The 56,372-nt window shown below is 32.4% G+C and overlaps 1 protein-coding gene across 2 annotated transcripts; it reads left to right on the forward strand.

Annotated features, from left to right (window-relative positions):
• The first annotated feature begins 3,642 nt into the window (after positions 1–3,642).
• LOC132728074 (deoxynucleoside triphosphate triphosphohydrolase SAMHD1-like) lies at positions 3,643–31,123 on the forward strand. Of its 2 annotated transcripts, XM_060713684.1 has the most exons (18): positions 3,643–3,762; positions 16,352–16,988; positions 17,188–17,268; positions 18,325–18,711; positions 18,997–19,064; positions 20,458–20,618; positions 21,951–22,066; positions 22,535–22,608; positions 22,957–23,112; positions 24,389–24,436; positions 24,738–24,902; positions 25,648–25,739; positions 25,974–26,030; positions 26,472–26,658; positions 27,430–27,534; positions 28,166–28,270; positions 28,488–28,625; positions 28,939–31,123. In XM_060713684.1, exons 2-18 carry the CDS (start codon positions 16,397–16,399, stop codon positions 28,978–28,980), a joined length of 2,574 nt encoding a protein of 857 aa, XP_060569667.1. In that variant the 5' UTR covers positions 3,643–3,762; positions 16,352–16,396; the 3' UTR covers positions 28,981–31,123. The 2 variants fall into 2 exon arrangements, with proteins under 2 accessions (XP_060569667.1, XP_060569668.1); XM_060713685.1 differs by lacking the exon at positions 27,430–27,534.
• Positions 31,124–56,372: the final 25,249 nt, after the last annotated feature.

Consider the following 56,372-nt stretch of genomic DNA (forward strand, 5'->3'; position numbering starts at 1 on the left):
CAGGCATCTTACATCCACTAAAACCATTAATTTCAGCTATTAAAACTCAAGAAAGAATGTGCCTTTATTGTGTAACGAAATGTGAAGCCTCAGTAATTACTTCCTCACTCACTCACTCACTCACTCACTCACTCACTCACTCACTCACTCACTCACTCACTCACTCACTCACTCACTCACTCACTCACTCACTCACTCACTCACTTACTCACCAACTCACTCACTCACTCACTCACTCACTCACCAACTCACTCACTCACTCACTCACTCACTCACTCACTCACTCACTCACTCACTCACTCACTCACTCACTTACTTACTTACTTCATTGAGCCATTAATATGTATAGTATTTCCTTTTGGAAGTGCATGTGGAAAGGATTCTATACACTTGACTTATTTTTCAATCTACAATCTACGATTTTATTTCACTGTGCTCGATCAATATATGTTTGTTGCATATTTCAAGTCGAACAATTTGGATATAAATTATCTATACAAAGCCTTAATAAGTATTGCATCGGATTCATTTATATTCGGCAGTAAACCAAAATAGTTCAAATGTATATAGACATTGATTGCACTGATAACAATGACAACATGTAAAATTTGAAGGTCATTGTTTACTAGTTGTGCAGGCATTTATTGCGCATTTTCCTCCCGTGATAAGAAAAATAAAAAAAAGTTACCAAGGCTAGCTCGATAGTGTAATCTATACATACTTATACTCTGTCACATATCGTATTTTAAGTAACGCTAAGGTGGTAGACTCAACTTAATAGGACAAAACATAGTACAGACTGAAATCAAAGCAAGGTTTAATTATCACGGTAAGATTATTTCTTTTTTTCTAAAATGTCATAATAAACAAATTTTCTTACAATGTTTGATTGTATTAGAAATTCGAATTAATATTATTTGTTCTTGAAGGAATACATCGCGACTCGGATAATCTTCATGGAGTTATAATCTTCATATTTACGTTGATAATAGTTCTAGATCAGACAGTATATAAATAGACTTCAAAGTTATATGTTAAGTTAATAAAGCTATATATTGGTAAGACTTATTAAAAACTCCCCAAAAGCTTGAATAAATTGAATACGGTACTAAACAGCGAAAGGTGCATGCACACAATTATTGTTTAACAGATAAAACCCTACTACAAATAACAAAATCATATTTTGTTCCGGAACATTTTATTCTGTAAACGAACAATATTTATGAGTGTTAAAGAACAGAGACATTCAATGTTAGAACTCTTTTGAGAATTGACCATAATATTGAATAACCAATATAATTTTACTGCTGATCTTAAAAAATCATAAGATACATTGGAACAGAATTTGAGAAGGCTACAGCAACATCAACTGTAAAGAACATAAATGAAGATAACACATATAAATATTTTTTATCTCAAGAACAAGGTTAGAAATGAGTGTGGTATGTGGCGCTTTCTAGTAAGTAAAATAACTGAAGCATGCCAATGTGGTGTTATTGACAACGAGCCGATGCAACGTTTGACGAGCTGGAGAGACTTATACTCAAAATCCTTTTACCCGACACTAAATACGTAGAGGAAAGAGAACTTATATATTATGTAGCAGTAAAAAGAATGTTTTGTTATACTAATCGTCTGTCTGTGGCTGAGGGGTTGCATAAGAACGGCAGCCACCGTTAATCCCTGTGTGATCGCAATAGGCAACTTAATGAGTTCAAATAAATGGAGTATATGCATCTGTATGCTTCAGCAGGTGAAGTAGTTTTCCCCCCTGGTGGTGTTGCTCTGAAGTTTGTTACACCTAGATTATCCAAACTCAACTGTTCTGTTTCTCTGTTAGATGAACTTTTCTTAGTTGGTGCGCGGGAAAAACTAAACAAATATATATCTTTCGACATCCTTGGAAAGTCTTGGAAGATATGGTTTTACCTACTTGTTCTATTTACTAAAAATCTATTAATTTATTTACAAAATTTAGACATGACACTTAATATTTTTGTCGCTAAAGGGCAAACAAATCTTGACAAAATGCACTCTTTTACACTGTAATGTATTAATGTTTTTTTATTATAATTAATCAACGTTACCAGTTATATGGATCCGAATTGTCTATTATCGTTGTCATGGAAATATATGTTCTATTCTTAGCAGTAATCAAGATTTCATATCAATAGTTTTTTTAAGTGTTTTTTTTGAGTGTTTACCACTCATTTAATATTATCAGTTATAAGTATTTTGAAATATTAATTTGCCAGGTATTAACGATGTTACTTTTACAAATAACATGTTATTTTCATAAAAATACATTTTTAAAATTTTGAATCCATTTGAACCAATAATTTTTAAAATAGCAAACCATGTCGATAATGTCACGGAGTCTTCCAATGTTTACATTACGCTTATGCCTTTAATGGATAAAGCATGAGAACGGCAGCCACCGTTAATCCCTGCGTGATCGTAAGAGGCAACTAAATTGGTTCAAATGAAGTATATGCATCTGTTGGCTTCAGCAGGTGAGATGGTTTTCACACCTGGTGGTGTTGCTTTAAGGTTTATTACACCCTAGATTAGTCAAACTTATTTGTCCTATTTACTCAAAAATCTATTAATCTACATGAAAAACTTAGACATGACATGATTACAATAATTTTGTCCCTACAGGGCAAACACATCTTTACAAAATACACTCTTTAACACTGTGATGTATACAAATCTTTCTTGCTTTCATTAATGAACGTTACCAGTTATATGGATCCCAATTGTATTATTATCGTTGGCATGGAAATTTATATTCTATTCTTAGCAATAATCAAGATTTCATATCAATAGTCATTTGAGGAAAGTCAAGTGATTATTAGTTATAAGTATTTTGAAATATTAATTTGCCAGGTATTAACAATATTACTTTTACAAATAACAAGAAATTTACATAAAATTCTGGAAACAAAGTGATCCCTCGGAAGCATTAATCACAACAAAATAACATAAGAATTGCAGACTCGGTTTGATTGAGTCTGTACATGAGGGATAATGAATAAGTGCAACATCCCTCACGCCCCCTAGCACCGGCTTGAGCGGTACTCAATTCTCAACACTTTATAGTGTTGGCATCAATGATCTCGAAGGACCAGAAAATATAACAACACTGAAGTGAAGTACGGGGCAACTTTTTACAGCTGCCACACAGCACTTGACACCTGCTGTTGTGAAGTACAAAATTCTGGAAACAAAGTGATCCCTCGGAAGCATTAATCACAACAAAATGACATAAGAATTGCAGACTCGGTTTGATTGAGTCTGTACATGAGGGATAATGAATAAGTGCAACATCCCTCAAGCCCCCTAGCACCGGCTTGAGCGGTACTCAATTCTCAACACTTTATAGTGTTGGCATCAAAGATCTCGAAGGACCAGAAAATATAACAACAAAATACAATTTTAAAGTTTTGAATATATTAAAACCGATTACTTTTGTAGATAGCAAACTATGTCGATAATGTTGAGAAGATTATCATTGTCTACATTACGCTCAATATAGCTCTTAAGCCTTTAAACAATCTTCGACATACGCTCCTTATTGACCCATTAAACATTATAGATAGCCTTTATCATTTTAGATAAAAAAGATCATTCATGTTGAAACGAATTAGACATAACAAAACATCAAAGGCGTGCAAGGTGTAAGAGTAATAATATAGGACTTCGGGTTATAAATTAACTTGAATGGGTTATAAATAAACTCGAATGGTAACATCTTTACTGGTACTTGTTTGCTACTTTCTTTTATTTAATTCCATTAGGAAGAGTTATAATATAATTTTTTATTTCATATTTGTTTCAAAGTAATTTCATAGCTTAACTATTATACTTTACTAAATTACTTACCTTTTGTCATACTTAATTGGTGTTATATGGAATAAATTATTGCGTCTTTCTCTAATTTTCTGTTTATGCAGGCATTATTTTAATTTTAAATAGTTTTAAATGCAAATATGCTTAACATAGAATATTTTCTTCCGCATATCGTTATTTTACTCAAGGTAAAAAGCAAAATAAAAGAAAAATCAAACCAAGGTTTAAATATCCTTTTAGATATTTTGTATTACTGTAACGAGCGATTGCTTGTCATATTGCTTTGAAACAAAAAATATTGTGAATAAACCACTGCTCAGACAAACATGTATTTATACCGTCAATTTTCATCAAGATTATCTTATCCCTAAACCTACTGACTTGTCAAGTTGTTGTTTTTTCTGTCTTTATCAACTTTGGGAGTAAAAGATTTAAAGTTACGGTCACTAAATCAACATTAGTTATTATCAAACTTCAAGACATCGATGAAACGCAGGATTCCCCTGCTTCTGATTGACAATAATCAATCAAATAATTATGATATATATGATGCAGATCCATTTGTTAACAAAGATCAATTCGTTTAATTACCCTTATGACAAAAATCAGTTACATTTAGTAAATATTTATCGCTGATACATCAAAATATTTATTGTTTTAGTTTCGAAACGAAGATTATGAAGTAAAAACGTTGTTAACAAATGGATCTGACCTCCTGCCGCGTGATATGTTACGTAATTTATGACCTGCGATGGTTAGGTTTTGCACATGTTCAAGTGCTGTCAGCAAACATTTAGGGGGCATTCAGAGCTGCAAGTAATTTATGTTCAATCCAATCAAGTTAATATCTGGATGATAACTCCTTTTTTCATTGGAAATTAGAAAATAATATAACTGCACTGACCACATCCCGCCCAATTTTATTGCATAACGACTGTCATGCGGTCAGTGCAATTTAAGGTTATCATCCAATCAAAATCGTAATTCTTCAGATATATTCTAATGATTATTCATTAATGCTACCAATGTCCAGTTAGTCTGATACAATTTCAAGCCTAAAATGATGAAAACCGGGAGTACGAGAACTTACATACATGTACTTAATTATGTATAAAAAGAGAAAATTGACATTTCTAGTTGGATAAATCAAAGTTATTGTTTTAAGATATATATTCATGTCGGGGTGGAGTGAATTTTTATGTTGGCTATAAACATGTAAGTAGTGTTTATTTTTCGTTAAATTAACTAACTTAATAAGTTGAACACTATACAAGGGCTAGGATCGTCGAGATCATCTTCGTTTTTGGAGGTAAAAAGGCATTTTGTCGATGGCTGATGTTCAAACATATATTGGTGAACTACAAATGGATCGCCATCAACGATTTTTTTAAGTTCATACACACTTATATGTACGTAAATTGAAATAATATTACGATAATCACAGCTAAATATCGTTATCATGAACTAACAATAATTAACTAAGGGATATAGGTACGTCACTTCCGGTTTGAAATCGCACATGCTTAACGGTTTGCAACTATTACATCTTTGTGATACCGGACATTGTAAGGGTAATACTAAGGCAAATACCGATAATTTAATTTATGCTTAAATTAGGAAAAATAAACTAACTGAATATTGTTCTACACGATCAAATATAAAAATTAGTACGAAAATATGATGATCACCTTTAAGTAAAATGATGAAATTATTATCTATTTTCATTATACATTTGCGTTTTTAATTTATTTTAACCTTTCTCATTTCGTCGATTGATATGAAACACTTTATGTTAAACTTTGTATGTATGAACAGTTTAAGTAAATAGAATCACTTCCTTCCTTTTAATCAATATCTAAATATCTCATTTCTTTAATATCTATCTTATATTTGATTGATTTTCAAACTCAATTCGTCGCATTCTATAAGACCCATTTTCTGTGTATAACATAGGCAACTTACTTCTCGGTTTAAAGGGATCCCAAATTCAATATTTATAGACATCTCGCCATATTTTACGGGAAATTCTGGGTTTTTTTTGTTTTCACTATAATCTGGATCTGGATGGAAAAGGTACATGGTAAATTCTTTGGCAACATCTCCTCGACCTAAACCGGCATTGATTTAGTTGGACTTGTCATGAAAACCGTCAAAGATTTGTAAGATTTGCACTCCTCCGTTTTCCATACTGTAATCAACTTGAACTGTATATTAAGGCCACCTTACTCCGTTTACGCATAGAAACTGCTGTTTCACATCAAATGAATTTTCCCAATAGCTACCTGCTTCAGCTTCTGATTGACTAAAGCAATTGCAACTTTTTCAGTAAGGAAATTAATAAAATTACCTTAAGTGAAAAGAGTTTGATTTGGGGGCTCGGTGCGTGACTTTACATGTCTCTTTATGTGTGGATACATAGCATATGATTATGATTAGTATGTCTAGCATACCAGGGTTTATTTTATGCTTGTTCAATAACAATTTTATAGTCTAACGTTAGTTGCATATCTTTATCACTAGGTTAGCCAAACTCTTATTTTATGTTTCGGTGCCATATGACCTTCATTGTGTTGGTTTACCGTAAAACCAAACAAACAAATATATTTTTATCGTACATCCTTGGAAAGTCTTGGAAGAAATGTTTTTACCTACTTGTTCCATTTACTCAAAATTGTTTAACTTTTGAACAAAAGACATAACACCATTAGAATAATTTTGTCACTACAGGTCAAACAAATCTTTACCAAATACACTCTCTAACCAGTGATGTCTTAGATTTTTTAGTTTCAAGCAACCGACGTAGAAACAAAAAACGACAGGTGACGACTTATGTGGATCCCAATTATCTAATTAACGTTACTTTGGAAATTTATATAAAATTCGTAGAAGTTATAATAGTTATTTGTGTTAAGTATTTATAGTAAAAAGTATTTGGAAAGTATAAACGATATAGCTTTAACACATAACTTAATAGGCATTTTGTTATGTTAATTAACGGAAAATGTAAATATGCTTAATATCATAAAACTGTTGCAATTGATTAATAAGGGATTGATAATAAAAACAAACGGCTTACCGTCAACGTCTGAACCGTAGCCAAACTAGGAATTGTCTAAAACTTCATAGTTATTTTCTACAATAATATGGCGCCCAACTGTCAAACTTTCTACCCTAGTCCCGGTTGACTCGTAACATTCCGTTAATGTCCGTAACATATGCATTTCGGTACTACACACCAGCCCGTCCTATTATCTAAAAGGGGCTTGTGGCCCCAGGAAGTTTACAAATCACATATGCCCCTCTAAACCAATTGCAACCCAGAGCTTTCTCTCTCCCAAATAACTATAGACCTATATCACTTTTGAACACGACAGAAAACGTTTTTGAACGTCTTGTATTTAAACACATCTTTAACTTTCTCAAAGTAAATAATTTTCTGTCTACTGCTCAGTCTGGTTTTATCCCGGGTGATTCTACAGTTAATCAGCTTGCTTTCATTTATGATACCCTTTGTAGATCACTTGACAATGGCCTCGAAGTTCGTGTGGTTTCCTTTGATATCAGTAAAGCGTTTGACAAGGTTTGGCATAAAGGCCTACTTTCGAAACTAAAGCACGCAGGTATATGTGGATCTTTGTTATCTTGGTTCAATAGTTACCTTACTGATAGAAAACAAAGGGTCATACTACCTGGCGCCTACTCATCATGGGCTTTTGTCAAAGCAGGAGTCCCTCAAGGCTCTATACTTGGTCCCCTATTATTTTTGATCTTTATAAATGATATTGTTAATGAAATTGAATCTTTCATAAACCTTTTTGCTGATGATACCAGTCTTTATGTTATAGTTGAACATCCTAACACAGCAGCCACTCTTCTTCAGTCTGACATCCAAAAAATCTCTTTATGGGCAGAAAGGTGGCTAGTCACCTTCAATCCTTCAAAATCGGAATCCCTACTTGTAACCAGAAAGCGAAATCGTCAGCATCACCCTGCATTGCATATGTTTAACCAACAAATTCCAGAAGTTTCTGAACACAAACATTTAGGCATCTTTCTTTCTTCTGACTGCACATGGCACAAACATATTGAATACATAACTGATAAAGCTTGGAAAAGGGTTAATATAATGCGTAAACTGAAATTCTCTCTGGATCGTAAATCTTTGGAAATTATCTATATAGCATTCATTAGACCTATTTTGGAATACGGTGATGTAATTTGGTGTAATTGTACCCAATATGAACTCGAACAGCTTGATAAGATTCAAAATGAATGTGCACGCATTGCAGCTGGTGCAACCAAGCTTATCTCACTAGAAACTTTGCAGAAAGAAATTAATTGGGAATCGTTATCCGAAAGAAGATATAAACATAAACTAATTATGTTTCACAATATGCAGTCGAACAAAACTCCAGATTATCTCTCATCATTAATACCAAATCCAGATCAATCCCGATACAGCTTACGAAACTCTGAAGATATCAGAGGAATTACATCAAGGACTACTCTGTACCACAATTCTTTCTTGCCATCAGTTATTCGTGATTGGAACAACTTGCCTGTTATAATACGAAACAGCCCTACAATATCTTCATTTAAAACTTTCTTAAACAAGGACAGAAAATATACACCAACATACTTTTATACAGGTAGTCGTAAACTGCAGGTCCTTCACACTCGGCTTCGAACGAACTGCAGCGCATTAAATCACCACCTGTTTTTGAAAAACATTTCTCTTACCCCTTTGTGTAATTGTGGGCAAATTGAAACTACCCAACATTTCTTTTTCGACTGCTGTGCATACGATGCCGTCCGCAGAACACTCCTTCTTAACTTGCAAGACTTCAGCATAAACCTTCATAAACTTCTCTATGGTGACCCATCTCTTACATACCAGGACAACGTTATTATATTTACAAATGTACAAAATTATATAGAAAAAACGAAAAGATTTACTTAGATCCATTCTAATTGAGACTAAATCCTCTCTCACCCTTTTTCTTCTCTTTTCTACTATTTTGTTTTCTTCTTTTATATATATTCTTACATTTTAGACATCTACTTGTAGTTAATCTATTCTATAAAAGTTTATATATAAATATATATTTTGATGTGTGTATAATTAATACTTATTCCCTTGTCTAGTATATACTAATTATAAACTTATTTAAGACAAACCATATAGTTCGCCAAAGGAGAAGAATTCTATAAGACTTGTCTTTCATTCTCATCCTTTTCCATTGTGTTTTGTTTGTTATATATTTGTATGTACATTATATATACATTCGGGAATAAATATGTTTAAACTAACCCAGAGCTTGCCGGCTCATAGCGGTACTGGTACTAGACCATGATGCCAGAGAACTGAATAGCATTACCTTCTTGCCTGAATTGTACCCTTCCAAGCCAAGACTAAAACCCAGATACTCAATGGCTGTCAAACACTTAAAGACAGCTTAGGAGTTGTCATCCTGGTGTGTTTCCAGCATAGAAAACAATTGCATTAGACAGCACCAACGCAACAAAACTGTCAAAGCATTTTCCCTTTGGAGTGAGATATTTGAGTAATGGCACCCTAAGAGCCTCAAAAAACTTAATGCTGCCCTACTGAGATTACTGGTGCTGGTTTCCAAAACATCAAAATTCTGCAGGTAGGATACGGTGTTAACAAAGTGCTATAACTTAACTGAACATCTCCATGACCAGGAATGACCTTTATATCAGATATTTGGTCTCTTACGCAACCTTTTCCACCATTCTATTCCCCTCTACTGAAGTTTGACCCTTGGAGAGACTGATGACCATGCTCAACGACCTCATTGACAAAGACCGGCTGGTCATCCGCATCCGATTTGTTCTCATAAAATCAATCCCATAGACAACAGAAACCCTGGTACCTTCTTGGTCACCTAAACCTAAAGTGATTAGCAGTAGGATCAACTGACTGGTTTGATTACCTATGTCGCCATCTCATCTACATTTATGAAGAACTTGTCCCGATTATCACGTGCCTTCTTTCAATCTTTAATTCCACCACAAGGTAACTGATCCCGCTGCATCCAGCAATCCAGCCTAGACATATCCCGCTTTGCAGTTGTACTTTTGATATGACGTCAGCATTAGAATGCTCACGTCCCGAACGATGTCTCAACACTATGTTAAACTGATACAGCTCAGCTCTTCCAGTCATCTATACAGTTGTCCTTTTTACTCCCTGAAATTTATCAACCATCTCTGCTTCAATCAAATCATTAGAAACGACCGTATCCAAGATTAATTCGTCATGTTGTATTGAACAATACTAGCACTGGAGGTGGCGTCAACAAGCACTTGTGAATGTTTCTGCTTGTTCTTCGCCGCAGAAAAATTACTTTGCCGTTTACGGCATACAATGGGACAACTATCCTTAAGAAGTCCTTTACAGACCATTTATGATAGTTACCCGACCCCATAAATCTGTTTTGCCTCTTGGCACTATTGGGAACAGCCAAAACCTTCATCCCTGCTATGTCATGTTCTGTCATGTCAAAAGAGCCTTCCGCAAGTTTGATAGATGGTCCTCAAAATTGCATCCAAGCACGATGATATCATCAAGAATTGCTAGGACGTCAAGCCTCTGAGGAACTTAATCTATAGGTATGGCAAATGTGTCAGGGGCATCACACAAACCATACCCTTTTCCGATTTTCAACTGGAAGTATGCGTAATTGGCATCTAATTTTGAAAACCAAACACTGCCAGCAACTGTGACAATGCAATTATCGATTAAACGCAAAGGATACACATCCTTGACTGTAACCTCATTCAATTTCCAATAGACTATGCAATGACGCAAAGAGACGCCACGTTTACCAATAAAAACTGGGACAGACAGCCAATCGGATATAGAGTCTTGTTTAAATGAAGCCATCTAGATATCCTGAAGTAGGACCTCTTCACCCACTGCGAAATATACTGTCATATGCTGCCTTACAGGCTTTGCATCCCTGTATCTGTGTCACGTTCGCTATCAGTAAAGTCACCAAAGTCAAAGTCAAGACCTCAATCTCGGAACTCAATAATTTATTGTGCCAACAGAATTGTTTGATCTTCATTAAGGTCACCACAAGAGGTTTGATATACCTCTTGTAAGTGTGGTGGCATTTCAACAGTCACACTTGTTGATGTCTCTTCAAACACTTCAATATGTTTTAACATAACACCCATTTTCGCTAACTTCACTGATGGCATATGTCCTCCCTATCTCAGTTCCCTCCTTACAAGGCAAAAGCTACCTGATTGATTGTTCAGACACAAAACAAAAATGTTTGTGCCTCCATGTAACAGAAATTTCTTCTGGTTCACTGGTTCCACGATGGAGCTGGATAGCGAGAGTGTTACATAGATTGACTGAAATTGGGGTGGTTCGGCGCAATATAAATATATCTATCCGAGCCCCGTCAGGGTCAAGTAAGTTCGGGATTAAATCATTTCAACAACAGCTGTAAAGTTCTTTCCTGTTTATATACTGATCTAATCTTAAATTAAGGTTGTTACAACAAGTAGATTTGATAGGTACAAATAACACTCTGAAATAAGTATATAACAATATGTAAATATAAAGTAAAATAAAGAAGAAACAATGCATTACATGAATAAATATTATATTTTATGTTCTAACCTAGAACATAATCAAATTCATGTCTAGTGGCCAATTAAGCTCTTTAAACTCAGCAACAGTCCTTTAATATATTATCATAGGTCATGGAATTATACACACAATTAAAATATTTTACCTTTTAAACAATACACAATACATCACACATGTAACTTACCATCTGATGGATGAGTGTAGTACATCAATCTATAACCTAATACTTTCTCTGACTATCACACCATTGACTGTTAACTGCAAGGTTGAATATTATTAGTGAATAAAAGATGAAAGGTGATTTGATAGATACATGTCATTCTGAAACTCATACTTATTTACAAATTTCACAATCAATGGACTGAACCAAAATAGAACAGAATCACAATAATGCAATTCTACATATTTACAATAAAGCATTTAGCAGCAGTCAGGGTAAATACATTCCAACTTATATAATAAAGAACTGGACCACAAACACTAATTTTTCTACCAACTCTTCTTTACAACAACAAAGACACAATGACTTTTCCCGCCAAGAAATCACATGACATAAAAATAGCTTAAAACCAACGATCCGTGAACCAATCATTGGAAATCTTAGAATACTGACCAATGTAAACATAAGATAAAATCAGTTAAAACCAATAGAGTAATCTCCCTTGCAAAGTATCAGACAAGACCGGCGGATTTTTCTCCCTTTGCAAAATTATAAAATCCAACAGTAAAGCAAGAGAATTGTCTCTTAGACCTGATCCTAAAAATAAGACCCTGTTACATGAACTCATGCTACAGAATATGGGGAATAACCTGTCTTTTAGACACCGTAATTTAGATACTAAGGGACTATCTGATAAATGGACATCTAGTGAGATGCGCATACCATAAAAGTAGAGCTGTGCCTTGCTCATGTTTTGCACAGATTCGCAAGGGTCACGAAGCAAATCAAAACGTAAATGCATTTGATGCTTAATGGGGGCAACATACATGTTAACCTGGTACCATTCATGACCAACCTCAAATTAACTGGACTGGCTACAAAAACTTTATCATTTATACAAAACTGATTTAACTAAGTGATCCCCGAGATGATATATCAATTATTGTTTGCATTGTGCAATAAAGAGAAAAATCAAACGTATTTTTAGTGATCAAATACATATTTATGACGATGAACTGTTATTTTCAATTTATAGAAGAGTAATTTTGTTCCGGCATCTAATGCAGCAGAAATAATAACAATAGATAACAAATTAGTTCAATGACTGTGATATTTAATAAGTTTTGTTGCACCAGTGAATAATAAAGAACTATTTGCCGAGCATAAGTTTTTGTCCTTCCTCTTTTTCAATATATATCAATATCATTATCTTAGTCAATTACAATGCAAGAATAAAATGAATTTAAAAAAAAAACAACAAAAAACATTAATTTTAATTTGATCAAGGTCTTTTGACTTTATACCGTATTTGATCAAGGTCTTTAGACTTTATACTGTAGACAGTTTGCATCTAAATACTAATAGTCGGCTCTGTGATTGGGTCATAATGTAGAATTTAACTACATTGATTTGGTATTATAGTTTAATTTCCAAAACTAATTCACAATTGCACCTTTTGACTTTTTTATGTAAACAATGTGCGTAGGTAGCATAAATCAGGATTTAAACCTTACAATACAGAAAAATTGAAATACTTCATTTCCTTGTGTTCCCCTAGTTTATCAGATTGAAAGCATAAAATCAAATTTACCTTGTGGGTAAATCCTGAGAGATATGCGTAAATCAAACCCTGATCATAGGGAGCATTAAAACATACCCGATATATTTTCTTCTCTATTGTATGGGATAGTCTTCTTTGTCTTTATGCAGACTGCGTTCAGAGTTACCGTAGTTAGACTTTCATTTTTTGGATCTTAATTTTGTCTATTATATCGCCACATCAGCGTTGTTTGTGCCATATGAGGGGTGTAAAAGTTCGTCCCGTACATTCAATCAGAGATGTTATATTTCCTATCCTAAAAGATCGTTCAGCACGACATTATTGTTGCGTTTTATTGTGTTTTTTTTTTAGTTTTAACTATTTGGCATTTTCCAGTTGGGTGGTTCCAATTTTCCTACTTGAATAATGTTGAATCAACCTTAGGATATATTGCCTGCTTTTTAATTTTGTCTTTTGACGTCTTGTCTGTGATATGCAGGCTTAACACCTCTGAACCCCTTTCAATATTCCTTTTTGTTCAGTTCCGCCCATTGTTTTCTCGTTTAGGACACACGCTTTCTTTTCATTTGAGAACCAACGCCGCTTTTCATGGAATGACACTAGTGTGACATTGAAGGTTCCATGATGACCGCCATATGAACACATCTGCGAATGTTTATAAATTTAAATTTCGCAATTTCATGTTTAAATGTTAAATTCTGCTGGTGCAAGGGGGCGTGGATGGTAGTTTCACTTGACATTATCGTCCATGAACAGGCTCAATGAAACCGAGCGTGCAATATTTTCAATTTTGATGTCTTGGGTTTTCTATGGGGATTCTCATTTTCTCTATTATGAAGTTCTTCATAGATGTCTTCTTCGGAAGAAAATAAAAACATGTTCAGAACTTGAATCAAAGCTATAACAATCAAACGTTTTTTTTTTACAATCTTTTAAGAATATATTCATGCACATATCGCATAAAAACCTTTCTCTAATTTGAGGAAATATTGCAAATGAGTCAAAGAGAATCAGTATTGTACTCGGCAGTGCATTATAAACTCTTTACATCAAACACCCAATTTTTTTAAGTACGAGAATAATAGGAAACACAGACACGAAATTACCAAGAGCATCGAAACTCAAAGCGGCACAAAGAGTGCAGGGCGGACAAACAGAGCGAATTTTAGGGCAAGTATGAACTAAACAGTCCTAAAATGGTCGGAATTGTAGCCAAAACACTGATAAATAAAAATGATGTACCACATGGGGGAAATCATTTAAAAGTGGTCTCTTTCTGAATATACTACATAGAACAAAGTAAGAACAGATATGTTTTTTGGAATAGGAAAATGAAAACAAAAACAGATGGAGTACACATTGCATATGATATGGAACTTTTGGACACGGAAATTAGGCGAGGGTAAATTAATAAGATTAGATCCAATAATGAGCCCTCCTTATGTCAATAGCTTTAAACAGAATCTGTTTTCATTTAATCTAATACAATTGAGATAGATGTTTTTTGTAAATGCTTATTTTTATGATTCATATAATTATAAATGACAAGTCGACATATAGATATACTTTAAGGTTTTAATCTAATTTCGCAATTCATAAATATAAAGGTATACAAAATTCATATGTCAGAATAATTGATAATATGTTTTCGAGTATACGTATTTTGTAAGATCTTCGTTGTCCAGTTCGTCAGTTAGGGAGTTCAGATTTGAGCAGAGTCAGAGCGTTGTACTGTTATGTAGAATAAAAATGTTAAAGTTAGTTCTGCGCTTTTCTTTCCGTACTACACCACACAATTCTGTGACACAACTCAACAAGTACACTTACCTGACCTTATAACATAATGACACCCCACGCAAAACACGAAAACATTCAAATAACACATGATTTGTGCACTTATAAATTACAACAGCGTAGCGGTTGGTATCTTTGAATGGCTTAAACATGATAAAGTAAATAAATATTAAGTTTCTTGTGAGTAATATAAATAAATCTGATCTTTGGATATAAAAACAAAAGAGCATGTAGATAATAAAGTTATTCATAGTATTTAAAAGAACTGGGTAGTCTTTTGAAAACCTCGATCACTACGCTTTCTCGGTCATCAAATCTCCACCCGGTAGACCTTTTCCTCGCGCAGTAACTATTACGTACAGTGTCTGCTTATTTGTTTTACCATTATATTTAAAATGTTAAATAATGCGTATCCTGTGTAGAACGTCACTTGCTAATAATACTAGGCAATATCTTGGTGGGCACTATAACTTATATTTAAAATTTTTACATTTTTGCTCTTACAGCCAGTATTGACTAAAGTGGACAAATGTGCATGTTCGAAGAGCATCGCTCGCCTTCAGCGATATTCTTGGTTTGCCATTATTTACTATGTGTAAAAATTACATAAATATAACAATAAACAATCTTATTGAGTTATTTTAGCTACACATGAAGCTGACTTTTTGCATACTTCAGATGATTTATATATTTTTCATGAATGATTTTAATGAAGGATGAGCATTCCATGTACTTAAGAATAAAATGTCGGAAATTTCTCGGAAAGATGTAGCTTTTAGATATTTCATTAATCGTGTCTTAAGTGTCGAAATTGACACTTCCCAGATGTCAGTTATTATACACATTCTAATAAGCGTTCTGCTGTTTTAAAGTACTTTTTAGTGTGTCAAAAGGCCAAAATAACTTTTCTGGATCATTTTCTAGCCAAACTTTTAATCATCCAAAACGTATGTTATGGGAAATATAAAATAACTTTCATTGCAAAACAATTAAGATATTTGTTTAAACATAAAAGATTGAATGATGACTTGTTTTTGTTTGGATGTTTTTGTTGTTGTTGTGGAGTTATGTATCTTTTATGACTTATGAATCGTGATTAAACAATTCATATCGCATCGTTGAAAATGTCATCTGTCATCCACACACTTTAATGTTGCATGACATAGTCTCAAACATACCCTTACTCCAGAAATGTGTTAAATACCAATAAATACCATGTAAAACTATTCTATTTACATTACATAAAGTAAATATTAGAAAACAAAATAAGGTAGCAGTATTTTTACTTGTAACAATATATTGAACTCATTATAGTCACTTTTCAATGTTTATGAATTAAAAAATTTGTTTTAAGGCATTTACCCGATAATATCTGGTTCAACTACATATATGCTGAAAGATGACATCGGTGAGATACGGTCACATGGTTATAGTTATTCGTCACTGTGGAGTTATGTTGACCAAAGAATTGTTCCTGAAAAGGATTAGTGATATAACACCGGGAAAACTTGATAAACCGTGGACTGTAGATGATTTCTTAAAAGAATATAAAAAAGAATTACTAGGCTATGAGCATATAAAATCAAAGGAACATATATTCTACCCTGGAGAGATGGAGAAAGCAAAGGTCGATGAGTGGGATTTGAGCACGTTTTGTCTCCTGCTATTAGAGTTCTGTAAATTGCCGAGAAAGATTCGCCAGGATATACTTTGCTTGAAGCATCTAAGAAACAAGGTTGTGCATTTTGGAGGAACTAAAGATATTCCAGAGAGCACGTATAAAAATTATATAGAAAGGATGAAGGGTATCTTAAGACTATGTGAGGAAGAATTAAACAATAAAAAGCTAAAATCGGAATTAGACAAAATAATTGAAAATAATCAAAATATTCAGCAAAAAGATGTTGAAGAAGGAGAGAAAGAATTAAAGCAATGGTCGATTGAAGATGAAAAATATAACATTGGAATTTCAATCGAAAACAACGGGAAAGGTAATGGCTTTATTTTTTTAGTAAAATATACTATATACTTAAGCATTTTTGTTGTCCTGTGCCCATATTTATCTAAGCAAAGCATATTTGATAATAATTTATTTTGATTTCCGAAAACAATGTTTATAAAGTATATTTATATGAATCATGTTGAAGGAGTCATAATTTAAAGTTAGTGTCTATTTCATTTACACTTCAGACGTAGGCGAAGTAAAGACAAGGTTGTTGGATTATCATATGAAGTTTGAAGAAAATGACCGATCAACAAATATAGAGATATGTAATACGTTTAATACTCTTACTTATATTTCCTTTCTAAATGATTATTAATTTGAAACGTAATTGTACATTCTAACACTATTAGAATTTTTTCTATATAAACAAAGAAGGCCCGAAGCGTGCATTATTCTACAATAATGCACTCGCCGTTCTAATTATCTCCCTGTGTATTTTCACATTGAGGGCGCCATTTTGTTTAAAAAATCTGATAAATAAAAACAATTTTTTGTCGAATTTTGTTGTGAAAAATATCTAGAATGAAAGAAAATGGTCTAACTAAGAAAATGAATCCTAACACCAATATCTTTAATTCAGTCGTTAACGCTGTACAGACGTTTAAAGTGTTGTTAACGTGACGTCACAATTGGGAAACTCGGATGCGAAAACAAAATTAAACCACCAAACATAAAGTCCAACTTTATAATAATAATTTTATTTTTTCTTGACGAGTTACAATGGAAATAGATATTAATTCTTCGTGCATGATTGTATAATAATGCACGTTTTTCGTTCAAATGCTTTGTAATTAATCACTCAGGCCTATCGGTCTTTGTGATTATATTACTACGCATTTGAACTCAAACCGTGCATTATTCTACAACAATGTACTCAGAATTGATATCTATTTCCTTATTAATATATGAATAGTAAATATGTTGAAGTGCATAGTTAGTTTCTTTGAAATAATTTGAGATATTGGCACACATTGAAAAGACATGCGATCATAATATACCTTGTTCCAATAATGTTAAATTGATTGTTACCGATAAATATTTAAGAATAATCTCTGTTGCAATCTGTTTTAGATGGAATATAAGTATTAGTTTATTTGGGGTTTTTTTCCACATTTTGTGAATGTGTAGCGTTCTGTTACAGATGCAATCTATGTTTTCTCTTTTACCTGGAAAAAGTAATTTATTTTTTATGTAAAATGCTGTAATCACTGAAAGAATTCGTGGAATTTACGAGTAAGAAAATATGTTAACTGGATACTATATCTAGGTATTGACTGCAACAACATATACTCGCTATTCTTACGTTTACATTTTTATTGAAGCATTATCAATAGGTATAGGATGGCAAGGTGAATACAAGCAATCGGGAGAACTTGCTGCAGTCCAACAAGACATATCATCAGGAACAACTTCTTCACCAGAATCTTCATCAATGAGAACATTCAGGATTTCCATAGAAAAAATTAGAGGTGATGTTCGTGAAATGGGCGATCCTGAATTTGAAACGGCTGGATCTGGTTCTATTATATTCAAGTTTACATGTTCTTCAGTTACGTCACTGATATACCTTCTAGATTACTTCAGTGGACCAATCATTCAGAGAAGATTGCTAGATATGACAATGGCAATTGAAGAAATGATAGATGATCTTGTGACATTGCAAGTTTATGTTCCAAGTAAAGTATATGAGGAAACAATAAAAACATTAGGTATGACTACTTTTTTTATATCTTTACCACTTCTGTCTTATTCTTTGGAAAGAAATAATCATCATTTCGAGGCGCCACAGTCTTAAAACATCTTCTTAAAGATAACTACTCTCTATAAGTAATGAGAAGTAGCATCGACTAAATGGTTTGACTACTATATGCCCGTATAAAATTGCTGATAACTTCTACAGTAAAATGATTATTTTACTAAATATTTTGAGCAAAGTAATGTTAATTTACTAGTATTTTATCAAACTGAAATAGTATTTAACCTTGATATTTCAGACGGTGTTTTGAAACACGAAGAGGGTCACCGCACTTTCGCTTATAAAAGGGAAAAGTTTAGCGCAAAGGTACTCACGAATGAGATAACAATACGAGGGGTTATTCAAAAATTCGTGGACTTTTTAGATATCTCTTAAACGTCAACGTGTATTGTAATGACATTCTATCAGCATACCTTGTAGAATATTATCAACACATTTTGAAAAGACAGTTAACTGTGTCAATTAATTATAATTATATATTGCTTTTATATAAGAACATACACAGCACCTTGCACACGGTATGAAAAGCGCTGTTAGTCATCGTTTATTCTTTGCTAAAAAACTTATAATTAACGTTAAAAACCCGTTACACATCGCATGTTTCTTCCATGACGTCATTAAAGTATTTTTGTTCAAAACTGTGGACGTCATTTCCGTTAATTTTATTGATATTGCTAGAAACGCCAGACGCAGATATTGTTTACAACGTGAAAATGACGGACACGTAGAAATTAGAAAATCGCGCGATCAGAAAGTTTTGTTTTAATTTGGAAATGACAACTACAAAAACATTTGAAAAAAAATCCCAGGCGAATAGAGAAAATAATTTTTTCAGTGTTTCAGTTGCATTAAAAATTAAGTGATGGACGGGAAAACGGACATTACTTTCCAAAGCAGTAACAGTCATTGAGCGCGTAATGTTGAAGCACAATATGTGCGTTATATGACGTTGACGGCAATAACATTTTGGAGTGCGCCGCTGTCATAGATATGTCTCAATGTCTTTATGTAAAATCAAATATTGTTTTAATACAAGAAACTACTCACATGAATTTTTCTGTGTTTATTTATTATTAATTCTTCTAAGCAGTGTAAGAATTTTAAATCAATATCTCAAATATATTTTACGGAATAAAGAAAGTGCGCGAATGTTTGGATAACCTCTCGTATGTTTATTATAACTGATGTAGAACCCATTCGAGCTATCTCGGAGTGCTCTTATTTAAATAATATACATGTATAATCCCGATAGATGCACATGCCTTTAAAAGTTATTTTATTGCACATGTTTAATGTCGCCTCAAACTTATTTGTCCTTAAATACACCTTTATATCATTGATTCGATCACAAAACATACATTTCCAATGAGATTATTTTTCTTCTGTTTTTTTTATATATATTTTTTTAGTTTATGGGCAGATATTAGTATTAGATTGTTTCAGGACAATTTCTAATTAAAAGTTTTTTCTAGGGTGTCCACTCATTTCTTTATAAGATATATGGACAATGGCATAGTATTTACTTGTTGAATAGGTAAACAAATATAAATAAAAACTTTTAACTTTTTGCGTACTTAATTGGTTTTCTTGATTTTGAATATTTGTTTTTAAATAAATTCATTCGATTTAGATATTGGCATTATTTAGAGTAAGATTCAAAGTCTCTTTCTTTAAGGTTAATATCTTACTTTTTGATTAGATTTTCAATGACCCGTTGTATGGCCAAATAGAATTGCATCCTCTATGTGTGAAGATTATCGACACGCCACAGTTCCAAAGATTGAGGTACATTAAGCAATTAGAGACTGTATATTTAGTTTATCCGGGAGCAAGTCACAATAGATTTGAACATTCAATAGGGTATGTATTTAATATATTTTCATTTACAAATTATTAATCCGTGATCAGAATTACTTTTTCCTAGGTTCGACTTTGACTAATTTTTCACTATATGATATCTCATAGAATCATGATTAAGGATTTATGCATATCAAATGCGTATATGAATATCATGAATATTCCAAGCCTAAATTAAAGTCTGTATTGCTTAGCTTCATTACTTGGTATCTGAGAATGTATGTATGTATGTATGTATGTATGTATGTATGTATGATTAGAAAACTTGACTTAAAAGTGTTTTTCGATAGAACCATTAAACATATGGGGCTGTGAAACACTTGTTATTGAAATATATTCGTTATATATTACAACAAACATGCCATTATTTTACCTATTTCGACCATACAAGTTTATTAAAAGTTTTAAGTGCAATAAAAATCTACATCGGCTCAATCATAAGCACTGCTACAAAAATCATTTATGTTTTCATCATTTTCAAATAAAACAGATGATTTGTTTCGTAATATCTATCAATTTCAAAATGTTTTTCAAGGGCTTTACGAGTCTTAATAGATCCCGCAGCTATACAAATTTGATTTCGTTAAATACAGTTAGCACTTTAAAATTGCGCTTTCATGACATTGTCTGTAAACGTATTTCGATGAATGTTTTTCATGTAACGACAATGCACGGAATGCCTGGAATATAATAGATCAAATCATTTTTGAGTGATTCACTTTTATCATTAGTAAATGTATCTTCATATTAAATTACTTGTTGTTCTTAACATTAGTAGTGTTCTGGTCACAAATATTTTAAGTGTTTTATACACCTTATTTTTCACACTAAAATATTTGTCCCAGTAGGGTACTTGCATGCAAAAATAATACTCAAACACTTAATCAAATATCATCTATACATTGTATCAGTTATCTGTAATCTCAAGTTGCCTATATCATAATAAAACCCAGTTTTATCTTACCAGTTTTCGGAATAGCACGATCGAACTATAGTGTTGACTGTATAGAAATGTATTAATTTATATACAAGCAGCATCTATGTAATATTGAAAACTACATGTATAATAAATCTTTTCCAAAAAAAGGTTACATAAATACAACTTCATTTAGATATAACTTTTTTAAGTTGATCTATCAAAATATTTCCTCCTAATATTTCATTACCTTTTAACTATGGTATTTAGACAATTTGAGATATTAATATATTTGTCAACATTTTACGCCGAATTGGTTTTTGTTGTCATGAAATTTCCGGATCTCCCTTTTATAAAATAGAAAGTGCTTAAAAATTGCACAAAGAGCTCATTAACATGTTTAATATAAAAATTCACAGCGTATGTTACCTGGCCGGTAAGCTGCTAAGAGTTCTTAAAGAACGCCAACCTGAGTTAGACATCACAACAAAAGATATTTTGTGTGTAGAGGTTGCTGCCCTGTGTCATGACCTAGGTAACAATAAACACTTTACCAATTATTTGGCATAAATAAGATAATCAGTTAAAATTCACGCTTAACCTGTTTAAATTGCTCTTTTTAGAAATGTCTGTACATAGCTTTCAAACAAACACAGAGCAACATTTAATTAAAGTACATGATAAAGTTCACTTCAAGTCATACATGTTCATACAGCTCATTTGTTGGTGGTCGAATTTACAATATAAAAAATTTAAAGAGTACAGGCTTTGTTGTTTTGATAGGAATTGGCAGATAAAAATATTCAATTAACTTGCCTGTGACCTCCTTTTTAAGATTTTACCAACAGTTAGAGATAGTAAAGTCATAACAAAAATTGTAATGAAACAATTTAATAATTCTAATTTATTTTGTTTTCGTTATCTTTTTGTTCGTTTGTTTATTTCTTTATTCATTCATTTATATTTTGTACAATGTAAATTGATGTCCAGAGCATTTTTTCAGGGCAAGGACCTTTCTCTCATGTGTTTGAAAAAAAATTCATACCAGTATACACTTTTTCGGATGCTGGATGGAAGGTTATATTTTTTTAATGATTTACTTTGTTAATTTACACCATTTACTGATAAGATGAAAGATATCAATGCATTCTATAAGACGCCAGTCCAAGCGAAGGCTGATACTTATGATATGCAACGATCTTAGTCTCCATGAAAACTGATGTGTCAGGAAATATACCCTGCTGTTTCATGTCTAAGAAGCCCGTCTTTAGTACTGCGAAATTAACGGATCTTCACCTTCATACAGCTGAAGTTTTCATGTCAATATATTTATTTTTACAAAATTTTATATAAACCTTAATCAAATATACCGGGGTTATCAAAACATATAAAAGTTTTGTACAGTATATTTATTCTCTTTAATAGCACGAGATGGCCTCAGTGAAGATGTTTGAGCTTATATTACGTGAAAACAATGGTCAACTGTATGATGACTTCAAACGGATGATACCTAGCTTTGAAGACAGAGATATTGCATTCATTAAAGAACTCATAGGTGTTCGAAGGGATATAAATGGAGAAGTTTGTATAAATATTTTGTTTCTAGGTAAACTATAATTAGAAACCAATCGACGTTTATTCTTGAAGGCTTAGCAGTATTTTATTACATGTACTTAAGTGATACATATGATAGACTTAAGGTGGATGAAAGTGAGCTTATTGATATACGCGTCTCTTTGAAACATTTCGTGCTATGCAAATAACTTGTTTTACAAGTTTAAATGGACTATTATTATTGCTGATTCTGTATTTCATATTATGTGCACATGTTTTTGGCACAAAACAGTGCATATTCAAAAATATATTGTGTATTTAAATTTTTATGTTATTAAGTGACTTAACCCATTACGTCATATACACGCCTTTTAACGCCTTTTTCACCCCCCCTTTTTGTTGTCTCAAATGGTGAAAAAATGCCTTATTTAGGCCCCCAACACTTGTTTCTGTTTGAGAAATGTTGTTAAAAAAAAGTGACCACTTTTTCGGCGCGGCTCCCCAACCAAAAGATACATCAGGGGGTTGCCAGAAGGGGGATGTGCCCCCTTCTGTTTGGGGGGTTTGAAGGGGGCGGAGTCCCCCTCATCGCCAAGAAATTTTTGGACTTGTGAGAGGCTATAAATGACCCCAGATTGATCTTAAGGTAACGTGTAACCAACCCTGAAAAGCATTTGACTCTACCTCAATCCATTGAGAAGTTGCAGCACTTTGAAATCAATTATGATTGAAAAAATTAACGCAAAATAGTGATTTTTTGGCAATTTTGAGATGTCCCCTCGTTGCCATGGTAACAGAGAATTTAAGCCTGAGCATGTTGTTGCAAGGGCAAGGGTCCAGTCAACATTTGTGCCAAGTTTGATTAGTGTTGAAGCAGTTTTTATAGTATTAAGACAATTTGAACTTGTAACGGGAGACTTTTCAATGAAAACAGCCATTTTTCTTGAAGTAATGGGTTAAATCTCAATGTGAATATATATTAGCAAATATATGACCAGATATCATTGGTTCTTGCCCTACTTGTACTATGTTTCTCTATAAGACACCAATATTATTTAGTGTCAAAAACAGCTCGAGATCGATTTAAATAAAATTCGAGCTGTCTTCATGATTTACATCTATTTTAATATAATTATATCTATCCTGTGTAAGCGCTAAAGTTAATGTATCTTCATACTTTGCCATAATTGACCGACTATATTTTCATTTAAAAAGCCGTCTACTATGATATGTTCTTCTTAAGTGAAAGTATTACTGTGTAAAGTGAATATCGTTTGATAAATAATGTGTTTCCTTTTTTTAGAATTGGCCATACGAAGGAAGAAACAGGCTAAAGAGCTTTTTATACGAGGTACTTTCTATTGGACGGTCACTGAACTCTTGTATGATGAATGTGTTGCATGAAGCTATGATGAATAATAGTTATTTCAAATAATGGTATTATTAAATACATAGGTTTAGTATGTGAACAGGATGTTCTTTATCATTTGCCTACAGACACTGACAGTCTGCGCAATAAATTATTTATTTACACACCTTAATTGTGTTTATCTTAACAACACTTTAAATGTCGGTGCGGCATATACGGTGTGTTTAATTTCGTAAGCGAAATTGCCCTTTTTATTCCATTTTAATACCAATTGGTTTACTAGGTAGTAGCTAATCACGTGACCGGGGTAGACGTTGACAGATGGGACTATATTGCCCGCGATAGCTACATGCTGGGGATGGAAAATGGTTTTGATCACAACAGGTGTATACAACATGCACGAGTACTTACAGCTGAAGGAAGAAAACAAATCTGCTACAGAGAAAAGGTAGAGTTACCGACGACACATCATTATATAAATTCGAAAACCTAGTATATTTTGAGAAATCTAATCAGTGTTTCTTTTTATGACTTCGAGAGAGCATATATTGCTTTAAGTCTGATGTGCCTATCTTTTCCGACCGAAGGCCGTTCTGATTTCAGTTGACTTCCTGTAAAATTTACAGGGAAAAACTAAATAAGAAGAGTTTTCATTAGTAATTTTAAAATTACAAACTGAAATCACGGAATCTCATTTGTCATTCTAAAATAAAATGTAAAGGATACTTCTTGTCATTCTAAGATAGTTTAAACTAATATGAAAAGGATAGTTTTTGCAATTATGAAATAAAATGTAACGGATAGTTCTAAAAATTGTATTGTTCTTTTACTTTCTAATAAAATTGCTAAGATATTTAAGTTCTGTTTAACAATACTTCTTGCATTCCGACCTCATTACATTTTATAGTAAACCGTTTATTTTACGTAAGAACTTATACTGAGTTTATTTTACACAAGATCTGAGTTTAAAATAACAAGAATAATATCAGACCTTATCACGTACTCTTAGTTTATGATGCTCAATAAGAGTCAAATATATTATATGATTATTGATTTGTCCAGTTGATGTAATGTTTATAAATTTTATATGTTTTTGCATATTTATCAAGTATTGTTTACAAATAATTGCCTTATCGACTGCGTAGATGTTGGTGTTAGAAATTCAGTTCACTTACCGAAATACAACATTTCAGGCAGCTCAGGACATATATGATATGTTTTATGCAAGACTTACTCTATACAGGAGGGCGTATCAGCACAAAACGCATAATATTATTGGATTAATGTATGTATAAGTATAATGTTTATATAAGAGCCTTATATTATTGCTCGAGTAAGAAATGGTTTTTAATAGATTATTCACTTTACCATTGATTTATTTTATTTTATTTTGGTACACTTGATTTCCATGAACTTTTTTCAATGTTTTAATGAATGCTAAATGAATCAACACACCAGGTATAAGATTTGATCTGTAAAATTAACAAAGACGGAGTTAACCTTTTATTTTATATTTAAGGGTATGCAATGCCTTGCATGATGCAAATGACCACATTTCATATGTCGGAGAAAACGGGTAAAGTATATCTTATTGTAACATGATTGAGATTGAATATTATTGACGTGATAATATCAGTGGCAGTATTGTTTTTCAAATACAAAATTTGCTTTTATTGCTTTTGTTTACTATTACCAAACGATACGTCATCTTCGTTACTTTAAACCTGTATTAACCTATTTGATAATTTTGTCGCAACACCCAATGAACTTTCTGAATTTTTTTTATCAGCCTTTGAAAGATTGAAGTTTGTACGCAATTACCTTCGACTAATGTGATAAAAGATGTATAATTATGTTTAATTTATGATAAGTACCATATATGGTGACTAAAACCAAAGACATGTACATATCAATCAAATACATGTTCTAACTTTACCTATTTTGTAAAAATGTGATTGTTATGCAAAAATCAGACTAATAAGTATTAACGTCTTAATTAAAATACATGTATTTAAAGGGTCAGGGTGAAAATGTCTGACACAATCTACGATATGAAGGCTTATACACATTTCACTGATGACGTCATTCAAAAGATACAGCGTTCCTCCAAAAAGAGTTTAGAAAAGTCAAAAGCTACCATAGAAAGAATAGTGCGCAGAGATTTCTACAAATGCATATGCCAGACACAAGTCAAAGTCACGGAGGTAAAATAATCTGACTTTTGTAAAATACTTTATAAAAAATGTTTCGTGTTGTTTGTTTTTTGTTTTTTTTTTCTTTGCTTTTTTCTTTTCATTTTTCTTGTTTCCCGTATATCTTTTACAAACTATACAAATAGATCTATGACCGATAGACAAGAATACCCATAATGCATATCTGTTTGTGATCCGGAAGCTGCTTGATCTTATTACTTCATACTTTATACGTAAAATACATTGCTTTAGGACGTTTGTTTCTCTTATATATACATTTTTCTTGATCGAATCAAGTTTGGTGCATGTTTCTCCCCTTCATTCCTCGCGTTACAAAGTAAACTTAAACTTTAACAGAGGAGCATTTATTACTTGCTCACATTAAAAATATTACACCTGGTATATTCTACGAGGATTGTATTTAATGGATAACATATAAAAATATTGAAGGTTATGAGTGTGCGATTTGTTTGTAGTCCACATGATTATTGAACATTTGATAAAAGAATTATACAAACTTTCCAAAATAACCCTCGTATTTATCGATTGTTTTTTTTATTGATTTACCTTGATTGATAAATATATTTTTATACTTTACTGCATTTTTCTCACTAAAAGTATGTGACTGTCTTGAAGTAGGAATAAGACGATATGTGTACATGAAAAGAATAAAGTCTTGAGCAGAAACATATATAACAAAATATATGTTACTTGTTATATGTATCTTTTGTTAGCATTTATTATTCATCGTTTTGTGACGTCAATAATGCCATGTTTTTGCAGCAGAAAGATAGATTTGAGAAGGTATCTGTCCAAGAAAATTTGTTTAACAGGATTAATCAGAAAAGAATTGATGAGAGAGATTTGTCGGAAGTCCTTGAAATAGACGTATGTAAAAACTTTAAGTCCTTTCAACATGTAGCATAAACATAAAACATTCCCGAATCATGAATATCAATATAATATACAAAAATAAATACATGCATTATTTTTCAAACATTTTGTATACATAGCTTATGTAAAACGTAAATACTTTGCACTTGCAAACTACATTTTAAAAAGTAAAATATTACATTGTTTCAATAATTTCGCTAGTACTTTCTACATGTTAATAAAGAACTGTTCAAAGATCCCTATTTTAATTACTGTAATAATTCCGCTTACACTATGATTCAAAGGTCCCTATTTTGATTGCTGTAATAAATCCGCTAACATTATGATTCAAGGGTTTCTATTTTAACTACTGTTATAATTCCGCTAACTCTTTGATTCAAAGATCCCTATTGGGATTTCATTAATAGTTCCGCTAACGCTATGGGTCAAAGATCCCTATTATGATTGCAGTGATAATACCACTAACTCTATGATTCAAAGATCCCTATTGTGATTGCAGTAATAATTCCGCTAACTATGATTCAAAGATCCCTATTGTGATTGCAGTAATAATTCCGCTAACACTATGATTCAAAGTGCCCTAGTTTGTTCACTGTTATAATTCCGATAAAACTTTGATTCAAAGGTTGTTAACCTGGATTACGGAAGTAAGGACAAAGATCCAGTTACAAATGTCTGGTTTTTCAAAAAAGGTCAAGAAGATATTCCCATACGAATTGATAAAGACCAGGTAAACAGTACAATATATACACACACCATGTCATTTTTATATGCTTTCTATGTTATTTCTTCTATAGGTAATCATATTTTTTTTTAATTTCGTGTTAAATTTTAAAGCTGAGATTGTTTGTCAGTTTCAGGCACGAGTATTGTGCATACTATATGAATAAGTATGTTTATATCACGATGATCACAAAATTGTATTCCTATTTTTGGAATTGTCATAGGTTTCGTTTGTCTTACCGGACACGTTTGCCGAACAATATATTCGAGTTTACTGTAGTGAAACAGATCAAGAATTATTCGATACAATTGAAGAGTCTTTCGCAGAATGGTGTAAGGAAAATAAAATTCCACAACCAAAGGTATAAGTATGGTTTTATTTTTATATATCTATCTAATCTGATATTGATATGTTAATGACGCGAATAATTGTAATAGAACTTATGTCAGCTAATTTTTATAATATATTGTATTTTTTCCGAATTTCCATACATGTAACATTCTTTTTAATTTCAAGAATTTATTATCCAATTTGTCTTGGTTGTTTGTACATGAAATCAGCAATATTTTAAAATAAAAATCACTGCATCAACATTCTCATTGATTTATTGATGCTCAAAAAGATTAAGATCAACTTTCATTTTTAATTGTATATTTATTATCTTTTAATTCAAGGGTTCCCGTAAACCTTTGGCAAGTTCGTCGGGACAGCCTTAATCAATCGAGGCTCTTTGACTAGAACATTCTTTGTATCAGCAATTTTATGGTAAATTAAGAAAAAAATATCGTTGCTAAAATATTTGAAGAAGCATTGGAATTAAGAGCAGAATGTTATATTAATTATTTCAATACTTTTTTGTATAGGCCTACACCTGGAAATAATTTAAGCTCACTCGTAAATTTAAAATTGGTTGTGATTGAAAGCACTGTCATGAGATGACGACTTATTTAGGCGGGATGACTTCTGTGGTCTGGTTAACTTATTTCCAAGTGTATATATTGTGTCTTTCTTCTTTAAATTGTTGCTAATAAATGAAAATATATGTATTGTCTGAACAAATGCATAAAAGTATGTCACATATGAACTAGTTTGTATGAAGTCTGTGATCATGTTTTACCATTATCTATGATGTATCTAATTGAATTAATGTATATGTATATACTGAATGCTTAATAAAATTGAGTTGAGTTGAACATATCGAGGTAAATTATATTTCTATGTAAATACGCTACTCTTTGTAATAATACGAAGAAGAAAACTATGTAATAATCTTACATAAGTTTATTTTCTCATTTTATTTTTTGTGAAATTAAAATATTATAGTAAATATAGTACTGTTATAGGCTTTTAGTTTATACAAATTTATTTTAGTTCGATTGTGTTTGAAGCTATTGAAACACTCTTGAATCCGTTTCTGGAATCAACCAGTACCAAGCAATGAATGTAACCGCTTGCCCCTGACAGGGTTTGAACCTACTAGGCTTTTATATGCCAAGCCAACTTCATTGATATAAAATACAAGTCAAGAGAGCTTTTCCCTACACACAAACAATAAAATAAAGCAAGATTCAATGTTTTATGTCGTTGTCTTAGACAAATTAAAAGTAGCCAAGAATCAACACCACAGCATAAACTTTTTGAAAATTGTTAAAATTTTGTTTTAAACAAAATGGCGAGAACGATTAAATGAATGCTATAAAGAGCCGAGTGAGAAAAATAAGAACGTATTCAAAATTTTAAAAAGGTTACATATACAAACCTTATCTGAATAATGTTTAAAATAGTATAATAAGATCTCTCTTACTTAGTTTAAAAATAGTACTCATCAATTAGGAATAGAAACCGTTAGGTATCGAATAATAATAATAATAATAATAAAGACTTTATTTAACGAGAGAAATCATTTGAACAACACCTCTGTCTCCCATGGGGACAATATGAATTAAAAAATATTCAAACTATTGAAATATTTTAATGTTACATATGCGGCTTTCAATTTGTATACGATAATATCTTAAGTATAAGGTTTTAAAACGGGTCGCAGAAGAATTGATATTATCAGGAAAGCCTTTCGAATACAATATCCATAAATAAACATGTTGATGATAGAATTTGCAAATGCTGTTCATAAAATAATATTGAAACTTAAGATTACTAAATGTTCGAATGCCATCTTTGGGATCTGAAAAAAACTCTGTTAATATCTAGTATATATTTAAATGTTAAAGACTTTATAACACGAGAACAAATCAGAGCAGTTTGTATAGATCACTAAAATAATGAAATTATTACTGTTATATAGTGCATTTTATCAGTTAATTTGTCTTTTTTTTTTCTTTTGGTGGGGGGAACGTTATATAGACTCACATTTCTGAACAGTAACTAAGTACTTATACTTCACTTAATTTGTATACAAATATAATATAGATCATTATTTTATGAGCAAGAAATATAATTGTACTAGGTCTTTCATTTTTATTTTCTTATTACATGTATTTTGTTTTGTTTTGGCAATTGCAAATAGGCTATAAGATATTGAACGTATGTAAAATACTACAACTGGTTGAATTTACATTAGAATATACGTATGTTGTTGTTGTTGTTATTGTTTTTTTTGTGTGTGTTTTTTCTTAATTATGCGACAATATTTTGTTTATTTATTCATTTTTTAATAAAGTTTGAATTACTTGTACAACATAAATCACATACATGGACATTGTAAATGTATAAGTTTAATAGATTTTTATTGTTATGATTGTTATTACTGAACAATGTACTTTTCATACCCCCCCCCCCACATACAAACTGAAATCAGAACGATGCCACCTTATACTCTTTATATACTGAATAAAAATGAAAAACGTACCAATCCTGTTTGTTTTCTTTTACATTTCTATTTCATCAAATGCATCTTTCATCAAATGTAACTTGTACTATATGTTTGTAGGTCTGGCCATGCGATGTAACTAAAAGATTATACCATTCATGTTTAAAAATGAGCATTGGATTTTAAAAGATGTGTTTCTTATATTGCACGCAATTCATTCATGGAATCGTAGAACAAATAGACGAGTGTAAGGTTGCAAAAATTGTTAAAAGTAACGTAGCATTACTCTACGGATATAAAGAGATACAGGAATTACATTCTATGTTAGTGTATTGTAGATAATAAATTCAAACTGTTTAAAAACATATCAACTTTAACAAATAAGGAATAAAGATTTAAAACAGTAAAAAACAAACTTTTAAGGGAAGAATGTAAAAAGCACTAAAACATAGTTATTTTATAATTTGGAGACATTTCAGTTGAAAATGTGTCAGAGTAAAATCATAAACATTTACATGCACAGTGCGTTAACTGGAGTGCAGGTATTAGTTACCTAGTTACTTGCACTCCAGAGCATGCCCATTGATTATCTCATTTTTGCTGGTGTTAACTTTATGTGACGACTGAGAACGGGAAAGCGATAGAATTATCATATTCAGATGCTCGTTCATTGGTTACCTTTTTCTGGGATTTCATATTTGACAACAGGGAACATGTTACGCTACGCCCCTCGTACAAATCAGATAGCTTCGTGTTTTGATGTTTTTTCTATTACTTGTTTACTACTTTTTACCATGATCTATTAACCTTTATGTATCATAAAGCATACCCATTGATTGGCTCATTTTATTTGGGGTTTACTTAGAGTGAAGGCAGAGAAAAAGATAGCGGCAGAAATATCATATTCAGATGCTCGTTCATTGGTTACTTTTTCTGGGGTTTCATATTGTGACAACAGGGAACGTGTTTTTATTTTTGCCAATGAAAGAACACCAAATTACCCGGCAATTTGATTTATACCCCTTGTACAAATCAGATAGCCTCGTGTTTCGATGTTTTTTCTTTTACTTATACATCAAGACGGGGGCGGGTAAAAGCAGAGTCTCTCTGAAGTTTTAAAAAGCTTATATTAGTTTATTGCCAAGCTACATATTCACAAGAACCTGCCACTAAGAGTCACTATGAACTTTATCCTTGACTTAATTGCATAAAAAATCAATGGTCGCCCAATGGTCCAGGACAATGTTTTTATCAAGTTTCATATACATTTTTATTTTATGCTTTTCAGTGGATTACTGATTTATCCGTGAAAATTATATTTGGTAATTTCACAGTGAAAATTATCAAAATATAATTTCACTTTTTTCAATGACGAAACTACTTTTTTAAAATTTTCCCCATGTGGTACCTCAATTATATTTTTGCTGACAATTCAGACAATGTCAGGCTGTTTAAAGAAAAAGGAAAGCTGAAATTGATAAATACCTTAAACGTCAAAAGTAATAAAAAGAAGAAAACTTACTTCTATTCATTCAAATTCCAATCACCAAATTTCGTCTCTAAATTTTTTGTTTCATTTTTACAGTCTGAAAAATACATTCCTTCCACATGCAAACTGCTCTTGATGACATTTGGGCATATTAAAGTATCCTACGAGTAATAACTGCCGTATGCTTTATGAAAAATTGAAAAGCAATGACAGCTACAGCTCGTAGAACAAGTAAACCAACCCAGCGTTCCGAGCAAGTTCCAAGTCTTCCATTTTCATAGCTGCTTTTTTCATGTTTTCACATCTGTCAACACTTAATTTTTGTCTGTTTCAATCCTCAAATATGTTTTCTTTCTTTTAAAAAGGTGTATGACTAACAATTCCAAATGATATCCCTCTGAATCAAACACAAATTATTTTCCTCCCGTGAAATACACAACTTTAAAAAATGGCTGCCGCTTACATTTAACAAAGCCAGGTCTAATATAAATTCGCAGTAGGTAACAGAAATATGGATGGATGGTTGGAATTTTCTCCTACATGAATTGTTTGTTTTTATTATTAAAACAAGCGATCATTCATATTTTTTAAACAAAATAAATAATATCACTGTCATTTAATGTTGATTGTCGGGCTTATTTTTCAGCTCAAGACTTTTTGTTTTTAATGAGAAATTCGCACGAAATGGGGCTCTCAATGGGGAAACAGATTTTAATATTTATGTTAATATTATGGAAATTTCGTTTAAACTTGTTTTTTAGCATAAAATAAAAAGAAAATTTGTTTGTTTGTTTTGTAAGATGTAATTTTATTTCATCTCGTGAACTTTAAAAACAGTATTCTCACTCGTGGCTACGCCACTCGTGAGAATACTGTTTTTAAAGCCCACTCGATGAAATAAAATTTCATCTTACACACAAACAAACAAATATCCTCTATATATTATACACATAACTTTATTCTTTCCAAAGTTGTTGCGCAGACAAAGAATTTCAACTTAAGATTCACTGTGACCTTGACTTTTGACTTCAAATTCAGTATGGGTCATCCATCTAATATCCATAGGCAATGTCCGTAATTTCATAAGCAGAGACTTATTCATCCTCACATTATTGAGCGGACATGGATTTTCCACTTATTGTCATTATGGGGAGTGATTTATAATTTGCTGTTTGGAACTGCAATGGATTTACTAAATATAAAATGGACTATAAAGATTTCTGAAACCTGATTGAAAATTACGATGTCATTTTCTTGCTAGAGACGTGGACTAACCAGGATAGTATAGTAGATTTCGATGGTTGCAAATCTTACAAGTTTTATCGCAAATTCCAGCATAAAAAGGCACGTAGATGTAGTGGTGGTATAGTGTTGTACTGTCGAGAATCAAATCAATCAATTGCAAACGGCATAACAGTAGTTCGTAATCACTTTGGCACAATCATTTGGATTAAACTAGACAAAGAATTTTTTAGGATAGAAAGTGATATTTTTATTTGTGCAACATACTTATGGGGACAAGATTCACCGACGTAACTATAACTTTGTCAATAGCAATCTAATTGAAATTAATGAAAGCGATAAACATTATTGTCAGACTTCGGGAGATTGCGGGAGATATAAATAGTAGTGTTGGTAAAAAGCAGAGTTGGTAAAAAGCAGACTATATTTTATACGATAGAATAAATTCAGCCATGGATAGACAGGATTATGTTCCGGACATTCCAATCGAACGGTCGACTATGGAAACTCATCATAACTCTAACGATATCCAGCTTTTAGACATATTCAAAGCCACTGATTTACGGATTTGTAACAGGCGTTTTAAAGACACAGACTCATATACATTCTTTGGATACAATGTGAGCTCCACTATAGACTATTTATTATGTAAGCAAGAAGATTACAGATCAATCCAGACATTTCACATATCCGATTTCAACATGTTCTCAGATCATGCAATCCTATGCTTCAGTATTGCTATAAACAGTTATAATACATCGTGTGTTGAACAAAGTATATCAAACTTAATTAGATGGGACACGGATAATCGTGAACACATTAGAATCTGTAAACCAGTCTACTATAGATAATTCTGTTGGCGAATTTGTTATCTTAATAAACTGTGTGGCGAAGCCAATATTCTCAAATGAAATTTAAAAAAAAAATGTCCTTTAAATTCGAAGCAATTTGCAAGTAAAACCATAAAGTTATAAAACCCGCGGAATGGTTTGATATAACGTGTAGAGAATCAAAACGGGATTATATTGAAGCATTGTGTTGTTTTAATGAATTTAAAACTGATGAAAACAGGATTTATCTTATATGTAAAAAAACGTTTGTATAAAAAGATTGTGAAATCAAAACGTAATAATTATAAACATGTCAAAATGAAAGAAATCTAGGATTTAAAAAAGAAAAAAACAAAGGACTTTTGGAAATACTTTTCAAAGAAAAAAAGATATGAAAGGGGGAAGTAAATCTGTTGATTTCATGAGTACTTCAAGAATCTTTCACAAGAACTAAATATTACGTTTGATGAAAACAGTGAGCAATTAATTTTGTAGTGAAAACCTGATTGCGGAAAACCCTATATTTGAAAAACTGCATGCTGTTATTACAAGCTCTGAAGAATATCGAGCGATCAAAGGTCTTAAGCGTGGAAAGGCGGCATCGAGTGATGAAATTATAAATTAATATCTAATTAAAGGGGGTGATATTCGCACGTCACACTTGGTTGACATATTTCACAAGATATTCTCAAGTATTTTTTTCTTCTGCCTGGATGGATGGGATAATAATACCGCTTTTCAAGAAAGCCGACGAAAATGACGTGAATAACTATAGAGGAATTATAATAATAATTGTTTTGGCAAAATTGTTTACGTCTATTCTAATGCAAAATTATCTCAGTTGTGTTTTACGCATGATGTTATTTCAGAATCACAATTTGGAATGAAAAAGTGGTTTTCCACTACAGATGCAATTTTCTGTTTAAATAGTATAATAGAAAATAGTTTTAATAATCGGAAAAGACTTTTGCTACATTTATATATAAGAAAAAGTGTTTTGACAGCGTTTACAGAAATACTTTATGGTTTAAAATGTATTAACTTGGAATAAATGGTGAAATGCTATGAATTATAAGATCAATGTATGAATACGTGAGATGCCGTGTCAGGCATTGTAACCAATATTCGGATTTCATGGACTTAATCGTTGGTCTAAGGAGAAATCTGTTCACCTCTATTCTGGTCTATGTTTATGGAAGACCTAAAATTATTTCTAGGATCTAGACCAGGAAGTGGTCTTCATTATGGCGATATAGCACTTATCCTTTTCCTATATGCAGACGACATGGTGCTATTATCGGATAACATCGAGGGTCTTCAACAGAGTTTAAATGACTTGAACACCTATTGTAATCGATGGGGTTTGGAAGTAAACACTGAAAAATCGAAAGTGATGATATTTAGAAAGAGTGGAAGATTACATGTTGATGAGGAATGGACATACGATGGAATTACATTAGAAAAAGTCGAGAACTTTAACTATCTAGGTGTCGTTTCTGGTTCAAATGGTCGATTCAATCTTAATTCCCAAATGTTAGTGGGTAAAGCGCTTAAAGCAATGAATACATTAATAGTTAATACAAAAGAGTTCGAGTTTTCCTCAAAAACTATGTGTAGTTTATTCGATTCATTTGTAACCTCGATTGTAAATTATTCAGCTGAGATGTGGGGTTTTACAAAATGTAAAGAGATGGAGCGTATACACTTCAAGTTCTGCAAACGAGTATTAAATGTTAAGATATCCACAATAAATGCTGGTGTATATGGTGAATTAGGACTATTCCCGCTGTATATCAATCGATACATTAGAGTGCTTTACTTTTGGTTTAAAAATTGTTAAAAACTAGTAATTGTGTTTTAGAAAACAGTGTATTCAATAGATGTTGGAAAACGTACAAAAGAATAAAACTAATTGGTTGTCAAATATCAAATCAGTGTTATATACTTTTGGTTATGGGTATGTTTGGGAAAACCCTCTAAATTGTTATTCATTATAAAATTTAAACAGCGTTTGGTAGACTGTTTCACTCAAGAATGGAAAAGTAGTTTAGAGAACAACAGAGTGTTAACTTTATATAAGCATATTAAACATGACTTCAAATATGAGAGTTACCTGAGTTCTGTTAAAAAGAAATTATTTAGACAACTTATTACAAAATTTGGATTATCGCATCGAAACAGAAAGGTACGGACAAAATAGAATTGAAAGAACTGAAAGACGATGTGAAATATGTAATTCTCCTGATGTTGAATTTTTTTTTATTTTTTGTTATTATGTTTCCCGAGTATAAATGGATTAGGAAACGTCACATGGACAGTTATTATTATGAACGACCTAGTATGTTCAAATTTCTTGAATTAATGTCAGTCACAAACATAGATGTTTTAAACAAATTAGCATATTGTCTTAATTGCGCTTTAAAAAGATCCAACGAACAGCTATAATTTAAAGTTTTGTATAACCTTCATAAGAGACATTTGTTAATAAAAACATAAAATACGTTATATTCAGAAATTGCCAGAGTTACTGTGGCGATTTGTACTTATGACTTGCATTAGTTTCTGTAACACATAAAATGTTATTCGTTATTCACAAAGTTTATTTATCTCTCTCTGTATTCATGCTATAATTGATTTGACTTTTGTATTATATGTATTATTTTTATATAGACGAGGAACGTAAAGCTCACGTCTACAAATAAAGATTTGGTCTGTTCTGTGACCTTGACCTTTGACGTAATTTAACAGTAACTTTATGACCAATTAGCGTGTTTATGTAGAGATCCCTGACCTGTCTAATTCTAATTATCAGATTAGTGTATACAATAAGATTTTCACCACACCATATTTGTTAACAAAAGAGCACATGTCAATGTTTGTGGTTGAATACATAGTTGTTCAAATTAAAGGTCAAAGTAGGGATCTATCAATTCACATAAACTATGAATAAGAAAATGAATTTTGAATTTTTGCCGTAACATGAAGATAACTACGACTTCGCTTGAGGGTTGCCTCTCTGAACCAAATGTTTCTTTTTTTAAGTAGTAAATGTCATAATTATAGTAAATATCAAACACAAAAAAATACATGATCTATAAATTCAGAACATTTAAAGGAACTATTCTTCCATCATGTTTCTCTCAAGACATAACTTCACAAAACTTGCAATTTTTTACAGTACACTGACTGGACTCGAAGCATATACAGTTTCTTCCTATTGAAAACCTAACAAGCATTACAGTACAATATTTGGGACCCGTTGGTGAACTGGCTCGCACAATACTGATAACTTTCACCCGGTAACTTTGTGGTATCAGGCCAACATAAACTTCTACTTATCTTCTATATGTTTGCTCTTTTGAATATCAGCCATATATAACGCAGTAACGATGCTTAAGTTTTTAATCAAAATAAAACTTTATTAGTGACAGATCTGTTAATTCAGCATTAGCTATTCAGAAAAAAGAATTAAATTTCCTTATTACCTACAGTCATTACTTGTCATTCAAAAGATACAGCGTTCTTCAAAAAAGGGTCTTAAGAAATCAAAAGCTACGGTAGAAAGAATAATTCGCTGAAAAACAAGTTAAAGTGACAAAGGTAATTAAAGGAAACTGTGTAAAATGTTCTTTGCTCTATCATGTACTAATACGACAGACAGAAACAACTGTACGTGATACATGCATGTCTTATCCGAATTACGTATGAAAATGTGAAACTATGAAACAATTTTTCATTAATATCACTATTCTCAAAATTTGATATGTAGTTAAACTTTGAGAGGATATGGTAATTGGATGAAAAACTTCAACGAGACACTTATATCTTGCTCAAGTAAATTTTGCATAGTCGAATCATAGTGCCTTTTAAAACCATAAGCAGAACAAAACACAAACAATGTCGAGACAGTATCGAAATAACCCTATGGTAAAACTTGAAAGTATTCCAAGGTTATATAAAATGAATAAAAAAGTACTAGAAAAAGTACACTTTTATTTTTTTCAAACCGAGCTTAGATTATGTGGTTTTCCTTTTTTTCTATTTTTTTTGTTTTTGGTGCGTAAGTAAGACCCACATTGCCCTGTGGACATTATCTAAAGAACAGGCGGACATCACTATGTAAACATATATCTTCCATAAACTAGCTTGATTGAGGCATTCCGTTACATTGTCTTATTAATTCAAACACCAATAACGGCGCGTGAAAAAACGATACTTTACAATTTTCAGTTTTTTAAAGACATGTATTGATAAATAATGAAGTTCACTTCAATATATTTTATTTGGTAGTAAAAATCACGAGGTGCATTGATTGGTTAAGAAAACGCAACACAGTATAATAACCCATCGTGTTATCTTTTATGATTTTTTTTATCAATTAATTTTTTTTTTACAATTAATCAAATTTGATTATTCTGCCACCTACTGACTGAATGTACCACAGTATATGTATATCCAAACATCTCGATTGGCTGTGTTAAATGCCCTTTCGTTACTGCTCTTACCTAAAGACGTGTATGCATTTCGGGAAAATATTTCACGAAACTGAAATAACTTAGATTTCTATCAACCGACAAATATTTCACGTTTAAAATATAGATTCTCTATCTCGCACCGTCGTCAGCTGTCAGCTTGAAAACTTTATTTATAGTTTGAATAACTTGTCATCTTTATGATTTGTAATTCCTGAAATTTTATATTTTTATTAATGAATACTATTTCTTTGAATTTTGATCTTTTGCAACTTAACACTTTAGTGTTAAAAGGTTGATACATCAGTATTGCACATTTTTATTTAATATGTTTATACAAAATCTAAAATAGCATTTCTTGCATTGCAGAGAGGTTGGTTTGAGAAGACATCTGTCCAAGAAAACTTGTTTAACATGATTAATCAGAAAAGAAATGACATGGCAGATTTGTCGGAAATTTTTTAAATAGATGTATGTAAATGAATATGTCATTAAATATAATTTAAAAAAACACAAGGGAGGAAGGTAAATTAATCCGCACACACTACGATTCAAACATCCAACTATTAGTGGGTGTAATAATTCCGCAAACACTATGATTCAAAGATCCTTATTTTGATTGCTGTATTAATTCCGCTATCACTATGATTTAAATGATCCCTAGTTTGATTGATGAAATAATTTCCGCTAACTCTATGATTCAAAGGTTGTTAACCTGGATTACGGGAGCAAGGACAAAGATCCAGTTACAAATGTCTGGTTTTTCAAAAAAGGCCAAGAAGATATATAAACAAATGCGTTGTGCCTGAAATGTTAAGTATCATTTCTTTATTCGTTCAATTATTACCACTTCGAGTGACATTTTTAAACGAACATAAATCTATACATTTAAGATTTTGTGTATTCAAAAATGAAATCATAGATAGAAAAAAAGGTGAAAATTTCATCATAGTTAAAAAAAGCGTTTGTTTTGGTAACTGTTAAACAATAGATATTTTTTTTGGAGTTTTATGTCTTGGGAGAATGAAAAACCCAAAAGTTGTTATCCCCCCCCGATGGACGGGAGGGATATAGTTTTGGGGTTTTTCGCCCTGCCGAATTTTGTTTCCGGATATTTTTTTGCAACTAAGGGGGAACAACGAAAATTAGGGGAAGTTGATCAGCAGTAATTTTCACCTGGGGGATTTTTGTCTGGAAATTTTTTGTATTTTTTAAGTTATTGCCCTTATTAGTAAAATTTTTTTATTTTTCCCTGTAACCAAAAAGTATTTACCCCAGAGTCATGAACTTTACAGGGAAATTTTATCATATGTGTTTTTGTGCACCTGGGGATTTTCTCTGGATAGTTTTAGTATTTTTAGAGTTATTGCACTTGACTGGGTATTTTTGTCTGGATATTTTTTGTATTTTTAGAGTTATTGCCCTTGACTTAGTAAAATTTTTGCAATTTTCAACTTGTGTCGCATGTAACTCAAAAAAAGTATTTGACCTAGAGTCATGATACTTTTACAGGAATGTTGATCAGCATGTGTAGTTGTGCACCTGAGTATTTTCGTCTGTATTTATTTAGTATTTTTAGAGTTATTGCCCTTGACTTAGAAAATGTTTTGCAATTTTTCAAACATGTGTCGCATGTAAACCTCAAAAAGGATTTGACATATAGTCATTTAACCTTATTGGAAAGTTGCTCAGCATATTTAGTTTGTTCCTGGGGGTTTCGCTTTTTGGATTTATCAGTATTTTGTAGAGTTATTTCCCTTGACTTAGTTAAAAACTGTTTCATTATGTTGTTATTTGATCTTGAGTGCTTGAGTGCTTGAGTAGAATCGACCAACTTTAACAGGAATAATGATCAACATCACTAAATTACAGGAATAATGATTCACCTCACTGTGAAGCTATGAACCTGGGACTTTGCATGTGGATTTTTTTCAGTTTTGTTAGAGTTATTGCTCTTGAATTACAGTAGTATAAATTTGCAATTTTCAACTTGGGGTTTTGCTTGGGGATTTATTCAGTATTTGTAAAGTTTTTGCCCTTTACTTAGTAAAAAAGCTTTTTAGTTTTTCAAAAAATATTTGACCTAGAGTCATAAGATTGACAGAACAGTGGCGCGGTGGGGCACCCGTGTCCTATCGACACATTTCTAGTTTTTATTAAAGAAGAATTAAAATGATTTGTTACAATAACATTTAAAAAAATATTTGAAAATTGTAGATCCTTTTTGAAAAATGGAAAGAGTCTGGGTATTAAAATGTTTTTTCTCAGGGAGCTTTGATCCCCCCCCCGTCCGCGTGGCGTCTCAGCATTTCTTTAAACAACATCTCCCAAAACAAATAATGCACGCAACCAAACTTACAGAAAGACCTGAGTGGTCCCCCGCCCCAAATTATCAAATGGTTCCGGTCTGTCTAAAAGGGTACAGGGGCCCGAAAAGGGGTTTCAAAACAAAATTAAAAAACTTTTTTAAAACAAACCAGAGCTTTATTTTGGAAGAAACCCATAGGTCCTCTACCAAATTGTTCAAATTTACCCCCGGGGTCAAAAAAGGCCCCCCCGGGGTCATAATTTTCCTTATTGTTTTTAGAAAAAAATTTTTCTTGTTTGAAGGTACAAGGGTTTTAAGTTTAAAAATTTACAGTTTTGCCTATTTAAAATTTAAAAAAACCTTTTTGTCTTCAGTTTTTTGTTTTAAAAATAACCTAAACCGGCGGAATAATTCAACGAATTTTCTTTTTTTTATGTCTTCCCGTGATATTTGACTCTTTTTTATTTTATCGAAGAAAAAAATAAATTCTAATAAAAATTTTCCCCAAAGGAAAAGCTTTTGTTTTTTGATATAAATGATAATAAAAGATATGGAAAATTGGGTATAGAAGCCCATTTAATACAAAAAAAAAACCCTCTTTTTGAAACTATTTTACAGTATGATTAAAATTTTTTTCACATTTAACCGCTTTTTCATACCATCAACATACAATAACCAATTAAAACTGAATACCTAGAGTCCATTTACAAATTTAAAACGGGTTTTTTTGGCTCATTTTTTTCATTTTTTTTAAAACGCTAAAACGTAGGTCAAACGACGAAATTTCAATTTTTCTATTTTTAAAAGATTTTAATTTAAAATTTTAATTTATTTTTCCCTTTTCCGCGAAAGATTTTTAAATGACAAAATAGGGGTGTGGGCCCCACAGGAGTAAACCCAAATTATTTTAAATTCCGGCCTCCCCTTTTTACTCCAAACCAAAAAAATTTTAATTATAAATTTTTTTTCCCAAACAAAAAATACCGTCGGTGTTTTTATCAAAATCCAAAACAAAATCCCTTAAAAAATTTTTTCAAAATTTTTTTAACCTACTTTCACACAAATATAAAGACAAAAGGGGGGCGTGGCCCATTGGTAAACGCGTCGGACTAGTAATCTAAGGATTGCTTACCGCGTGGGTTCAAACCCTGTCAAAGGCAAGCCGTTGTTTTCTTGAGCAAGAAACTTTACATTCATTGCTTAGTACTGGTTGGTTCCAGGAACGGATTCGAGAGTGTTTCAATAAGCTTATAGCTTTCAACACAATCGAACTAAAATAAATTTGTATAAACTAAATATAACAGACATCATCGTCACTGGATACTTTAATTTCAATCCATAAAATTCTACTTTATCACGCAAACTTCGACAATTTTACCTTCAACAGCTAATTAATGATCCTACTCATTTCAGCCAAACATCAGCCTCTGTTTTGGATCTTTTTCTTGTATCTTGTAGTCATCATGTTATTACTTCAGATGTTGCAGAACCGGCTATTTTCATACCATCAACAATACAAGTAACAACAATAAGCTGAATATCCATAGTATGTCCATTTACAAATGTAAATCGGCTTTTGTTGTGCGTCATTTTTTTCATTTTTTTTAAATCGCGTAAAACGTAGGTCAAACGACGGAAATTGCAATTTTACTATTTCTAAATGCATTAGACGTTAAATTTCAATTTCATTTCCATTCTCGCGAAAGATATTTTTAAATGACAAATAGGATTGATGGCCACCACAGTCGAGTAACCATATTTTCAATAAGCTTATAGCTTTCAACACAATCGAACTAAAATAAATTTGTATAAACTAAATATAACAGACATCATCGTCACTGGATACTTTAATTTCAATCCATAAAATTCTACTTTATCACGCAAACTTCGACAATTTTACCTTCAACAGCTAATTAATGATCCTACTCATTTCAGCCAAACATCAGCCTCTGTTTTGGATCTTTTTCTTGTATCTTGTAGTCATCATGTTATTACTTCAGATGTTGCAGAACCCATACTAGACCAGAACATACTCTACCATTGCCTTATTTTTGCAATCTTTTCATTTTCTGTACCAAAATTAAGCATTTTTAAACGTATTGTATGGTTATATGATCGAGGCGATTACATCACCCTTAAACACCACATTATGCAAACAGACTGGGAACAATATAGTAACAATGATATAGCTATATACCAAACAAGATTCTTGAACTCTCAAAGCAGTGTATTCCAACAAGACCAATAACAGTTAAATCAAATGATGCAGTGTAAATAACGTCACAAAAAACGTAAAAAAAAGTTAAAAAAGTAAAAAACACAGAGCAAAAGAAATCCAAAATCCTATGCACTGGCACAGATTTAAACAACTTCGTAACATAATTGTTTCATCTATTCATACTGCCAAGCGAAGCCATACATATAAACGGGTAGACTCACTGACATCTGATAACATGTTACAAAATAGACTGGGGGAGAGTCATCAAATTATTTATATCCTCGACTGAAAAACAAATAATTCCCACAGTGACATGCCCAAACTCTTAAAGACTAATATTTGACAATAAATTAAATATCAAAATCTGATATATTAAATTACTTTTTCTGCAGTAAGTCTTCTTTTGATAATTCTAATAAGGGAACACCTGAATATTTCACGAATAGCCTGTTTGCACACTTAATTCCATACGGTTACACCTCAAAATGTCGAGGATGCTATCAATACTCTTAATATCAATAAAGCGTCATGGCCTAATGAAATAAGCCTTCGGATCTTGTGTGAAACAGTGTCCGTAATTAAATATCCACTTTGCTCCCTGTTCAATCATTCACTTCCCACAATCTTGGTAAGATGCTAATCTTTTCCTATTTTTTAAGAAAGATGATCCTTCTCTGCCAAACTACTATCGTCCTATATCACTTCTTTGTTTTATGAAAAAAGGTCTATGAAGGCATTTCTTTTATATATATTTACATTTTTTTCATGAAAATGACTTGATATCTCCCCTTCAATCTGTTTCAAGCCAAGTGAATCAACTTTAAATCTACTAACTTTTCTAAACAATTCTTTTTGTTAGGCACTTGATGATCGTCCTTTGATACGCGTCGTGTTTCTCGACATAAGCAAGGGTTTCATAACCTCTGGTCCCCTTTCAAAAATCCATTTTATTTAGTTCCGCTCATTATTTTCCCGTTTAGGGCACACGCATTTTTTTACTTGGGGACCATATGCCGCTTTTCATGGAATTGCACATCTGCGGATGTTTCAAAATTCTAAATTTTACCGTTTCATGTTAAATGTTGAATTCTGCTTAAGCCGGTGCTAGGGGGCGTGGACGGTAGTTTGCACTTGACAGTACCGTCCATGAACAGGCTCAATCAAACCGAGCCTGCAACATTTTCAATTGTGCGTGTTGGGCTTTCTTTAGGGATTCTCATTTCTCTCTATTTTTTCGATAGTGTGACACAAAGGTCTCCTGCATATGTTAAATGGGGTTGGTATTCAATGAACTTTCATAAACTATCTGTCATATAGACGTCAATTTGTGGTTCTTCCAGGTGCTAAATCTGATTAGTCTTCTATCAAAGCAGGAGTCCCTCAAAGTTCGATTTTGGGTCCACTTCTTTTTTTAAGTTTATATATTAAATGATATTGTTGTAGACCTACGGACTTGTGTAAATCTTTCCGCCGATGGTACCAGCCTTAATATTTTTGTCCACCATCCGATACCTTCAGATGAGACTCTTCATTGTGATATTAACAAAATTTCTTAATGGGCTGATAAATGGCTGGTCAAGTTTAATCCCTCTTAACTTAAACCATGACAATAACACGTAAAGCATCTTAACCTTTTTCATCCACCTCTTTCTATGCAAAACAAAACAATGTCTGCAGTAAGTCTTCACTGGGTCATATGGGGGTTGCGTTCATTGAACGCCGCCTTTCCTTGTTGATCTTGTTTATCATATTTCACAAACACATTGGTTTACATATTTCTGATGATGGTTCTGGGCATATTCCTATAATTTACTATATAAAGAGAAGAGCTTGGAAACGTCTACATATTATGCGTAGACTTGAATTTAAACTTGATCGTAGATCTCTAGAAATTTTCTATCTGTCTTAAGAATACGCCGATGTTTGCTTCATAAGTTGTATTCAATATGAAAAAATGAGCTTGGTAACATCCAATACGAAGCTTCTAGAATTGCCTCTGGTGCTATTAAACATGTTTCTATGCAAGAACGCAAAAGAGAAGTCCCATGGGAATTTTTAGAGTGTATAAGAAGGAAATTCAAATGATATGCAGGCTTCATAACCTCTGATCCCCTTTCAAAATTCCATTTTATTTAGTTCCGTCCATTGTTTCACGCATTTTTTACTATGAGACCATATGCCGCACTTACGTGTCACATTGAAGATTCCATGATAACCGCCATATGAACACATCAGCGGATGTTTTAAAATTCAAAATTGTACCAGTTTATATTAAATGTTGAATTCTGCTTAAGCCGGTGCTAGGAGCGGTTAACGGTAGTTCGCACTTGACAGTACCGTCCATGAATAGGCACAATCAAACCGAGCCTGTAACATTTTCAATTTTGCCATGTTGGGCTTTCTTTAGGGATTCTTATGTTCTCTATTCTATCATGCTTCTTTACAAAATAATAATTGAACTTTCCCCAAACTTCCTATCATATCTTGTCACCCCTTTAGTAGGTGAACTATTAAGATACAATCTTTGCAACTCAATCGGTTTCAGTGAAGTACGTACAAAAACTTTTCTGTACTATAATGCTTTTCTTCTTTCAGCTCTAAGAGACTGGAACGATCTTCCTGATAAGTTACAAAATGCACCTTCAGTATCATCCTTCAAGTGTTTTCTGAAGAGTGACCTAACAAAATGTCCAAAATATTTGTATAAAGCTATTCGGAAATGGCAAATATACCATGCACGTCTCCGAACTGAGTGCAGGCCTCTAATCTATCACTTATTCAAAAAAATATAACAAACTCTAAACTGTGTCAATGTGGTCTTCCAGAAACAAACTACCATTCTTTTTAATCTCAACTTTACAATACTATCCGAAATAACCTCTTTCACACTCTATCAGGGGCCCTCCGTGGCCGAGTGGTTGACTTCAAACCACTTGCCCCTCACCGCTGTGGGTTCGAATCCGGATAGGGACTTTGGATTCTTTCATGTGAGGAAGCTATCCAGCTAGCTTACGGAAAGTCGATGGTCCTACTCAGGTGCCCGTTCGTGCATGAAATTATGCACGGAAGGGCACCTGAGATCTTCCTCCACCAGTAAAGCTGGAACGTCGCCAAATGACCTATACTGTGTCGGTGTAACGTTAAACCCAAACAAACAAACACTCTATCGGGTTATTGTAATGTTACTCTCGCCAGTGACAACAATTTAAGTGACGACATTAACATCCGTATATTCCAGGCAGTTCAAATATATATCCGAGATAGCAAACACTTTTCCTTCTGCTCACTCCGTTGACATACCGCATTGATCCTATATCATATCTTTTCTTTGATACAGTGCATTTGCACCATTCCTATTCCAATATATACAAGAAAAGCATTGATGCAAAGCATCAAAGGGCGTCAAAGCAAGAAATGCAGAAAGTCAAAAATGAACTAGTAGACATATGATGTCAAGATATTCTTATAAACTTTTCAATGGTTAATTGGTTTTTACCAGAATGAACGGACGGAAGACATTGTTCATTATGAACTTGATTGGCATGCTAGAGATTAGAATATTACTTGTTATTTCTTTATGATCGTGATTATTAATAGCAACGGATATACATGTATACAATCATTTATAATCCATATGTGTAACGCATGATCAACACCACACTTGTGGAATTGTCCCTTATTATGTAATCGCTATTAGCGAAGACCCCCTCTTAAGGTATCTGTTCACACTTAGTAAAAATATAACACTGGTTATATTACCATGCCATGTTGAGCATTATTGTTTATTATACAATAATTGTAATATCTATTTTAATAACAAAAATACAGATTTTATAAATATTGTTTTCCTCTCTTTTTTTGTGTTTTTATGTGCTATTTTAATACTGAGTTTTTTACGTTTACTACTCTTTTTTATTAAAATTGTAAAATAATTTTTAAGAATTCAATTGTCATATTATAACGACGATTATAAGTCAAAACTTAACTGGAAAAAGTCAGTAAATTATGGTTAATCTTTCAATATATAATATTGTTTATTCTTAAAACATGTACATGTACATTTGTATTTTCCTTTATCATTTTTTAAATTATCAATCAATTAAATAATTAATAAAATCTAATTTGTAACTTTGAATAATTCCTCGGCCTTTACTAAACACGAATAACAAATTAAATAAAAATTTTCAAAGTTGATAGTGTCATATTAAAACCATAAAAATGTACATTTTTTCACAATTATTGTACATATTTATTGTTTTTTTTTTCTCATATAGATAAAATGAAACATGCTATTGTTGTTGTTGGTTTTTTTTTTCGAATTGTATGTTTATGTATAATAATAATCAATAAATTTGAGAGTTGATCTATGATTATTAATTATTGTAACCAAACTAAGTGACAAACATTCATTTTGGAAAAAAGCTTATTTATCTGTAAAATATTTGTTCTGTTCTGTAACGATATCAAACATCTACTCCAAAACCAGGAGAGACCGGACAATAAAACGTGTGTCACTTAGTATCCCGGTCAAAATAGACGGGAGAGACCGGAATTACCGATAGGAGTACATCCCTCTATAAATAGATTTTCGGAATATTTAGGTCATCAACGCATCATTCTATTTTAACATACCATAATAACCCACTGTGTACTACAAAATGATAAATAAAAAAACCGAAGAGACGGAAAATGTTATTGCATTTGAAAATGTTTGCATTGCGAAATCCTCCAGTTCGCTATTCATTGTACATATCGCGACATTTCATTTTTAATTAATAATAATCAAGCACCCTCATACCGATCGGAATGATCGGCTTTTATTATTTTTTACTTTTTATTATTATCTGATTTCATTCCATAAAGGGGCGCCGCGCTTCGGCGCGGACGCCAATGACTTACAGTGGCATTATACCCATCCAAAGGGACATAAGTGAAAATATAAAAAAGTATTCAGTGCTAGGGGGGCGTGAGGGATGTTGCATTTATGCATTATCCCGCATGTACAGACTCAATCAAACCTATTCTGCAATTTTCACGTAATTTTGTTGTGATTAATGCATCCGAGTGATAACTTTGTTTCCAGATATTTTACATTTTGCTATAATGCCTTTCAATTTTGTATTTAACTGCGCTTGAAGGATAAATAAATAAATCACATGGTCCATGGAAATTTCTGTAAAACTTCGAAATTTACCTGTCACATTCAAATTATAAAAAGAGCAGGGCTTCTTTTAATATTTAAGGCAGGCCTAAACATTTTCTAATATCAACTGTTAACCCATTACGCGATATAGACGCCTTTTAACGTCTTTTTCACCCCCCCCCCCCTTTTTGGTGTCTCAAATAGTGAAAAAAATGCCTTATTTAGGACCCCAACACATGTTTTTGTTTGAGAAATGTTTAAAAAAGTGAACACTTTTTTGGCGCGGCTCCCCAACCAAAAGATACATCAGGGGGTTGCCAGAAGGGGGATGTGCCCCCTTATGTTTGGGGTGTTTGAAGGGGGGGGTCCCCCTCATCGCCAAGAAAATTTTGGACTTGTGAGAGGCTAAAAATGACCCCAGATGGATTATAAGGTAACGTGTAACCGACGCTGAAAAGCATTTGACTCTATCTCAATCCATTAAGAAGTTGCAGCACTTTCAAGTCAATTTTGATGGAAAAAATCAAGGCAAAATAGTGATTTTTGGCAATTTGGGATGTCCCCTCGCTGCCATGGTAACAGGAAATGTAAGCCTGAGCATGTTGTTGCAAAGGCAAAGGTCCAGTGAACACATGTGCCAAGTTTGATTAGTATAGAAACAGTTTTTATAGTTTTATAACAATTTGAACTTGTAACGGGAGACTTTTCAATGAAAACAGCCATTTTTCACAAAATGCTCATGAAGTAATGGGTTAACCAGTCATCATTATAACAGTCGAGTTTTTGAAATATATAGTCAATTCAGATCAAATTGATAATGAAAAAAATGAACATAATGTCACTTTGTTGTGAATCAAATTTTACCTTTTTCTGACCAACAATTTCAATATGCTATTATTTGTGTCATTAACTAGGTCATGGTATCAACATTTTATGTTGAAACTGAAAACACTTTTGTCTTCCTCATTTTTTATATTCATTATCGATAAAATGTTTTTTCATGATATAGTATTTTGAACAAGAAATTTACCGCCAAATTCACAGTTATGAATTTTATGTTAGAAAGACACCTTTATAACCATTGTATGCTTTGGGATCTTATCCTTATTCATCATTGTATATATTTTAAGTAATGATTGTATGTAAAATATGCTTGTGTGAAAATGTTTGAAATAAAATATGTTTAAACTTAACTAAAAGGGCAGATATAAAAATATATATCATATCTATATAATAAGATATTACAGGCGAACTACCCCCCAGTATGGTTTTATTAGTATTTCATTATAGTTTCTAAAATAATACTCACAGACCAGTTCCTTTAAATGTTTCTTTTTGCCGCAGTAAATGCATATAAAGTGATTTATATTTTTCTTGAAGTTCATATTTTGCTACATTTTGTGACAAATAATTACATTCAGCACTACATTATTCAGATAACAGGCATCTTACATCCACTAAAACCATTATTTTCACCTATTAAAGCTCATGGTTACCCTTTCTCAAGAAAGAAACATTGAATTGTTTTTAGGCATTATGTGCTTTTATTGAGCCATTAATATATATGTGTATTATTTCCTTTGCAAGTACATGTGGAAAGGATTTTACACACTTGACTTGTTGTTCAATCCACGATTGTTTTCACTCTGTTCGATCAATATATGTTTATTGCATATTTCATATTGTACATATTGGAATAAATTATTTACACAAAGCCTTACAAAATATGACATCAAATTCATTTATAACCGGCAGTAAATCAAAATATTTCAAATGTATATAGGTATTGATTGCACTGATATCAATGACAACCTGTAAAATTTGAAGGTCATTCATTGTTTATTAGTTGTGCAGTCGTTAATTGTGCATTTTCCTTCCGTGTTAAGAAAAGAAAAAAATACCAAGGCCTGATCGATAGTGTAATTTATGCCTACTTATACTTTGTCGAATATCGTATTTTAAGACAAGCTAAGGTAGACTCAACCTAATAGAACAAAGTATAGACTAAAATCAAAGCAAGGTTTAAACTTACTTATCACGGTAAGATTATTCTTTTTTCATTCATTTCACATTAAACAAATTTTCTCACATTGTTCGATTGTATTAGAAATTAAATATTATTTGTTCTTGAAAGAATAAATCGCGACTCGGATAATCTTCATGGAGTTATAATCTTCATATTTACGTTGATAATAGTTCTAGATCAGACAGTGTATAAATAGACTTCAAAGTTATATGTAAAGTGAATAAAGCTTTATATTGGTCAGAATTTTAAAAACTCGTAAAAAGCTTGAATAAATTGAATACGGTACTAAACAGCGAATGGTGCATGCACACAATTCTTGTTTTACAGATAAAACCCTACTACAAATAACAAAATAATATTTTGTTCCGGAACATTTTATTCTGTAAACGTACAATATTTATGAGTGTTAAGGAACAGAGACATTCTATGATACAACTCTTTTGAGAATCGACCATAATATTATGTAACCAATATAATTTTACTGCTGATTTTTAAAAAAAATCATAAGATACAACTTTAGACTTGAACAGAATTTTAGAAGGCTACAGCAATAACAACAACTGAAACGAGCATAAAATAACATATTTTAATATATTTTTTATCTGGAATACTAGGTTAGAAATGTGTTCGGTATGTAGCGCTGCCTAGTAAGTAAAATAACTGACGCATGTCCATGTGTTTAAATTGACAACGAGCCGTTGCAACGTTTGACGAGTTGGAGAGACTTATTCTAAATATATTGTTATTGACACTAATTAAGCAGAGGAAAGAGAACTGATATTATGTAGCAGTATCAAAAGAATGTTTTATTATACTTATCGGCCCCCAGAGTGAGCGGTTGCCTTTCATGGTTAAAGCAAAAGAACTGCAGTTTTCGTTAATCCCTGCATGATCGTAAGATGCAAATGAATGGGTTCGAAATAATGGAGTATTTGCATCTGTTAAGGCCCTGTCACACTAGATTGAGCTTTCACTGCGTTTGCACAGCGTTGTTAAAATAAACAAAGCGCCGTGAGATCGCAAGAACAATCTAATATTTTTGGTGATATGGATATTAAACGGCGTCCTCATGGTAATCATGACGTTGATACGGAGCTTCCAAGGCGTTGTATTGAGTTTTACGGCGTTCAAATTGGCGATTATCTGCGTTCGGACTGCGCTTCTACTGCGTTCTTTGAGCTTCCACTGCGCTTTAGAAAAATAAAGCTCCGTTAAAGCGCCATAAACACGTAGCATAGGCGCGGTAGAAACACTGCACAATCTCCATACAAGCGCCGTGGCTAACCATGGCGTTCATTCGGCGATCATTTTGCGCTTTCATGACGCTCTTGTTGCGTTGTAGAAGATGCTACTAGTTGCTACGGCTTCCTTACTGCGTACCCACTGTGCGCTTATCAGAACGCCGAGTGACGGCGTTTGTTTTGAGCATGCTCAAAATGCACGCCGTCAGTTGGCGTTCTATGCGATGCCTCTGCGATGCTGCGGCGATGTTTGCGATTTTACTGCGCTCTTTGGCGTTCTGAATTTTCTTTGGACGCCGTGAGAATGCCGCCCTGGTGTGACAAGGGTTTAAGTTGTTTATTTTATTTCAAGCCAATAAAAAAATAACATCATGCCTGCTATAAGAGGTGGAAATGGTAAAAATATAAGGGAAATGAAAATACACACAGAGACCAGACCCTTGAGAGCGCTTTATATATACTGTATTCTGCAATTTCAGTAGTAGAATCGCCTTGAGCGCGAAATGGTCACCGTGATAGCGCTTACAAGTCGCAGTAAAAGTGTTTTAGAAAAATAAAGCGCCGTACACATGTAATATAAGCGCGGTAGAGACGTTGAACAATATTCGTACATGTGCCTTAGCTAACCACCGCGTTCATTTGGCGATCCTTTCACGGCGTTTCTGTTGTGTTTTAGGAGATGTTACTGAATCGCTACAGCGATCCCATTGCGCTTTTATCAGAGCGGCGCCGAGTTGTTTTGAGCATGCTCAAAATGCGCGCCGTTGGTCGGCGTTTTATGCGATGTCACTGCGATGCTATGGCGATGCTTGCGATCGTACTGAGCTCACATCAGCGTTTTGAATTTTCTTTGTACGCGGTGAGAACGCCGTCATAGCTTGTTAGTGTTAGCTTCTACATATGGAGGATGTTATCATCCCTGGTGGTGTTTCTTTGAAGTTTGTTACACCCTAGGTTAGCCAAACTCTTAGTTGGTGTCTGGTAAAAACAAACAAATACACTGTATATATAGTCTGATTTTATTGACCTGTCAATTATGGATACATTATAGGACTCATTAAAATAGTCGATCCCACTTCGGTTTGGTCCGTGTAGTTTACGAGAATTAATGTGGAGTGTATTAGTCATGGATTGAAAGTCACGCCAGCTAAATGTGAAGGTTTTCGTTAATTCACAATAGGACAGTCGGTAAAGAGAATGCCTGATAATTGAGAGTTTTGTGGTTCGATCCTTACTGTCGCCATTGTTTTAGCACTCTTTCTTTATTTTTGCAGTATTTTTTAATGGAACAGATCTGTAGTGTGTTTTATGGCATTGAAAAGACATTTATTGATTTTAAAGCGCCTCCATGGTCGAGTGGTTAGAGTCGATTACTTCTAATCCAGTTACCTCTCTGGCGTGGGTTCGATCCCTGGGAGATGCTTTGGTAGTTTAGCGCGGAGGAAGGTAGTCAAGTACTGGTGTAACTCTCCAGGAACGATGGTTAGGAAACTACCCGCCTATATGACTGAAATACTGTTGGAAAAAGGCGTAAAATGACACAAACAAACAAATATTGACTTTAATCCGTTTTAATTTTAAACATGAATTCTATAAAAACATGTCATTTAAAAAAGAGAATATACCTAACAAAATTAAGTAAAACATAATGAAAAAACGAACAACATAAAAGTATCAAATATAGATTCAATAATGTTGAAATTATTATTAAGAAAAAACATTGACCAACGCGGGCGGCCTCGAACCTAAAACACGTGTGGCACTTAGATTATAAACTTGTGATTTACCCTATTGCGCTATAACGCTGAGTACACTTAGTTTAGAGAGCGTACATTTCACGGAACTTACCGAACTTCTACTGAAGATTAATATACTGTGTGCATCGACCGTGTAATCAGTATGTAATTGACAGGTTAATAAAACCAAACAATATTTATCGTACATCCTCGGAAACTTTTGGAAGATTTTTTTTATCTACTTGCTCTATTTACTCAAAAAACTATTTATTTACTTAAGCATCTTAAACATGACACTTTAAGAATAATCTTGTCACTACAGGACAAACAAAAGTTTACAAAATACACTATTAAACATAGTTTTGAATAAAATATGTTTTGCTTTAATTAGTCAACGTTTCCAGTTATATGAATCCCAATTGTATTGTTTTCGTTGCCATGGAAATTTATTATCTATTCGAATTGCATGTCAATGGTTATTTGAAAAATGTAAAGCGATTAACACTCATTTAATCAAAAGTATTTTGAAATATTAATTTGCCAGGTATTAACGATATTACTTTTACAAAAAACGTGTAATTTACATAAAATACAATTTTAAAGTTTTGAATCTATTTGAACCGACTTTTTTAAATAGCAAACTATGTCGATAATGTCATGAAGTCTGCCAATATTTACATTACTCTCATTATAGCTCTTAAAGCCTTTAAAAAACGTCGACGTACGCTTCTTATATACCCATTAAACAATATTGGAAGTCTTTATTATTTTTAACCGAAATGATTTAATAACATTGAAAGGATATAGACATAACACAAATCAAGGGCGCACAATATTCAAGAGTGATGATTTAAAGTATATTCATATTAAAGATATACTCCAATATACCTGTCGTTCTAAAAAGTTATAAATTTGCTCGAGCAATTGTTGGTCAGAGACATCTTAACTGGTATATGCTTGTTAGCCAAAATGGTATTACATTGAATTCATTTAAAACCGGCAGTAAATAAAAAAAATATCAAAACTTTCCTTCCGTGTTAAGAAAAATAAAAAAGCTAGATCAGCTAGATCAATAGTGTACTTTATACAAACTTAAGTGAATAAAGCTATATATCTGCTGAAAAAATTATCGTCTGAATTAAAATGTATATAGGAATATACGTCCAAAAAGCTTGTAGAGAGTAAATAAAGTACTAAACAGCGAATGGTGCATGTACAATTTTTTTGTTTAACGGATGAAACCCAACTAAATTTATAGCAAAATAATAGTTTGTTCCGGAACATTTTATTCTGATTACGAACACTATTTATGAGTATTAAATAACAGAAACATTCTATGTTACAATTCTTTCCAATATCAATCGTAAGATTATGGAACAAATATAATTTTTATTGTTGATAAATTGAAAATTATATTCCTAAGATACAGGTTTATAACCTTAACATCGTTCGTAACAGAATTTCAGAAGGCTACAGCAAAAACTGAAACAAACTTAAATGAATGGAACAAATTTTAAAAGAAATATGTCTGAAAGTACTAGGTTAGATTATTGTTGGGTATTTAGCGCTGTCTAGTAAGTAAAATAACTGACGCATGTCTATGTGGAAATTGACAACGACCCATACTGTGCTCAAATTTGATATTGAAAAATATTGCTGAATACAAAACAGTATCTTTGTTAATGAATAATAAACATGTTTTGAGTCCACACGAAGTAGATATGTTATGTTTAATTCTACACACTGTAGGTGGTCACAAAATGAATGTATAGTGTCGTTAAAATCTCTAAAGAAAGGACCAATTTTCTCGTTATAGGGAAAATAGCTTCCTATCCATAGTTTATTAATTGCATTTTTAAATTAGACATATTCAGAAAGAATTTCTTAGATTTCAATAAATTTCCGTGAATAAAATGTTTTACTCAATGATGAGCATAGTATTTCTTTAATATTATTAACGATATTGCTTGTTCAAATTAAAATTATGATCAATAAATTGCAACTTATTAACGTAGCGATTATTTTTTGAAAACAAACAATGTCGATATTGTCATGAAGTTTTACAATGTACACAATGCGCGCGATATAGCTCTAAAAGTTTTAAACAGTGGTCGATATACTCTTCTTATTGACCCGTTGCATAATATTGAAATCCTTTATTATTTTACAACCAAAAGATTATTCATGTTGAGACGTAACAGACATAACAAAAATGTCAATGGCGCGCAAGGTGTTAGTTTAATTATAATATTATACTAGTAATTTACTTGAATCGAGGCAGACACATCTTTACTGGTACGTGTTTGCTACTTTCTTTAATAGTCTTCTATTTTATTTCATATATTTTTCAAAGTAATGACATAGTTTTACTATTATAGTTTACTGAGTTAGTTATCTTTTGTGACAGTAAAATGGTAATATTGCTTCCTTGTATTTGACGAGCGTATTCATATTCTTCTCTATGTGTTATTGATTGTTATTTAAGACAATTGGTTTGAAAAGTCACGCAATGTATTTCTATGAGTTATGTCCTTTTTAGTTACTTATTACCAGGCGGTTCACGAATTATGACTTGC

Source organism: Ruditapes philippinarum, unplaced genomic scaffold (assembly GCF_026571515.1).
Source record: "Ruditapes philippinarum isolate M1 unplaced genomic scaffold, ASM2657151v2 ctg2687_1_1_1_1, whole genome shotgun sequence".
Taxonomy (NCBI): Eukaryota; Metazoa; Mollusca; class Bivalvia; order Venerida; family Veneridae; genus Ruditapes; species Ruditapes philippinarum.

Coding starts and splice junctions, on each gene's coding strand:
- LOC132728074 (XM_060713684.1), top strand. CDS start 16,397: ATGACATCGGTGAGATACGGTCACATGGTTATAGTTATTCGTCACTGT. Junction 24,437..24,737: donor TAAAGAGCTTTTTATACGAG/GTACTTTCTATT, acceptor TTGGTTTACTAG/GTAGTAGCTAATCACGTGAC. Junction 25,740..25,973: donor CATAATATTATTGGATTAAT/GTATGTATAAGT, acceptor TTTATATTTAAG/GGTATGCAATGCCTTGCATG.